Source organism: Euphorbia lathyris, chromosome 3 (genome assembly GCF_963576675.1).
Source record: "Euphorbia lathyris chromosome 3, ddEupLath1.1, whole genome shotgun sequence".
Taxonomy (NCBI): domain Eukaryota; kingdom Viridiplantae; phylum Streptophyta; class Magnoliopsida; order Malpighiales; family Euphorbiaceae; genus Euphorbia; species Euphorbia lathyris.
In genome coordinates, this window is record NC_088912.1 from 5,746,019 (window position 1) to 5,818,107 (window position 72,089).

The following is a 72,089-nucleotide window of genomic DNA, read 5'->3' on the forward strand; positions in this document are numbered from 1 at the left end:
AAATGTCAGCCACACAAACACAAAGAACAAGCACGATTTTTACGTGGAAAACCCCCTTAATGCAAGGAGTAAAAACCACGGGAACCATAGTCCGCTTAAACCTTCCACTATATCAAATAATAATGGGCAATATACAAGATCATCCCTAGATAACACTAGAGGCATACACAATCAACATACAATATTGGAATTTCCCTCAAGAAGTATGGAATCAATCACAACACAAAAGAAAAGTCACAAATCTATCTACGATCTGCCCCTGGTATGAACTGGTCTTCCAAGCATCCGAACGGCGATCGCTTCAATAAAAACAAACGAACAGGTGTTAGGAAGCTCCTGTCCAAATTTCACGACGATCCAACGGTTCAATCTCCGGCTATGGGCAATTTCGTGTGGCTGGACGAAATGGAAGAAGAATGGATTTTCACTTTCTCCTTTCTTTTATGGTGGCTGAAAATTAGGTTACAAAAACTATCTTAAACTTACCCTTATATACTCATAGGGTTAAAGCATGGGCCTAACCCTAATTGGGCTCCTCATGGGTCAGTAAAGCCCAACAAATCTCCCCCTTTCTGACTATGAGGAGGAATCCGCCATCCCGACGATAGAGCAACACACCTTTAGCTTCTCCCTTGCTAAAGCCTTTGTCAACATATCAGAACCATTATCATCGGTATGAACTTTTTCAAGTTCAAACATCCCTTCTTCAAGAGTATCTCTAATCTAATGATACCTTACATCAATATGGTTTGTTTGAGCATGGTAAGTGGAGTTTCTAGCAAGATGAATCGCGCTTTGACTATCACAAAGAATCATATACCGCTGCCGTTTAAAGCTAAGCTCTTGCACAAACCCTTTCAACCACAAACTCTCCTTACCTGCTTCTGTTCCTGCTATATACTCTGCCTCTGTTGTAGAAAGTGCAACACATTTCTGCAATCTTGATTGCCATGACACAGCTCCCCCTGCAAAAGTCATCAAATAACCAGAAGTAGACCTCAGCTTATCCTTATCTCCTGCCATATTAGAATCTGTGTACCCAATAAGCACTGGCTTCCCATTTCCAAATGTAAGACCCAATTTATAAGTACCTCGTAGATATCTGAATATCCACTTAACTGCTTCCCAATGCTTCCTACCCGGATTTGACATATAACGGCTAACAACACCTACTGCATGAGCTATGTCAGGCCGTGTACACACCATAGCATACATCAAACTTCCTACTGTTGATGCATATGGAACTCTATCCATCTCTTCCTTCTCTTTCTCCGTAGAAGGGCAATCTTTTCCTATGAGTTTAAAGTTGGTAGTAAGAGGAGAACTAACCACTTTAGAGTTATCCATGTTGAATCTGCAAAGCACCTTTTCAATATACTTCTCTTGTGACATGTGCAATTTCTTGGCAGCTCTATCCCTGGTAATCTTAATGCCAAGAATCTATTTTGCTGGCCCCAAGTCTTTCATAGCAAAAGACTTGCTCAACTCTTTCTTCAACTGGGAAATTCTTCCAGCATTCTTGCCAACAATTAACATGTCATCAACATAAAGAACACAAAATAACAAAGTCATCAGGGCCAAACCTCTGAACAAAAACACAGTGATCTGAAGTAGTCTTCTGGTAGCCTTGCTCCCCCATAACTAACTCAAACTTCCTGTACCACTGCCTTGGCGCTTGCTTCAAACCATATAGACTTTTCTGAAGTCTACACACATACCCCTCTTTTCCTTTCACCTGAAACCCTTCAGGTTGCTCCATGTAAATCTCCTTATCTAAATCACCATGGAGAAATGTAGTCTTGACATCCATCTGCTCAACCTCCAAATCAAGACTAGTTGCTAAACCAAGAACAACTCTGATAGATGCCATTTTCACAACTGGAGAAAATATCTCATCAAAGTCAATACCTTTCTTTTGACTGAATCCCTTGACCACCAATCTAGCTTTGTACCGTGGTTGTGAAGAGTTCTCTTCTTGCTTCTTTCTGAACACCCACATGTTCTTCAAAGCTCTCTTTCCCTTAGGCAACTTCACCAACTCAAAAGTATTATTCTCATACAAGGACTTCATCTCATCTTGCATGGCATCAATCCACTCTTTCTTCTGCTCATCTTCCATAGCTTCTGCATAACTCTCGGGTTCTCCCCCATCAGTCAACAACACATACTCATCTGCAGGATACTTGGTGGAAGGATGACGATCTCTAATAGACCGCCTAAGTGGAACAAATGGTAGAACATCTGGTACTGGTAACTCCTCATGGATAATCTCATCCATCTCTTCGTGTTGTGGAGCATCAACATCATCAATACCCTGTTGGTCATCATTCTGAACACCATCTCCCATATCAACATGTCGAGGAGGAACTAGATCCAAGTCAATAAGGCTATCTGTCTGCTGAGGAGCTGTCTCAACCCTATCAAGAAGATCATCAATATGCTGAGGAACTGACTCTGCCTTCTCAACATCTTTCAAAGTCTGATCTTCCACAAAGATAACATCTCGACTTCTCATAATTTTCTTTTGAATTGGATCATACAACTTGTAACCCAACTCATCTTGTCCATAGCCAATGAACACACACTGTCTGTTCTTCACATCATAAGAAACATCTTTGCCGCTCCATACCCTATTAGGAACATCAAATTGCAAAGGAACACTAGGTGTAAGATTTAGTACATGTACCACAGTACTAAAAGCTTCACCCCAAAATGATCTAGGCAACCCTGCATGAGACAAAATGCATGTGACTCTCTCAACTAGAGTCCTATTGGTCCGTTCTGCTAAGCCATTCAACTGTGGAGTCTTTAGAGGAGTCTTTTGGTGCCGAATACCCTGCTCTCTACAATAAGCATCAAAAGGGCCTATATACTCACCTCCATTATCTGAACGGATACACTTAAGCTTCTTCTTCCTAGTCTGTCTCTCAACTAATGCTTGAAACTGCTTGAAAGCATCTAACACTTGATCTTTTGTCTTCAATGTGTACACCCACATCTTCCTTGAATAATCATCGATGAATGTAACAAAATAGAGAGAACCACCAATTGTCCTAGTTGACATAGGACCACACACATCGGAATGAACCAGATCAAGTATCTTCTCCTTCTTGTGAGGAGGATGACTCTTAAATGGAACTCTGGTCTGTTTACCAGACAAGAAGTCAGAACATTTCTTCAATTGTATATTCTCCAACCTAGATAGCTTCTTCTTCTTTGACAAAATAGACATGCCCTTTTCACTCATATGAACAAGTCTTTTATGCCACAAGTCAACCATATCATAATTCTCCACCTCATTAACAATGCTCTTGCAGATCTTTGGATGTGCCATGTACAACTTAGAGTGCTTACTTCCTCTTGCCACAACTAAAGAACCTCGAGTGAGTTTCCATTGACCATTACCAAAGCTGTTGTGGTAACCATCATCATCAAGCAAGCTTGTAGAAATCAAATTCATTCTCATATCTGGAACATGTTTTACATTATGTAAAACCACCTCCATTCCAGTGTCAAACTTCAAACAGACTTCTCCAATACCAACAACCTTTGATTTTCCATTATTACCCATATGAACATCACCATGATCACCTGGTGTGTAGGATGAGTAAAAATCTCTACGTGATGTAACATGACATACAGCACCACTATCAACAACCCAACTCGAATCATCATAGGCAACATTAATAACATCACAATCACCACAAATCAGGAAATTATCAGTAGTAGCATTTACCTCGGCTTTCTCATTACCACTGTCATCTTTTTTCTGATTGTTTTTAGCACCCTTATTGTTGTCTTTCTTCAACTGTCTGCAGTATCTTTTGGTATGCCCCTTCTTACCACAACGGTAGCACTCAACATTGGCAAACTTACCCCTGGAACTGTTGTGCTGTTTCCCTCTGTTACTCGGACCTTTACTCTGACTTCTCCCCTGCCTCTCCGTGACTAAGACATCTGACTGTGAAGAGGAACCTTGTGACTTTCTCCTAATCTCTTCATTCAACATGTTTCCCTTAGCCAATTCCATGGAAATAATCCCATCTGGTGCAGAGTTAGACAATGACGTTCTAAACGTCTCCCAAGAGTCCGGTAATGTACCAAGGAGCCATAAAGCTTGTACCTCCTCTTCAAACTTGATCCCTATTCCAGAAAGCTGATTTATAATTCCCTGAAAGGAATTCAAGTGATCCGACAAAGGAGCCCCATCTCGGTACTTCAAATTCATCAACTGCTTTATCAAGAACAACTTGTTATTCCCTGTCTTTCGAGCATACAACTGCTCAAGCTTGTTCCACAACTCCTGTGCATTTGCTTCTCCACTAATATGATTCAAAACATTATCATCCACCGATTGTCTGATATAACCACAGACCTGACGATGCAAAATAGTCCACTCAGACTTTGACTTACCCTCAGGCCTATCTTTACTGAACACTGGCAGATAATAATCCTTCACATAAAGAAGGTCCTCCATTTTCCCTTTCCAGACATGGTAATTTGAACCATTTAAATTCACCATTCTACTTGTATTAGCCTCCATCATTCAAACAAATCCAATAACAACAATAACCAAGCTTTGATACCAATCTGATGGGAAAAAACAGACTAACGACGGTAACAACAATAATGCGGAATTAACCTTCGTTATTAATCCTTCCCGACTTGAATGAATCTGTGAGGAAACTAATTAGTAGAGCAACAACCAAACACAAATCAAGCAACAACGATAGTAAAATGGCAGCCACACAAACACAAAGAACAAGCACGATTTTTACGTGGAAAACCCCCTCAATGCAAGGAGTAAAAACCACGGGGACCGTAGTCCGCTTAAACCTCCAACTATATCAAATAATAATGGGCAATACACAAGTTCATCCCTAGATAACACTAGAAGCATACACAATCAATATACAATCTTGGAATTTTCCCTCAAGAAGTATGGAATCAATCACAACACAAAAGAAAAGAATAACCTCAAAGAAGTCACAAATCTGTCTATGATATGCCCCTGGTACGAACTGGTCTTCTAAGCCTCCGAACGACGATCGCTCTGGTGAAAACAAGCGAACAGGTGTTAGGAAGCTCCTATCCAAATTTCACGACGATCCAACGGTTCAATCTCCGGCTATGGGCAATTTTGTGTGGCTGGACGAAATGGAAGAAGAATGGATTTTCACTTTCTCCTTTATTTTGTAGTGGCCAAAAATTAGGTTACAAAAACTATCTTAAACTTACCCTTATATACTCCTAGGGTTAAAGCATGGGCCTAACCCTAATTGGGCTCCTCATGGGTCAGTAAAGCCCAACAGAAATGAATGGAATAACTTTGAGTTCTCTTATCTGTTTGTTTCAGTTCCACATAAGGAATGATATACTTATGATTCCCTTTGTAGCTGTTTGATTTAAATGAGATAATAAACTAGAGTTGTCTATATTAATAAATTAATCACATTTAAATATAAGAATGAAAATCAATTTATTCAACTATTAAAATCAAAAGATGATGAAACTGAAAAAACATAAATAAAATAAATCAAAGAAAATGCATAAATATTATATTTTAAAAATAAAATAATTATTTTAAAATAATTAAAAATAAATAACAAAACCGAATAATATGATAATAAAATATTTGTCAAAATTATTTTTCGGGATAAAAAATATAAACAAATAAGTATAAAGATAAAAAAAGAGATTAGTCTAGGGATAAAAAAATATAAATAAATAAATATAAGGATCAAAATAAAAATAAAAAAGTAAAAATTATTCAAAAATATCTTTTGAGAATAAATAAGTAATATATAAGTATAAAGATCAAAAGTGAAATTAATCAAAGGATTAAAAGAGTAAAAATAAATAAATATACGGACCAAAATAAAAATTAAAAACAAAATAGAGACTAAAATGAAATTTTATAAGAAGAGTAATGTTTAAATTAGTGAGAGAGGAGAAATGGAATCGAAAACCTTAGGGGGGAGGAATGAGATTAGAGGAGTTAGGGATAAACCCAAAACTAAAACAGGGTAAAGGGAATTATTGAATTGATAAAAAAAAAATGAAACATCTTCATTCTCTTACCATTTCCTGAAACCCCCCAAAACAAATTGTCAATTTTTTTTAGAATTTGACCATTTACTTAAAAAAATATAGAAACGTTCTACTGAAAAATAAATTTACTTCTAGTTACACAATTTGAGTCTCCAGTTTATTTTTTTTTAAGGTAAAGTGATGACTAACAGAAATTGATACATTAAAATATTGTTTTGTTAACGCATTCACATTTAGACACAATACATTTGAGTCTCAATATTATTTTTATTTTTATTTTAAGTTTTATATATTAAAAGCGTCTTGAATTTATCTCAAAAAGTTTATTTGACGACTGAAGTTACATTGTGTCTCGTTAGCTCACTCAATTAAAAAACTTATTAGCCATCTGAATTTGTTTAGAGATTGCTCTTTGAACTTGTTTACAATGATTAATTTTCCTAAAACCGTTAAATTTTCTTAAAGTGACCTATCAGCCACCTGATTTTGTTTAAAGTGACCTATTAGCTACCTGAACTGGTTTAAAGTGGTATATATTGAAATTTGCCTAAATTTGTAAATAAATTCAAAACTTACAAAATAAAGGTTTAATTCGTGATTCTCATTGTTTAAAGGGTTAATTACAAAAATGGGTCAAATGGGAAGCCCATTTACATATTTAACTCATTTATTCAACATACTACATAGACTGATTTTGTGTGACTTTCCCATAATACCCTCAATATTTACGCGCGGCTGTGTTCCTCCCATCTGGCTTCGCAAAGGTTAGCATATGCGAACCCTGCGAAGCTAATGTTTGGTTTAGTTGATGATTTTAGTTAGCATATGCGAAGTCTGCGAAGCTAATGTTTGGTTTAGTTGATGATTTTAGTTAGCATATGCGAAGCCTGCGAAGCTAATGTTTGGTTTAGTTGATGATTTTAGTTAGCATATGTGAAGCCTGCGAAGCTAATGTTTGGTTTAGTTGATGATTTTAATTAGCATATGCGAAGCCTGCGAAGCGAATGTTTGGTTTAGTTGATGATTTTAGTTAGCATATTAACAAAATTCGCTTAGTGGTATATAACAAAAAATGGCAAACAACAACAGATTCTAACATTATTTAACAAAAAAATCAGAACATAAATGAATACACCAACAATAATTCATTGAGATTTATAGAATTAGGCATTTTCTCTATGTTTCCCAATCTTCCGCCTTACGGAACGAGGTTGCCGTTCGCTCTAAAATCGCCATCTTTCTTCCCTTTTCTCTGTTGTTCGCCTTCTTTCTCGTCTTTTCTCTCATTGTTACCTTCTTCTATCGTCTGTTCGCATTCTTCCTCTTCTTTTACCGTCTGTTCGCATTCTTCCTTTTCTTTTACCGTCTGTTCGCATTCTTCCTCTTCTTTGCTCTCACTGTTCACCTTCTTTTACCGTCGTTCATCTTCTCTCACCGTCGTTCGCCCTAAAATCGCCCTCTCGTTTTTCCTCTACCGCCGTTCGCTTCCCTTTTCTCTCACCGGAGTAGGAGTTGTTGGAGAACGCCGTCAAACAACAACGAATTTTGCAGGTTAGATCCCTGTGGAAGGAGGAGGAGCCATTTTGGGTGAAGAGAAAACCGTAAGGAAAAGGAAGATGAAAGATTGGGGGTATTATGGAAAAGTCACACAAAAACAGTTTAGTAGGTTGAGTAAATGGGTTATATATGTAAATGGGTCTTCCATTTGACCTAGTTTTGTAATTTTCCCTTTTTTAAAACTAATTAATTTTATATTTTGTATATCTTTATGGCTTTTTTCAGATTTAGAAACTTAATCATGATACTTTAAACAAGTTTAAATAGCTAATTAGACACTATACAAGTTCAGGCCAATCAATTTTTTTTAAACACGTTCATGAAACCAACTAATGTATTAGGCCAATGTATCATCTTGTCTTAATTTCGGCTAATAAGGGTTTTAAGTGTGTCATTACTCATTGGGATACGGTAAACTTTTTAATTATTAAAAATTTAATTAAGAAAGTTTTGATTGTTCTTAAAAAAAAAGTTTTGATTGAATTTGAAATCAACAGATAATTTTATTTATTTAGAACCTTATCCATGCCCTGAAAACAAATAATAAACCACATAGAAGTTGACCAAATAAAAGAAAAAAAACATTAAAAAATGGAATTTGACTTAGAGAATAAATTACTTAATTGCTAGTGGTTCATAAATACGATGATTAAGTAAGAACAATTAAACAGAGAAATCAGATTAGTAAGAAAAGACATTCAAATTCAAACTCTGAAATGGATTCTTTTCCAATTCTCTGTGATAAGTTCAGCCGTCTTCCAATCCAAAAACAATATGAAGAAATCGGAAAACTGTCCATCCTAGTCGGAGGAATTCGAATTAAGAGAAGAACGGATGAGAGTGAGCCCAGTTTCAGATTCCGATTTTATTCTCGGTTGTTTAGTAAACTTGCGTCTGGTTCCGATAAGAAAATAGTAGAGATTCCCAAGCAGGTTGACCACTCAGATGAGGAGTCCTTGCTGGAAGAAATTCTCTTCTGATTCTCTTGCCTTACTACTTTGTATTGATAGGTATTTATAGATTACAAACATGACTCTTAGTAAACCACATTAACTCTCTATAAATACAGATACAGACACAAGTACAGAAATGACTCTTGGACACCCTATAAATACAGATACAGAAATGACTCTTGGATAATCCACTGAATCAAATTAAAGACTATTAATTATAAGTTCATTATTTCAACACACCCCCTTAAACTTATAATTTTTTTATCCCTTAGTAACACCAAGAACAGCTCTCAATCTGCTGAAATCTTCCAACTTCAAAGCTTTAGTAAAAATATCAGCAACTTGATCTTTGGATGGTACATGCTTTAGTTGAATTTCTTTCCTTCCAATGCATTCTCTAATAAAGTTATACTTGGTGTCAATGTGTTTGCTTCTATCATGAAAGATCAGAATTTAGCCAACGCAATAGCTGACTTATTATCAACAAAAACATCAGTTGCTTCATCTAGAGCAAACTTCAAACTTTTTAACATCCGTCTCAACCATATTGCATGACAAACACAAGAAGCTGCTGCAACATACTCCGCTTCACATGTTGAAAGTGTAACAATTGCTTGTTTTTTAGAACTCCAAGCAAAAATAGCAGTTCCCATAAAAAACACAAAACCAGTTGTGCTTTTTCTATCATCAACATCTCCTCCCCAATCACTATCACTGAATCCATACAATCTGAAATTGTTCTGGGAAGAGTAAAATAGACCGTAATCTAGTGTACCTTTGATGTATCGAAGTATTCATTTTGCTGCCTCCATATGAGTTAAAGTTGGAACCTCCATGTAACGACTAATGAGTCCAACTCCATATAAGATATCTGGCTTTGTACATGTCAAAAATCTCAGCCTTCCAACCAACCTTCTAAACAAAGTTGGATTCACCTTTTCTTCATCATCATGCTTTGACAACTTATTTCGACAATCCACTGGCGTAGAAGCTGAATTGCATTTATCCATCTTGAATTCTTTTAAAATAGCTTCTGCATATGACTTCTGAGACAAAAAGACACCTTCATCACTTTGCTTAACTTCAATGCCCAAATAATATGACATCAGCCCCAAATCCGTCATCTCATAATTATTTGTCATCAACTTCTTAAATTCTTCAATCATCTTTTGATCAGATCCTGTGAAAATTAAATCATCAACATACAAGCATACATACATTATTTTTCCATCCTCATTCTCCTTGATATACAAAGCATGCTCATATGGACATCTTGTGAAACCATTCTTCTGGAAATAGTCATCGATGCAAGAATACCAAGCCCTTGGAGCTTGCTTAAGGCCATACAAAGCCTTTTTTAACTTCAACACCTTATCTTCTTGCCCTTTCACAATATAACCCAATGGTTGATTGACATAAACTTCTTCTTCAAGAGTTCCATTTAAGAATGCTGATTTGACATCCATTTGGTGAATTTTCCATCCTTGTTGAGCTGCCAAAGAAATAACTAATCGAATTGTCTCGATTCGAGCCACCGGAGCAAAAACTTCTTCATAATCAATTCCGGCCTTTTGAGAAAAACCTTTTGCAACAAGGCGAGCTTTATACTTCTCCACTTTTCCTTTGGCATTTTTCTTTATTTTGAAAATCCACTTCACTGCTACTGCTTTTTTTCCCTTTGGCAATGTTGTCAATTCCCAAGTGTCATTCTTTTTTATGGAATTTATTTCTTCATCCATGGCTTGTCTCCATTTTTTTTCTTGAACAACATCTTCAAATTGTACAGGTTCTGTATCAGCAAACAAACAGAATAAAGTAGCGTTATCTACTTCTTCAGTTTCTGCATAAATCTCACTCAAGCTTCTCATTCGAGGCTGCCTTTCTGATGAACTTTCTGGGGATGAGTCTGACATATTTGTCTGAGATGTGGAAGGTGAATTCGGTGCTGTGATAATTACATCTTCATTTTGACCTGCAAAATCATCATCATATACAGGAAGAAAATCATAATTTTCATCTTCTGGAATCTTCCAATTCCAAGAGCTTTCTTCTTGAAATTCTGCATCTCTGCTTATCACAACTTTTCCATTCCGATGATTATAAAATTTATAACCTTTGGAATTTTTTGCATAGCCAATAAACACCATCTTCTCACTTTTATCATCCAATTTGCTTCTCAATTCGTCAGCAACATGAACATAACCAAGACAACCAAATACTTTTACATGAGAAATATTTGGTTTCTTTTCACACCATGCTTCATTGGGAGTCTTTTGCAAAAGCTTCTTTGAAGGACTTCTATTATTTAAATAGACTGCACATGTTACTGCTTCTATCCAAAATTCTTTTGGCATACCTTTGCACTTCATCATGCTTCGGGTCATGTTAAGAATGGTTCTATTTTTCCGTTCCACGACACCATTTTGTTGAGAAGATCTTGGAACAGTAAGCAATCGACGAACACCATTATAATCACAGAACTGATTGAATTTCTCAGATGTGAATTCTCCTCCTCGATCAGTTCGCAATGCTTGAATCTTCAAACCGCTTTCATTCTCAACTAGTGCTTTAAATTTTTTAAACACTTCAAATGCTTCAGATTTTGCCTTGAAAAAATAAACCCATGTTTTCCGAGTATAATCATCAATAAATAATAAGAAATATCGGCTTCCTCCATGTGAACTCGGATTAATGGGACCACAAATATCTGCATGCACCAATTCAAGTGGTTTAATGGTGCTTGACAAAGACTCCTTTGGAAAACTCCTTCTGAATTGCTTCCCGTACATACACCCTTCACAAATCTGATTGGGATGATTTATGGAAGGTAATCCATACACCATTTGTTGCTTGCACATTTGCTCCATTCCACCAAAATTCAAGTGACCTATTCTGAGATGCCACAGCCATGCAGAATCTGATGAGGCTTTCAAACACATAGGACGATCACTGTTGATTTTTAATTTGAACATCTTGTTTGCAGACATAGGAACTTTTGCAATCATTTTTTTCTTTCCATCTTTCATAACCAGCCCATTCCTGTTCATCTCCACCTCATAAAATTTCTCCAAAAGTTGTCCAATACTCAAAATATTGGATTTCAAAGCTGGAACATAATAAACATGAGAAATAAATTGATGATCTCCATTCTTCAGTTTGATAAGAATGTCACCACTTCCCACAACTGGAACTTTTGTTTTGTCGCCGAAAGAAATACTTCCTTTCTTAGATTCATCAAGCTTATAAAAAAGTTCTTTATTTCCCGTCATATGATTGCTTGCTCCCGAGTCTAGATACCAAAACTCCTTGCTCCTTGCTTCATTTCGCTACATGTCAGTAACAAAGTTGATTCTTCATCTTCCTCCTCGGCAAAATTGGCCTGTTCGTCTTTAAAAGGTGCAGATTTACACTCAGCAGCATAATGCCCAAATTCTTGACAATTGTAACATTGCACACGAGATTTATCACGACCATGCCAATTATTTCCACAGCCTTGGAAATTGTTGCCTCTACCACGTCCTCTTGCATTCCATTGCTGATTATTTGTGGCTTCATTATTGTGGAAATTTCTGCCACCTCTACCTCTTCCATTATATCCACGGTTCCAGCCACGGCCTCTACCTCTTGATCTTCCTCTTCCTCTCCCTCTTCCATATCCACCTTCAAATTGCTTCTTTTATTCTTTATCATTCAAATCTAGTTTCGCCTGCAACACCTGAGCGACAGGTTCTTCTCTATTTTTTAATCTCTCCTCATGGGCTTGTAAAGAACCCAAGAGTTGATCTACAGACATAGTCTCGAGATCTTTTGATTCTTCAATGGCAGTCACCACGTAATCAAATTTCTGAGTCAAAGAACGAAGGATTTTTTCTATCACAAGAACATCCTCCATTTTTTCTCCATATCTCTTCAACTGATTGACAATTACCAAAGTTCTATTAAAGAACTCATCAATTTTCTCTGACTCTTTCATCTTGAGTTTCTCATACTCACTTCTCAAGGTTTGCAAACACACCTTGACTACTTTATCTTTCCCCTTAAAGGAATTTTCGAGAATCTCCCATGCCTCCTTGGCTGTTGTTGCAGTCGAAATTTTCACGAACATATTCTCATCCAGACACATGTGGATTAGAGAGAGTGCTTGTTGGTCTTTCTTCCTTTTCGCTTTTTGAGCATTCGTCAATTCCTTCTCATTCTCTGGCTGTTCATATCCAGTTTCTACCATTTCCCATACATCTTGGGAACCCAACAAAGCCTCCATTCTAATGCATCAATTATCATAATTTTCCTTTGATAATTGTGGATATTTGTATGGGATCATTCCATTCAACATTGTAGAGAATTTTTGCTGGCTCTCATACCAATTTGTTGGATTAAATAAATAAACTTTCAGAGGTACAGATGAAGAGTATAATTGCTGGAAGAAATTCTCTTCTGATTCTCTTGCCTTACTACTTTGTATTGATAGGTATTTATAGATTACAAACATGACTCTTACTAAACCACATTAACTCTCTATAAATACAAATACAGACATAGGTACAGAAATGACTCTTGGACACCCTATAAATACAGATACAGAAATGACTATTGGATAATCCACTGAATCAAATTAAAGATTATTAATTATAAGTTCATTATTTCAACAGTCCGATGGCGAGTCAGACAAGGAAGACTCAAGCTCAACACGGCCGATAACTGACCGTAAGTGTTAATTGTTACAATAACATTAATCACCAGCTCATTTAGATGTATGTGTATATTAGTAATTACCCTAATATATATATATTTAATATATCATTTATCCTTTGAATTTGACGGAAAAAACTTAGCTCTCACTTTGCATAAATTATATTCCCATAGTCTCTGAATTTGCATAAAAATATATGCAAGTTAAGAGCAGCTATATAAATTTATGTAAATTATGAAAGCTATTAAAACATATTTAGGTGGAAAATAATAGACTCATCCTCATATATTTACTTGTTCAAATGTTGAGGAGATAATATAAAAAATTAAAATATTGTTGAGCAGATGCTAAAGCATTTTTGTGTTTTTTAAAGTTTTCCCGTTTTTTTTCATTTATTAATTTTATTTGTTTTTTTAGTTTTCTGTTTTTACTACTTTTTTCTCGTTTTCGGTTTTCACTACTTAGGAGTGACTGAATCATATGTCACTTATGCTACAATATCACATAAAGTTTGGAAATCTCATTCTTTTCTTGCGTTTTAGAGTGAGTGGATGTTACGATGTTTCCTTTTGCTTTCTTGTACCTTCAATCTCGAGTATAATTACCTCTTTTTCTACAAACATACACCTTCTCTCCTTTGTTGCCAACTGCCTCCTCATGACCTTTTCTTCCATCCTTGTTTGTACATTTCATCATCTCTCGATCTCGCTGTTTCGGGATACTCGTTCTTCCTTCAAAAGAGTTGTATCTTGATACTTGACCGAGAATTTAAACATTTATTTGCCTAGATCCTATTGTTTAGCAAAAATATTTTCCCATCCATTTAAATTTGGCTCTTTAGTCCTTCGACGTGTTGTTGTGACAAGTGCGTTCAATTCAGGATACAACATATGGACTATGATTCTTGTTATTCTTGTTTCACTAATTTTATTTTCAGGATCCAATTTCTAAATTTATTTAAATAAAGTTTTAGCTTTAGTAATATATGCACTCTCCATCATATCTTATTGCGAGACTGATATAACTCATTTTTTACCTGTTGGAGCTTCGTATGATTTGTTCGTACAAATAATGTGTCAAGAATGTCTCACACTTCCTTATGAATTTTGTTTCCATGATATTGTACAACAAATTGTCGTCTACGAGAAAAGCATACATTACTTTACTTCTCCTCAACTTTCACCTTTTTAAAGGTCACTTTGTTTTGTTGAAGTTGTTGTGCACTTACCTCCAATGATATCCCATAATTATGACAGAGCAGATAAAATTAAATACAGTACTTAAAGTACTGTAATTATTATTGTTTTTATTCTTTATTCGTGTATTCTTTTCTCTTCCTTTTAGCTTTGAGCATTGTCTGGGGGCGCCAACTACTTTCGGATGTCCAGCGGCATCTTTTCTCAACGCTTTCAATTAGAAAAAGTTTGGCCCTAGACCAACAATTTTAATAGTCAGAGACTGCGCGAACAACACCTCTTACAACTACGTTTCCAAATCCCGAACTCTCAAAACATCCGATAACTGATCCCGATCAGCCTACTTGTATTGGAATGTTGGTCTCTGACAGCATGCCCTGATACCTTTTATAGAGTAAAATGAAGGACTTAATTAAATAAGTTTCAACCACACATTTTATTGTACGTTAGAAAATTTGAGAATGTGTTAGATATTTAGTTGTCCATAATATTGAGAAGTTTCCCGATTGTTGGTTGCTATCTTTAATATCTTTAACTTGTTTGTTAGAGTGGCCGGACTTTGATGGCCTCGGTTATCTTCACTTTTCTAGTCACCTTATGAACGAATTTCCTTTTAAGCAGATATACTCGGTTTGCTTATCTTACTCGTGCTGGTCTCATTTACGAAATATGATAATTAATACAAGATGTGAAATTTCAAGTCTTATTGAATATCCAAAACAAAAAATTGTACATGAAAAAAAAATCATTTTATGTTAGTAAAACTTGAAATTATACTGTCTCATGAATAGTTAAGTTTAAAATTGCATTTTATTGTATGTTGAGGTTAAATTTGTTTTTTGTTACTAAATTTGCACTTTATCTCTAAGTGTAATTTAGCACAAAAAGTGATTCACAATTTATGAAACTACAGTTAAGTATGGAGTCTCACTTGGAGTTCAAAGAGCATGCTCTATGCCAGCAGTAGAAGTAGTGGAATGGAATGACGAACAAAAAAAAAAAAAGCTGGATTGAATCCAAAACTCAAATTCAAAAACCCTATTCCTAAACCCAACCCTGGTGGTACGTAAATAGAAAACAATATCCCTTGTTTTATATATATATATATATATATATATAATTACAGTCTTGATCACATGCACCTTAATGATTTGCTCAATAACCGTTAAATCTAGGCTTATTAGAATCCTAAGTTGAAAGTTTGATTAAATAAGTCTATATCTAACGGTAAATGAGCAAATTCACTTGCTCATTAAGATGCATGTGAAAATTCCTGTATAAAATTATTGTGATTTGTCTAATTTGTAAATAATGGTATATGGTATGTTTTTTTTATATAAAACAAAGTATTTGAAATTACATTAAATTCCGATGATAATGAATAACATTTTTATTTTCATTTTAAAATTACATTAACATCTTGCCGAAACACAAACACTAAAATCGAATTGCAGTCATGTAAAATGAATTTTAATATCAATTTATTTCATAAACTGTCAAATTAGTAAAAAACTTATAACGTCTACCACATGATTTATGGTTTCCATTTAGTGGGCTGTGTTTTGGTGGGAGAGGGTTGTGTTTTTTATATGTAAAAATAATTTAGTTTTAAGATAAAAAATGTTATTGGTTATAATTAGAACTTAATATATAGTGTTTTGAAATACTTTGTTTTGTAAATAAAACATACCACAAATATCTATTTGAAAACTTTAATACCACATGCATCTGTTTACAAATTGGACAAATCACATGCATGTTTTTTACTTTTCCCATATAATATAATATATATATATAGTTATTTTCTTGATATCAACACTTAGGGATCGAAAATTTGGTCGCAAATCAGTCCCTAAATAGGGTTACTGACCGAATTTCTTGATTTAACGACGGAATACGTTCAGTAACTAGCTGGTCGGTAAGGGGTTAGTGACTCTTTTCCTGAATTAGTCTTAAACTTTGCGACCAAAAATAGTTGGTCGCCAAAACGTCATTAAGTTACTGACTATGTTTTCAGTCGCTAACCCGTACCATGTAGTCGCAAACTATGCTTCGGAGATATCTCCAAATTTTTTATTTGCGACGGAAATGACATATTTGCAACGAATCATTCCGCACAAACAGTTTTTTTCTTATTTTAAAGCTTTCTTTTCATAAAAACAGAAAATTAAATCTAAATAAAATTTGGATTGAAGAGAGTTCCTTTAAAGTAAACAAAATAACAAAAAAATAATTATATAATATTAGTGATTACAGTTTTGATATCAACATCAAACTTCATTTTAATCTACGAACATGTTAAAAAATCATGCACGTGCATAGTAGTAATACAATCAATAAGCATACATAAACAACCTAGGTGATCCACCGCAGCCAAAAAGACCTGTAAGTTGTAGCAATAAAAAAAAGATTCAGGCATTATACAAACACTGTATCTCAATTCTAACAAATTAACAAACACTATATCTCAATTCAACAAATTAACAAAAAAATATATCTCAAGTTAGATGATGCGGACATCCTAACTGAGATCACTGATCACGCGCGCTTTGGCGGATCCTCAAACATCAGACCCACGGAGGTTGTACCTAAGAGGGCGGATCCCCAGAACATACAAGCGGGGCGGATCTAGGAGTACGCCAGGAGGCGTATCAACATCTACCCTGGGCGGATCTCTAGGTTTACTTCCTCCCGAAGTAATTCACCAACAACCCTGACAATCCGTACCTGTACCATTGTACTGATTGTCGGGGCGTATCTCCCATTTTACCCTTTTATGGATAGCCTTATCGGAACCCTAGTAGGGGTAGTCCTTGTCTTTTATTATCATTAGGAGGATGTATTTAAACCCTCATTTTTGTAAGGATGGACTAACTTTTTATCAATCAAACATCATTTCTCTTTGAGAACTTAAGGTTTATACATTGTTATTGGGATTCACTCCTTCTAGTTTAGCTAGAGAAGAACCTCTTTGTTGGTTTACGATTAAAACCTTCATTTATCGCTTTCAATCTGTATCAGTTGGTATTAGAGCCGATCGTTTCTTGACCCAAAACTTCTTTTGGCAATGGTTCAACCCCGACAACCGCAAGATTCCATGGAAACCAGTGACCGGAGATATGAGGAGCTGAGGGAGCACCTCGCGGAGCAGATCCAAGCCAGCCATGAGCGGCAGAAGCAAACCGACCAACGGTTCCTGGAGCTAGCCACCTCCCTAGAAAACTTCAAACTAGAGGTTCTGGCTCTAATCCGACCAACCGCGGGAGGCTCAACCCAGAGAAAGGAAGGAGTCCCTGAACCGCAGCTTCCACGAATGGGTCCTAGGGATCCCGAGGTAAGAAGACCCAACTATGTCTTTGTGCATAATGCGGATAGTGATAGTGATGACTTTGAGGGTATTGGGGATGATAATACCGTTAGAACTATGAGGGATGTTGGGTCTGTTGACAACAGACGTGTGGATGTTGCTAGAGTATACCCAGGTCTAGGAAACTTTGATAGAGATGATGCCTTTAAGCTAAAAATAGACTTACCATCTTTTGGAGGCGAACTGGATATAGAGGGATTCTTAGACTGGTTATCAGAAGTGGAACGTTTCTTTGAGTATGCTGGGATTCCTGATGAGAGGAAAGTAAGGCTGGTGGCGTATCGCCTGAAGGGTGGCGTATCGCCTGAAGGGTGGCGCATAAGTTTGGTGGGATCAGATGAGGGAAGAAAGAAGAAGAGGTGGCAGAGATCCGATTAGATCTTGGCTACGGATGAAGGCGATGTTGAGAGAGCGGTTCTTACCGCCAGATTATTTACAGCTCCTACAGGGGATGCTATCAAGGGGCCCGAAGTGTCTATGAGTATACCTCCGAGTTCTAGAGGCTTTCGGCAAGGGCCAACTTGTCAAAAACTGAAAGCCAAAAGACCTCTAGGTATCTAGAAGGGTTGAGATACAACATCCAGGATCGTATTGGCACACAGATGGTGGTTCGGGTACAAGATGCCAGGAATTTAGCCCTCAAGACTGAGTCTCAACTAACCGGGAGATCCAGGAGATCCGCCACTACTAAGTATCCGCCTGGAGGAAGAGATAACGTGAAGTCTTATGACAAAGGCAAGCAAGTGGCAAGTGGTAAGTGCCAGTGGGGCCAAGATCAACAGTATGGGAAGGGGACCTGTCGGAGATACTAGGCCATACAAGGAAGCACCTATACCACCTAAGAGCAACAATCCGTATGCGAGGCCAACACCTTTTAAATGTTTTCGGTGCAATGAGCCAGGTCATAGATCCAACGAATGCCCTAGGAGGAGAAGTGCCAACATGGTGGAGAGGTATGAGGATGACTATGACGAAGGGGATGAAGTATTTTGTGAACCCTTAGGAGAGGATGATGATGAGGCGGATGAAGAGAGATACGCCGTTCATGTGGTATGGCGTTTGTTAGTCTCCAGCCGGGTAGAGGGAGATCAGAATTTAGGACCCGCTGTCTTGTGAAAGGTGGGCGATGCAATGTGATAATAGATAGTGGGAGCCAAGAGAACATTGTGAGCAGCAGCGCCGTTCAGAAATTCGGATTGATGGCGGAGGCGTATCCCGACCCCTATAGGGTGGGATGGATCAAAAACGTGGGTGAACTTAAGGTGACCCAGAGATGCAGGGTACCTATTGCGATTGGTGATTACAGTGATGAAGTCTGTTATGATGTGGTCGATATGGATGCCTGCCACCTACTGTTGGGCCGACCCTGGCAATTTGATAACGATGCCACCCACGCAGGAAGAGAGAACACTTACAGACTTGTGAAGAATGAGGTAAAGTTCGTACTTACACCAATGATGAGAGAGCCAAAGGCCGACGAGAAGTCTACCTTGGTAGTCTGTCCTACACACAAATCGTTTGTCAGCGAATGTGAAGAGAGCCAGATGGTGTATGTGGTAATGGTTAAGGCGAATCACGAATCCGCCCGAAGGGGCGAAAGGGAGATGCCGAATGAAGTGACCCGCCTACTTGACGAATATCAAGACCTGTTCCCTGACGAGCTGCCGAGTGGGTTACCACCTTTGAGGGACATCTAGCATCATATTGATCTTGTGCCCGGGGCTAGTTTGCCAAGCCTTCCCCATTATCAAATGAGTCCAAAGGAAAATGACATCATGAGGCAGAAAGTGGAAGAGCTCATTGAAATGGGATACGTTAGGGAAAATATGAGTCCATGCGCCGTCCCAGCCCTACTTACGCCCAAAAAGGATGGATCTTGACGGATGTGTGTGGACAGCAGGGCTATTAACAAGATCACTATCAAGTATAAATTCTCTATTCCAAGGTTGGATGATATGCTAGACCAACTTGGCGGATCCCGAGTTTTCTCCAATATTGATCTCAGGAGTGGCTATCATCAGATACGAATTCGATCTGGGGATGAGTGGAAGATGACTTTCAAGACTAGAGATGGATTGTATGAGTGGTTAGTAATGCCATTCGGGATGACTAATGCCCCTAGTACATTTATGAGGCTGATGAATCAAGTGCTTCGTCCGGTGATTAGAAAATTTGTAGTTGTGTATTTTGATGACATCCTGATTCATAGCGAGACCTTGGTGGAGCATGTGGAGCATTTACAGATAGTGTTTGACCTGTTAAGGAAACACCAGTTATACGCCAACACTAAGAAGTGTGACTTCGTCATGGAGAGCCTGGTTTTCCTTGGGCTCATGATTAGTGGCGATGGGGTCCAAGTTGATGGGGAGAAGGTAAGAGTCATCCAAGAATGGCCCACTCCGAGGAATGTGGGGGATATCAGAAGTTTTCATGGGCTAGCAACATTTTATCGCCGATTCATTAAGAACTTCAGTGCCATAGTGGCCCCATTGACAGAATGTTTGAAGAAGGGAAGGGGATTCGAGTGGGCGGATGCCCAAGAGAAGAGCTTCACCCTGATCAAGGAAAAGCTGAGTACAACGCCAGTGCTGGCGTATCCCAATTTTGATAAACTGTTCGAAGTTGAGTGTGATGCCAGTGGAGTTGGGATTGATGGTGTCTTGATGCAAGAAAAGAGGCCCATTGCATATTTCAGTGAGAAGCTCTGTGAGGCACGGTAAAAGTGGGCAACGTATGATCAAGAATTTTATGCTGTAGTAAGGTCGTTGAAAGTGTGGGAGCATTACTTGGTGGGAAAAGAATTCATCCTCTACACTGACCATCAAGCTCTCAAATACCTGGGAAGTCAGAAGCAACTTCGAAGCTCCATGCATGCCGGGTGGTCCGCCTTCATAGATAAGTTCCCCTATAAGCTTATCCATAAGGCTGGAAAACAGAACAAGGTGGCGGACGCCTTGAGTCGAAGGGTGTCACTAATCAAGACAGTAAACCTGAAGACCGATTGTTTTGAACACATCCGAGGAGAATACTTGGCGGATCCTGATTTTGGCAGTATCTGGGAAAAGTGTCAGCACCAGCATGGGGATGGGGCGTATCACCTGATGGATGAGTATCTCATGAGGGGCAACCAACTTTGCTTACCCTGCACTTCCATCCGCGAGAAGGTTATTCGTGATCTATATGGCGGATCCCTTGGAGGACATTTTGGGCGGGACAAGACATTTGAAGCAGTGAGTTCTCGTTATTTCTGGCCTAAGATGAGAAGAGATGTTGCCTACTTAGTAGAACGATGCTATATTTGTCAAACCGCCAAGGGACGCACTACAAATGCTGGCTATCAACTACCTTTGCCTGTGCCAGAGACCATATAGGAGGATCTGTCCATGGACTTTGTCCTAGGGTTGCCCAGAACTCAGAGAGGCATGGATTCCATCTTTGTCGTGGTTGATCGGTTCTCAAAGATGGCCCACTTCATACCTTGTCGTAAGACTAATGATGCCTCAGCGACTGCTAAGCTATTCTTCAGAGAGATTGTCAGGTTACATGGCGTACCTAAGAGCATTGTTTCGGATCGTGATACGAAGTTCCTCAGTCACTTATGGCGAACGTTGTGGGCTCTATTTGATACGTCTCTGAAGTTTAGTACCACCGCCCATCCTCAAACAGACGGACAGACCGAGGTGGGCAATAGAACTTTGGGAAACTTACTGCGCAGCAAGTGTAAAGATAAGCCCAGGATGTGTGATGTGGTTTTAGCCCAAGCTGAGTTCGCCTACAATGGCTCTGTACATTCGGGAACCGGGAGATCCCCATTTAAGGTGGTATACATGAAGACCCCGAACCACGTCCTTGATATCGCCCATCTTCCTAAAGGAAACGTGACTGCTAACCAGCTGGCCAAGGATTATGTACAGATGCACCAAGAGGTGAGAAAGACTCTTGAAGAGAGGAATCAAACATTAAAGGCTAAGGCGGATGAGCACCGCAGGGACCTACAGTTTGAAGTAGGGGATGAGGTTATGGTATATTTGGGCAAAGAGAGACTCGCCAACGCCCCAAGTAGCAAGCTTCGGCCTAGGAAATACGGGCCATATAAGATCACTAAAAAAGTCAATGCCAATGCCTATCATATAGCACTGCCGAATTGGCTTGGTAAAATCTCATCAGCATTCAACATCCGTGACCTTAGCCCATGGAAGCCGGATGGTACTTTGGAGTCCAATCAGGGCGGATGTATTTAAACCCTCATTTTTGTAAGGATGAACTAACTTTTTATCAATCAAACATCATTTCTCTTTGAGAACTTAATGTTTATACCTTGTTATTGGGATTCACTCCTAGTTTAGCTAGAGAAGAACCTCTTTGTTGGTTTACGATTAAAACCTTCATTTATCGCTTTCAATCTGTATCATTAGACAAATAAAAAAAATAACAGTTCTCCGTGGTATAAAACTAACCTTCACAGCATTATAATGACCCCTGGCATTGTGCTTTTGTGCACACCTACTGGTCATCCGACGTGATGAAATTGGCCTACTTTGTCAAGGTTGCAACAAATCCCATCCGATTTCCATCATTTTAACCTGTTAAAATGAACACCAAATATTATATAACAAAAGTTAGAAAGAAGAACACAAGTTATTCAACCAACACACAAGCAAAAAAACGCTCATCCAAATCTGTTATAGCAATATGTAAGTTATCATCTGCATTTCTGCAATTTTTACTAAAGAATAGCCTATCAACTGCTCAGATTCATGAACTGGTCGTTTGATTAAGGATGTGCGCAGTTCCTTAACGGAACAGCCCAAATAACTTCATTCTTATCTTTTCAAAGCAATATCAAATTTTATATTTTACATTTCAAAGCTGTTACCAATTCAATTCACATAGCTAGCAAAAGCACATGTTCATGGACCAAAACTAAGTAAAATCATCCAGATTCTTTGCATTGGAATGAAAAAAAATAAATAACACATACTTAGTCTTCAAAGAATGTGAGAGCTTCCAATAATATATTTTAATGGCTATAGAGATACATTAGAAATTGCAAGAACAAAATGAGAACCCAAATTTGAAAATCTATAATTCCATTGAGCAAATATACGAATCCAACACCTAACTCCTTGTTTTCTTGTAGTAAAATAAGACAACAAATTTTTAAGAACTTAATCTTGATATGATATATAGGAACATAAGTGAAGTTTATGTACAATTTGCTCTGATTTTCCTTATAAGGTCACTAATGTAGATAATAAGACTCTAATGAATGAGAAAAAATGAACTGCAATTAATTAAACATATCTAAGTCACTAGCAGTTCTCTAAATTCAGAATAGTTTCGAAAAGAGCCCTGTCAGTCTATATTTGAGCTATTACGTGCAGTGACCCTCACTGACAGTTACAGATCCTCCATCAAATTAAAACTTACGTTTCTTATACAAAAAATTCTTTAAGTAGAGAAAACCAACCGCTTGCATAAGGGGAATGTAATTAATAAAACAAATAACTAAATGACAGGGGACTTTTATGAAAAGCCAAGCAATGATGAAAGTAGGAACTTGTTTGTTGAAGCACAAACCAACCTATTACCTCCACAAGATAGCCAGGAATTTCATATGCAAGCAAGGATCAATAAATATGCTACTGGAAGGAAAACTGTAATAATTGTACCCTCTTAGGCTATATGCGTAGAAAAGGTAAAGTAGTACCTAGTTAAACATTCTGAAAGAGTGTGAGAGAGAAAGTTATAGCTAACCTAGTATTATAGTGAGTTCTCCATGAATTTCCTAAGGTCCAAAAGTTAGATAATGGGCTTGCTAATCAGAAAAGTAATAGCTAAGTTGATGCTAAATTGATACAAGTTTCAACCAATTCTCCAAGAAATTCCTTGAAAACAAAATAAGGACATGTTACATTCAATACAGCCTATACACACCACTTATAACAATAAGTGGGTCCAATTTCACAAAACTCATCCTGAAATCCACCCCTGCTTGTGTTTATACATAATAAACACTACATCATATTCCAACAAAAGTATACATATGGTAATCTCAAATTCACTAACAATGCATATAAAGCAGGAAACGGAACAAAAACCTTGACCAGAGTTGTCCTTTGTTGATGGAGGGCAGCTAACAAAAAGTAGAATGCGAAAGGGGCGAACCACTGTTAGCGGCCAGAAAGATATCTAGAAGAGAAGAAAGACTGCTATATAAGTATTCATACTTCTATCACTTCATTATAATATATTGCGACCCATGAATTTGATGAACACTAAAAACTGAAGAAAGGGGATTTCATAAATTGGAACTGAAAGGCAGTCGCAATAGAGATATAACATACAAACAGGGAAAGAATTATGTTTACCTCGCCAATTAGGAATAGGATTTGTGTCGCACGAGCGATCTGGCCTGGTGATAGAAAACTAGGGTTCAGGTGGTGAACAGTTTGGGAGAAAGGAATCACGGAGGGGCCAAAGCAGAACTATTAGCTCGTCGTTAGAAATGAAGGTTGGAGAGGGAGATGAAGCCGGAGTTTAGATCGCCAGAGGTGAAGGTTGGGAAAAAACAAAGAGAAGCAAGAGAGAAAGCGGAGAGAACGAGGAGAGAACCCTAAGAGAGAAAAGACAGAAACCGAAGAGAGAGAGTGAATAGTGCAGATGAAAAGTTGAGATAGATATTTATCTCTCTTTTTTTTTTATTTTGGTTTACGGACCAACAATTATTAAATACCACAAAAATTGGTTGGTAAGCTGGTGACAATATTAATATCTCGCGTTTGCTACTAATATTAAACTTAATGACTAACCTTGGTAGTAAAGTAGGGACACAATTTAATTGAGTCATTAATTTCAGTCATTAACTCTTTATTTTCTTATAGTATTGTAATTCCGTCGGTTCTTTTAAGCATACATTAACATGTTTATTATTGTATAAATATGAATTAATTAGAAAAATATATTCTATATTTATAGGGAAGCAAGTGATGCATCGACAAAAACCGGAACAATTAGATTAATTTATTGGACAAAAGGTAAATATAATTCCTTATATAAATATATATTTACATATACACTGTCACACTACTTATATGTAAATATTGTTCCTATTCATGTCATTCAAAACTGAGTTTCAAAAGATAAAATGTTTTATTAATTATGTTTGTAATGATATGTTAAACTATGAGTTTTAGCTACTGGTTTTTCTAGAGCTGAACTTAATGATTTCAATGTTTATTGCTATTTTATTTTTTTCTATCCTAACCTTGTAATTGGTGTCAAAACTTGATTTATATGGTTGATTTTGAAACGGGAATATATTCATATGTATACGTATACGGTATGGTTGGAATTGAGGACAACGAATTTTAATTCCATTAATATAATAATATAAACTTTTTTTTTATCAATATAATGGTGCTATGCAATTTGTTTTAACTGTGGTTTTATTTTCTTTATTCTTCCACCATTTTGAAATTGTTATTTGGGTATAAGGGGCTAATTCCTTTTACCTTTATGATAATTATTATTTGATGTGTTTTAGATATTGAAAAGTGATATTATGTAATCAAAATATGATATTAAGTTTACAATAAAATTTGTGAGTATGTATAATGGTTTAAATGTTTGTTGATACTATGATAATAAGCACCTGTTTTGGAAGATGAGACGATAAGATGTTATTTAGCTCCACTTGAGATTAGACTATTGCACCACTGTTATGGTAAGAATTATACTATGAATTTTAAAGTTTTGTGTCTTGTAATAGTAGCCGATAGTGCATACCTATTTTTGATGATGAATGACTTAGCCGTAAGCCCATTGAACATATTTCACTTAGGTTTATGTGAGCTCTTAAGAATAAACATAATAAACATAATAAACCTTAGAGTTATCCATCTGTGTCTAGTAAAATTTGTCAAGTTTAGGATACTTTATATACTTATATACTTCTATTCTAAAAAGTTATTGTTTGATTAAAGGTGTTATCTATAAGATTATATACGTATAATAGATATATAAAAGCTAAAACATTCAGTTATCTCAAAGATTGACAAGTTAACTAAGATGATGACATGTCAAAATATATTTTATCCCTAGTTACAGAAGAAGAAGAAGAACCAAGGTCTTATAGTCAAGAAATCACACATAATTTCTCGAAAAAAGCAATGAAGGAAGAGATCGAAGAATTATACTTAAATAATAGATACGAGTTGGTGAATTTTCTAACAAGAAAAATACCAATTGGATGTAAATAGGTTTACAAGACAAACCTAAAAACAGATGGTACATTAGAGAGGCATAAGGGAAGCTTAGTTGCCAAAGACTACATAGAGACTGAGGGGCATTGACTACATTGAGGGCATTGACTACATTGATTGCTTTTCACCAGCCATGAAAAGGTATCGTGGAACCGATTGAACTGAAAGCTCGAACTGATAGTTAAGGTCCAATCATATATGAAGACAACTTTTAAATTGTTACCAGCTGTTATTGCAAGAAAGCAATATGATGTTTCACAACATGATGTAAACAATGCTTTTCTTATGGTGATCACCATAAAAGAAGAAGTATACATGGTTATTCCACATGTTTTTTTAGGCAAAAGATGAAACAAATATGTGCTGATCAATTAAGTCTTATTATGGATTGAAACATGTTAGCAGATATTGGAATGCAAATCTCACAACTTCTTTAGTTAGTTTTGGATACACAAAATCATAGTTTGATCATTTCCTGTTTATTAAGCAAGTTGCTTGTTAGTTTATGTGAATAATATGATACTAATTAGGCATGATGACATAGAAATCCAAGCCGTTGAGCAACATTTGGATGGTTTGTTTCAAATCAAAGACTTGTAGGGAGATCTTAATTGTTTTTCCTTGCCATAGAGGTCTCTAGAAGTAAGCAAGGTATATTCTGAAATTAGAGCAAGTATGCTTTTGATTTATTGAAAAATGTAGGATTATTTATCACATACGTGTCTAAGATTTTAAATTTGAATTTTCGAGATAGATAGTGTTAATTAATTATGAATTTAAATATATTTTTAGGTTTATTTTAATATTTTATGTATATCACACTCCCTGCTTACCAGCCTTTCAAGAAAAAATATTTTAGGTATAAATTAAAATTTTGGGTAAATTTTATAAGAAGTCATAAATTAAAAGACCAAGATCAATGTTTCGCAAAAAAAAAAAACATATACATCGTTGTAAGAATTATGTTTTACAAATTTATTATATACAGTAAAACCTCTATATAGGAATACTCTATATAAGAATAACCTCCAATTTGTTATAAAAAAATTTCGGTCCCAACTTGGGCCGGTTATAAATAAGAATAACCTCCCAAATGTTAATTGTTATACATAATCCAAGTCTCGCCTTTAGAAACTATACCTCTATATAGGAATAATTATGTAAATAATGTATATATGTATTAAGGATTTAAACAAACTTTATTAAAAAATTTAAAAATTATTGAGATTAAATATGAGTTGGCACACAAATTCCAATATGTCAAACAACGTTGCATAATTACTTTTTGAATAATAAAAATTAGAGAGTTCTTATTGTTGTTAAATTTATAAACTTTAAGTGTTTGATTTTTTTTTTGGTACCAAACTCTATATAAGAATAACCTCCCAATTGTTATACAAATTGTCCGGTCCCAAACGTATTCCTATATAGAGGTTTTACTGTACTATTTTATAACAAAAAAAATAGTGAGAATACCAAAGAAACAAAATAACTAGAATGTAGTACTTTTAATTAGAATAATGATGTTATTATGATTAAATTGTCAGAGATTAATATAAGATATATGATTGGACCTTAACTATCCGCTTGAGCTTTTAGTTCAATCGGTTCCATAACATGGTATCCAAACATCTTGGACCAAACGGTTAAAAGTTGGAGTCCTGACAACCTTATTAATTGGTGGAACTAAAACAAATTTAATATATTAAATGAATAAAATGTGATGATGCATGAGTATGTCTCAATAATTTAATATACAAAATACAATTGTAAATATTTTATTTATATAAAGAACACAAGGGAGCTAATTGATAAAAAATTGTTACGGTTACGGCTGTAAGAGGTATTTATTTATTTTATCTTTAGTTGAGTTTAGATATTTAGTATTTATATATTATTGATAATGGATGAAATTGACCCTAGTAAATTATTAAATCATCAGTCTAAATTTCTATATATTGAAAAATACTAATAATATAAAGAAATTGATAATAAAAATTGGTACGGATAGACTCCTAGCAGTGTCACGAATCTAACTGAATCTTCGGTTGGAATTAACGATACCAATTTTTGTGTTACGTGTTACAGTTTTATCGAATAAAAATAAGTTATAAATTAGAAGGATTAATATTGATATTTACCAATTAGAGTTGGTATAAAGTAGAATATAAAATTGGTACAAGAATTTAAATATAAAATTAGTAGAACTATCCACTACAAAAAAAAGTCTTTTAAAGAGGGGAGATATTCTCACTAAAACCTCAAATATGCTCACTAAACCATTTTCAATGAGAATAATTACTCTCATGGTGCCTTTCATTATTAGGGTCCTTTACTAAAGTATTATCGAGAATAAAATGTTATTCTCATTATAAACTTATAATGATAATAATTTTATCCCTATTAAAATCTTTTTTAAAGTATTTATAATGATTTCAAATATTCTCACTAAAATATTTATAATGATAAAAAAATCATCTCACTAAAATATTTAAAATGATAAAAAATCTTATTATTAAAGTGCTTAAGTTTTTATAATGATATTATTTGAACTAAAATTGTAAATAATAAAATAAATAAAACTTTGGATTGAAGGCAGCTATGATATCATCAATATTTTCCGGATAAAATCATAATAGCATTTCTCCAAAATCTGATCAAGTCGTGGACAAAGTAGGTATGGTGTTTCCCATTAACGGTAACAAGCAAACAAACAAAAATTTAAGGGTTAAATATGGAGGATACAAAACCAATGATCAACAACACTTAAAGAGTATAATTATCAATGTTTGAGAGTATTGAAGTAAGCTTCGTACCCATGTGCTAAGCCAAACAAGCTAAGAGTTTCCTCTATAAGAAGAGTTACCATTTTTGCACCTTCCTCCTCATTCAAATAATTCAACGACCGATCTAACTAACAAATCAATGACTCCCTAGTTAAGGAGGTACTATAAACCACCGGTTTATAGTGGTGTCCACACTTATCTAATTTGACAAAATAAGATTTATATTGCATTAAATTACATTGGAGATTCAGATGCCATTTTAAGATTGAACTTCGCGTAAGATTCTCTAGCATGTCTATTTGAACATTCATGCAACCTTTACTCACATAAATAATACAAATTTAATTGTTTCAACCAAGCCATATAGAAACACAAATAAAAGCAAATAAAATGCTTCATACATTTTCCATGGTCAAGGTTAACATGTTCTAGACTGGTATACCAGTGTAGAACTTATTATCAGCTCTGTAACAGAACATGACATGTTCGGTTATAGAACTAGCCCTGTTTTTTTGTAGAACTAATCCGACCCAATTGATATGACACAACACAATAATTCTTGACATGATAACATGATTTACAGACCTAATCTGATCTGCTTGATACCAAAGGACGCAATCTGGGCTCTGTAAACAATGGCCTAATAAATCATTACATCGTAACTGAAAAAAACAAACATATTTCTTTTTCTACAGTACTTAACATCTCCATATTTCCAATCTGATACTGCTGCGTAATCAAAATACTTTTAAAATAAAATTCATTATAGGTACATGTTCGCTTTTTATCAGTCCATACACACGATCATGCCAATTTGAATGTTATTCTCGTTTGCTATCCTTGGTTTAGCTTTTTAATGTGCAAAACAGAGAGCAGCAAAACAATTTCAGTTTAGCCAACTGAAGAGTTCATGCAGGATTCAGTTTAAAATAATGCTGCTGCATTTATCAAAAAGCATACCTGAAACAGCAACATAGAATAAAATTGCTAGGCGATATCTGTCTATCCATGGAAAATTCACTTCAAGGGAGCAGTATCTTCGATATTTTCCTACTTTGATGGATTCCGTGGAGTTCATGCTATGCGATTGCAACTCCAACAGTGGGAACTTTACCCTGTTCACAGGGTGTCCATTCATGTCCCTAACTTCAAGGTTCAAGGTCACTGGACTTGCTCTCCAGTCTATTTCAATCGATCCAAAGTTCGGTTGGCCTATAAAGAATCTACATTTTAGAATCATGCCCCAAAAATATACTTTTCAAGATAAAACTACGGTTGATGAAAATTCTCACTCACCATATGCACATGACTTGAATCTGCAATTTTGGTTCATTACACTCATTGTAGTTGGTGTCAACCAAGCTACAAATCTCACTATGCATTTCAGCGGCAAGAGTATTGCTTTTTCAACAGCATGAGTAAGTCCAGCTGAGGTTACATCATAGAGTGGATATCCTGTTGCACAGTCATATCGTGAGATTTCTCCAAAATGAACATCTCCACTTATCAAAAACACTCCGTCTCTCTGCACAAGCAAATATGAATGTTAAACAAGGATCATTACAAGAATACATCTTAGACAAAAGTTTATAAGATTTTCATACATTTTGCAATGTAAAACTTCAGATTCTAAAGCAATTTAAGAGGAGTAAATGGAGATTCTCACCTTACTATCTGCTATCAATTTGAATAGGTGGTTCCTCTCCTTTGGGAAACGTCCCCAAGATTCCAAATAGAACAGGGGATCAGTGGCTGCTGAAAGATTTGATATAACCTGAAATTTGAGGGGAGACTGCAGAATTAATCCAATATGACACACTCCATTCAAACTGTATAAAAAAATAGAAGAATTATGGTCACTAGAAATTTACTCTTAAAAATTATCAAGGGTAAACCTTGGTTAAAAAAATAATTCCATTGTAATGCTAATTTTAACAATGTATGAAACCGGCTTCAAATGCAAAGAACCCGTGATTCAATCACCTGAAATCTAACATCTGGTGTTTCAAACACCAGTGTTAGAACAGCTCATGCACCTTTCTCAATGGCAGCAACATTTAACACTGAACCCAAAGATTGTTTCACCGGGTTCTTTGCATTTGAACCCAGTGTATTAAACACCGGTTTCTTATATCTTCTGAAGACCTATATAGGAGCATTAGGTCAGGAATTTTTTTTTAACCAGGCCTTACTTAAGGAATTTTCCTCGGAAAAGGCACTAATTTGAGAAAAAATCCACTAGAAAACACACTAGCCAATGATGATATGTGATATACTAGTCAGTATTATAATGACATCACAAGAAGGAATGAAATGATCACAACCTCATCACAATGCTTGCTCACCTTAGACAGATAGCCACAACACAATGAAACTGCTGGAATATAACTAATGCTTGTGTATACAATACAATCACTCATTCATAAACGTTATTAGAGGTAGATGACAATTTGAATATTTCCTGAATAGAAGATCCAATTATTGTAATGGCTGTTTTAGGTCCATTCAACTCTTTTTCTAGCCATGTCCATTGAGTAACCCCAATATAGTTCCATCACTACGCAATGGATCCCTGTGGTATCTCGTATCCAAGAGAATAATCTGTTGAAGACTAATTCAAAGTAGAATTCTGCTGATTTTCTGTTACAGCTGTTCCAGATTTTGTGCCAGATTTTGTTACTGTTATAGTAACTAATAAATCTGAAATTAGTTCAGATCAATTCAATTTGTTACGTATTCAATTTCTTTGTAAGCCTATAAAAGGCACCTCCATTTCATGAATTAATTAAGCAAGTTGACTGCTCAATTCTGGTTTAATATTGTCCTCCTTTTTCCTGTATTACTGTTCTCTGTTTTTCCAACATTGTGGTATCAGAGCTGCCAGGTTCATAAAAAAAAAATTCACAAACACCATGGCTTCAAATGTGAATTCATTGAGTGTCTCACAACCAGCCATTCCCATTTTCAAAGGAGAAAGTTATGAATTCTGGAGTATCAAAATGAAGACTCTATTCAAATCCTAGGACCTTTGGGATTTTGTCTCAAACGGATTTCCTGATCCAGACGATGATGGGAGCCGATTGAGGGGAAACAGAAAAAAGGACTCTAAGGCATTGTTCTTCATTCAACAAGCAGTTCATGAAACAATATTCTCCAGAATTGCAGCAGCTACAACCTCACAGCAAGCATGGAAGACTCAGCAAACAGAGTTTCAAGGCTCGTCAAAGGTAATTGTTGTGAAACTCCAAACTCTTAGGCATGAGTTTGAAACCTTAATCATGAAAAGCAATGAATCAGTACAAGATTTTTTGTCTAGAGCAATGGCAATAATCTCTCAAATAAGATCATACGGAGATGAAATAACTGATCAAATTGTTGTTGCAAAATTTTTGAGGAGTTTGACTCCTAAGTTTGATCATGTAGTAACTACAATTGAAGAATCTAAAGATCTGTCGATTTTTTCATTTGATGAACTAATGGGCTCTTTGCAAGCTCATGAAGCAATGATGAATAGATCAATTGCGACAGATGAAGCAAAGGCATTTCAAGTGAAGGGGATGACCTACAATCAGAAAATGTCAGAAAAAGCACCATGGAATGAACATAGCAGAGGTCCATATCGTGGAGGCAGAGGTCGTGGACGAGCCAGAGGCAATAGGAGTGGCATACAATGCTACAGATGCAATAAATATGGGCACATCCAAGCAGATTGCTGGTACAAGGATGAAGAAGCCAATTATGCTGAATTAGAAGAAGAAGAAAGTAAGTTGTTTGGCCCATTTTTCACATGATAATGTTACCAGTGAAGTGTGGTTTATAGATAGCGGCTGCTCCAATCATATGTCGGGCCTTAGAGAAATGTTTAGAGAGCTGGATGAAACTAAGAAGATGCATGTCAAGCTTGGTGACAATAAAGATATTGAAGTTGAAGGAAAAGGGACAGTAGTAATCAAAACCAGTCATGGTAAAGTGAAACTACTACATGATGTTCAATTTGTTCCTAATCTTGCACATAATTTGTTAAGAGTAGGACAGTTGATGGCTAGTGGATACTCAGTAATATTTGATGATGGAGCATGTGTTATTAAAGACAAAAAATCAGGACGAACAATGGCAAATGTTCATATGACCAAAAACAAGATGTTTCCACTTGAAGTTTCAAATATGGAACAATTTGCATTGGCTGTTGGTGAAACAAATGAGTCCAAACTATGGCATTTGCGGTATGGACATCTCAACGTGAATGGGCTGAAGCTGTTGAATAATAAAGGTATGGTTTTTGGGCTGCCTAAAATTGATTCTATTGATCTGTGTGAAGGCTGTGTATATGGAAAACAAATACGAAGGTCATTTCCAGTTGATGGAGCTTGGAGAGCCTCAAATTGCCTTGAATTGGTCTATGCTGATTTATGTGGTCCAATGAACACTGAATCATTTGGAGGAAGTCGTTATTTCGTCCTTTTGATTGATGACTTTACTCGTATGAGTTGGATTTATTTCTTGAAAAACAAATCAGATGCTTTTGAGAATTTCAGGAAATTCAAAGCTCTTATTGAAAACAAAGCTAATCCTGCATCAAAACGCTCCGTACCGATAGAGGTGGCGATTTCTTATCTAATGAGTTCAACAAATTATGTGAAGAGCATGGCATTCGTAGGGAGTTGACGGCTCCATACACACCAGAGCAGAACGGGGTAGCAGAACGCAAGAACCGTACAGTTGTTGAGATGGCTAGAAGTTTACTTAAAGCTAAGGGGATTCCAAATCAATATTGGGCAGAAGCAATTGCAACTACGGTGTATCTATTGAACATTTCACCAGCAAAGGTTGTGCTGAATCAAACACCTTTTGAGTCCTAGAGCGGTATAAAGCCTTCGGTAAGTCACTTGCGCATTTTTGGTTGTATTGCATATGCTTTGGTGAATTCTCAAAAACGAAGTAAACTAGATGAGAAATCTGAAAAATGTATTTTCATTGGTTATTGTTCTCAATCCAAAGCATATCGGCTATATAACCCCTTTAGTGGCAAAGTGATAATTAGCAGAAATGTAGTGTTTGATGAAGATGCAAAATGGAAGTGGAACAATAGCAATGCAGAAATTCAAATTATAGATTCAACAATTGAGAATTCAGATTTTCCACCAGCAAATTCAGACTCCTCACCAGCAAATTCTGATTTTCCACCAGAAAATTCAGTAAGTTCCTCTCCCTCAACACCAAACAGCAGTACCTCCACAAGTTCCACACCAAAAAATCAAAGTAGCATCAGCCTATCTTCTCAAAGTGATGAGACCCCTCTAAGGAAATTCAAATCCTTAAAAGAAATATATGAAACTTGTGCATTTGCTTTAATTGTTTCAGATCCCACAACTTATAAAGATGCAGCACAAAAAGAGGAGTGGAGAAAAGCAATGAATGACGAACTCATGGCCATTGAAAAGAATGAAACATAGGAGCTAGTTGAGATGCCTGATGAAAAGAACGTGATTGGCTTGAAGTGGATCTTTAAAACAAAGTTCGATGCTAATGGAAATATACAAAAACACAAAGCTCGACTTGTGGCGAAAGGCTATGCGCAGCAACATGGCATCGACTTTGAAGAAACATTCTCTCCAGTAGCCCGATTTGAGACAGTGAGAACAGTTCTAGCATTTGCGGCACAAGTGCAATGGCCAGTTCACCAATTTGATGTGAAGTCGGCATTCTTGAATGGAGAATTGGAAGAGCAGGTATATGTAGCCCAACCAGAAGGTTTTGTGATGGAAGGACATGAAACTAAGGTATACAGACTAAAAAAGGCATTGTATGGGTTGAAGCAAGCTCCTCGGGCATGGTACAGTAAAATTGATGGATTCTTTCGACAAAATGGGTTTATAAGAAGTGAGAATGAACCCACCTTATATGTGAAAAAAGGAGGTAAAAATGAATTGATCATCGTTTGCCTTTACGTTGATGATATCATTTATACTAGTTCTTCTAATTCCTTGTTGATTGAATTTAAATCTCATATGAAGAGCAAGTTTGAAATGTCGGATATGGGATTGCTGCATTATTTTCTAGGCCTTGAAGTTCATCAAGCAGAAGATGGAATATTTATCACTCAAAGGAAATATGCAATGGATCTACTCAAGAAGTTTGGGATGCTTAACTGTAATCCTGCAGCTACACCCATGAATCTCAATGAAAAACTGCAGCAAGATGATGGAGCAGAGAAGATTGATGCTAACAAATTCAGAAGTTTGGTGGGAGGCTTAATCTATGTAACGCATACTACACCTGACATTGCCTTCTCTATTGGTATAATTTCCAGGTTTATGCAACATCCATCAGCAATTCATTTTGGAGCTGCAAAAAGGGTTCTTCGTTATATTGCTGGAACAATTGATTATGGGATTTGGTACTCAAAGACCTCAAGTGCCAGGTTGTATGGATTCACAGACAGTGATTTTGCAAGCTCATTGGAAGATAGAAAAAGCATTTCAGCCAATGTTTTCACATTAGGAACAGGAGCAATCACTTGGAGCTCGAAGAAGCAAGCCTCAACAGCATTGTCATCTTCCGAAGCTGAATATGTTGCAGTAACTTCAGCAGCTTGTCAAGCCATTTGGTTTAGGAGAATGCTAGCTGATATTGGACAGAAACAAAATGGAGCAACGACAATATTTTGTGACAACAAAGCTACAATTGTCATGACAAAAAAATACATCATACCACAGCAGGACTAAGCATATTGATACTCGTTTGCATTTCATCCGCGATTTGGTTGCACAAGAAGAGACAACTTTACAGTACTGCGGTACTCATGTGAATTTGGCTGACATACTTACAAAACCGTTACCACAAGACAAGTTTTACTATTTTCGAGAATTACTTGGAGTTACTAACTTTGAATTACGGGGGCATGTTGAAGACTAATTCAAAGTAGAATTCTGCTGATTTTCTGTTACAGCTGTTCCAGATTTTGTGCTAGATTTTATTACTGTTATAGTAGTTAATAAATCTAAAATTAGTTCAGATCAATTCAATTTGTTACGTATTCAATTTCTTTGTAAGCTTATAAAAGGCACGTCCATTTCATAAATTAATTAAGCAAGTTGACTGCTCAATTCTGGTTTAATATTGTCCTCCTTTTTCCTGTATTACTGTTCTTTGTTTTTCCAACATAATCTACATAAATTTTAATCACCAAAGTTCAGTAGGCGCAGAAGGTTCCTCTACATAAAAATAAGCCACGCCAATAATGTTATGCCAATGACCCTTATAGAGACCACTCACTATATGAAAAAGAATAGCAAGTTAACTCTTTCATACCTTAATTTGTCTGTTCACATGGCCAAAAGTATAAGAAGTATATACACCTTTCTATTTTTGCCTACAATATTTAAATCCCAACGATTAAGTTGGCCAGTGATGTGTGCGCCTAGTAGTATAGCGGTGAATAATTATTACTCTGTGTGTGTTGGTATTAAGGTCTTTCTATGTGCTTTTAAATCTACTAAATGCTACGTAGGGGCATGTGTACCCCATCGTATCAAGTAATAATCCGGTTAAGACCGGGTATCGAATCCGCGGGATTTATATCTACAAGTATTAAACTACTCGGTTCTATTCGTTATCTAAGCGGTGAATACTTTAGTTTGGTTTGGGTGACAACTACAAACTACTCCTAAACTATGGTGAACCAGATTTATATAATTCAAACTCTAAAGAATTGATACGGGTGATAATAAGTTATAAAATATAATAAACAATAATTCCGAACAAATACGAATAATACTTTACTCTTGCAAAGACGACTATGTGTAGACTGACCGACCCATGAAGTACTTAGACTACGTGGTTCCTCCTAAAGGCGTGTCTAATGCGAGGGATCGGAAACTAGGGCCCGTAAGTTCTGTGGCTTGTCAATTCCGGTAAGGCAACTCCTATATGGCTCCCAAAAGGTATCGGGAATCGCACCCCCTACACAATAATCAATTACGAATATCAAAACAAGCAATAAATATCAACACTTATAGTGAAACGAAAATTGCAAATCATATATTATAAATGTGGAACGCGTAAATGCGGAATACAACCAAACCTAGTACATAGGAAGAGTGCAAGCTAATTAGCAAGTAAGAAGGAAGAAGAATCGGCCTTTGGAACTGGGTAACCGGACTCAAGGCCGTCTTGTAGGACTTGGAGGTGGAACTCTCGAGCTTGGTGGAAGAGGATGGAACAGAACTTCGACAGAGTGACGGAATAAGTGTACAAGCTCTTAAGGTGGTAGAATTTTATTACATAAATTCTGAATTTGATAGAGTTTTCTTACAAAAAAAATCTCCATATCTAAATGAGTGCCAAGCACTCCAATTTACACACAAATCATACTTGGATCATAATTGTAATTACATTAAGTTAGAAGACTTTGAATGTGGAGAGAAGACTTTGAAGGAAGACTCTGAATGTGAAGGAAGACTTTGAATTTGGAAAGAAGACTTTGAATTTGAAGAAAGATTTTGAATTTGATGTAGAAGATGGATCCCACATGAAATAATGAAGCATATGATGCTTCATTATTTGCCTATTTTCTTCCTTGCATACCTTGCCTCCTTTAATTGTCTTTTCCTTTGAATTGGGTGTCTTTTTTTTCTTTGGTCTAGAAAGCTGATTTATCGTCGCTAAATGTCAATATTTTGTCGGTCAAAATCAACATTTCATCACTGAAATGAATCGCGACGTCGCTAAAGATAGAGCTGCTGAAGTTCATCAATATTTCTCAAGGTTCCAAGCTCCGCATGGAACATATCACGCTCTGCGTGGACGTCGGAAATTAGATCTGTTTTCATCGTCTTTTTCGTCTCGTACGTTTATCCTGCAAAGCACAACTATGAAGACCGAGTTTACTTGATTTATTTATTTACTTTATTTATAACAAAATGAGATTCAAAATGACGAAAATTAACTAAAATTAACTAGAGGTACATAATTTATTTATTTCTTATTGATTTATTGAAATATGTATAAACTAACACTAAACCTAATAATTTAGTTCAAAAATAAACCGTAAATTATTCCAAAATATAGGGATAAAATGTCCCTATCAACTTCCTCACACTTAAAGCTTTACTTGTCCTCAAGTAAACTAAACCAAACCCGTAAAAAGACTAACCAAACTAGCAAACCACTTGATTTAACCAAGTGATCGACCCCAACTAAGCATTTGTACAAATAAGCATTTAGAAAGCAAATATGTAAACGATGCTTAAGAAGCCGCAATCTGATTATTAATATTCACATTTTAACTAGAAGAGGCATATTTAACCAAACAAATTTAAAGGGGATAGTATGTAAAACACCTCACAAATGGTGGTTCACTCATTCACCCAAATTTTTTGGTGGGTCGGTGTTTATACTCTCTTCATTATACTTACTCAAAATCATACCGAGTTTTCATGTTCATCCAGGTTTTTACCATCCTTGTTATGGTTTGACAATATTAAAAATGAGTTCGGATTAGGGTTGTAATGAAGGTGGGGCTTGTTAGTGGTTAAAGGTTAATTTCCGGGAACTCAAGTTTGAATGCCGAATTGGTGGTTGCATCGCATTTTTATTGATTTCCCTAGCAAGTGGAGATAATGTTGAAATTGCTCGGTGGAGCTTGAGAATGCCTAAAAACCCCCTTTTTTTATTATTTTTCCTTTTTATCTTGAGAGAAGCACAAAAACGATTTCAAGGATGGTTTGTATTTTCTTGCTAAGGATTTTTTTTTTTTGGGTTTGTGATGCACTTGATTTTATTCAGTATTCGAACGAGAGGAAAAAGGGTTAATTGTTAAATGGGTGTTAACAAAGAAATTGGTTAATAGGCTCGATGGGGCTTCCTAAGGGTTTATGAAAAACGAGAAAAAATCAACAAGAAAGAATTAGACTAAGTGAGCTTATTTTATCATATATTGTTCTTTTAGCAAAATGAATGTACTTAATTCGGTATTTAGAGCAAACTCTATGAATTTAGTGAAGCAAAAGCACACAAAATGTCAAGAAAAGTAGAGCTTTTTGATGTTTGCTCTTTAGGCTCAAAAATAGCTCGCACGATATTTAGGTTCTTTTGTGTTTTTCAAACTTCACTAAAAGTTAAAGTTCGATCGTATATGCCTTTAATAGTTAACATATGAATTAAAGAATCGAACATAAGCTAATTATCACAAAGTAAACTTAGTGCAATCCTAGTGTTTTAAGTGTACAAATAACATTGCCCGGGTCTTACACTAAAACTAGTTGGCATGCCAAATCCAAGTTCGAGTTTAAATCTACAAAAAGAGCAAATAACGAAGCTTAATTTCAGACGAAGTATACAAATTTATTTTATTTTTATTTTTTTATATTTTTGTTACTTTTTTTTCAAACAATAAATGATTTTTTTTCTTTTTCTTTTTCTATTTTATATATATGAGGGTTGTCTACCCTATCCCCCATCACACTTAAAAACGCAATAAGTTCCAACATTGCGAAATAAATTAGAACTACAAGATGTAAAGAAAAAGAGTGAGGTGTAGAAGACCCTCTCAAAAATCATCTGGTGGTGGATATGAAATGTTCCACTCCCCATAGTAATGATTTGTTAAGTATTCGAGGTATCAACTCTCGAACTCGGTTGACATTTATTAAAAAAAAGTATGAAATTTAAAATTTAAATTGGGTTGTAAGATTATTAATGTGTAAAAAAATTTAAATTTTTATTATATCTATATATATATATATATATATATATATATATATATATATATATATATATATTTTATTTAAAAAATAAAATTAGAAAAAAATAAAATTTCAACCTGTAAGGGCTGGCAGGCGTCGCTCAGCGGCGGTACCTAGCACTGCCTGCCAGTGCTGGGCGGCTTGCCAGGCGCTGCCAGCCAGCGCTGGGCAGCGCTGCACATGGAGCGTGCTGTTGCGCGCCCCGCATTTGGCAGCTCCTAGAACTGCCGCAGCGCTGCACACGGAGCGTGCAGCAACTCCTGGAGCTGCTGCACTAGCGCCCAACAGCTTTTTTCTTTTTATTATTATTATTTATATAAATAAATATATAATATATTACATAAAATTAATATATACTAAAAAAATTCACTTTTTATTTAATTTTTTTTTATTTTTTTTACCAACGACAATACTTACAATTCTCTTCCAAATCGCCCCACCGAATCGACACAAAACTACACGAACACCTAAATAAAATATCAGAAGAAATAATTAAACACACAAAGATAACTTAAATGTGTAACAACTTAAAAGGTAAAAGAAAAACATAAAATTTAACTTTATTCGAGCTTAGGTTGCCTCCCAAAAAGCACTAATTTATAGTCGGTGAGCTCGACTTAGAATTTCCTCCTAGGTGTATGCTTCAATTCACGTTAGGAATGCAAATTCTTGAATAAACAATTCATACCTACAAAAAGGGGTTATTAGTTTCAAAGAAATTTAACGAAAACGAAAAGCTATATTTAAAGAAATTATTGAAGAGTTTAGTTTGCTCCTTTGGTAGTTCAAAAAGAGTGAAATATTCCGAGTTAGAAGGAACCTCAAACTCTTCTAATTTTGGATTCTTTTCCAGGGGTTCACACTCAACCGGCTCATCGATTAGAATCTTCGTTTCCTCGCAATTGAGACAACCTTCATTATTTGGAGAATTCTCTTGAGAAAGCTCAATTAACTCGAGCTTTTCATTTTGACCAACCGGGTTGGCATCTCTAATTGATTCGTCCGTGGTTGAATCAATAGGAGACTTCAATCTGGCGATTTGATTTCCCAAATCCCTGCAATATGCCTCAATGTTAGATAATCTCACAAGAATATCTTTAAGCATAGAGATTACCACATCAGATTACGAGGTTGATTGTTGGTGCGAACATCCGTCATCCTTGTGGTCATCCCATAGATGATGATTATAAGACCTCATACCATTAAAAAAATCATTAGTAACAACAAGAAACAAAATGAATTATTCACAAAAAGAAAGTAATATTTACAAATGCTTAGACTAACAATACAACATTTTTGTCTAATATTGTAAGAAAATAGAAATCCCCGGCAACGGCGCCAAAAACTTGATGTGTGCGCCTAGTAGTATAGCGGTGAATAAGTATTACTGTGTGTGTTGCTATTAAGGTCTTTCTACGTGCTTTTAACTCTACTAGACGCTACGTAGGGGCAAGTGTACCCCGTCGTATAAAGTAATAATCCGGTTAAGACCGGGTATCGAATCCGCGAGATTTATATCTACAAGTATTAAACTACTCGGTTCTATTCGTTATCTAAGTGGTGAATACTTTAGTTTGGTTTGGGTGACAACTACAAAGTACTCCTAAACTATGGTGAAACACATTTATAAAATTCAAACTCTAAAGAAGTGACGATAAGTTATAAAATATAATAAACAATAATTCCGAACATATATGAATGACAATTTACACTTGCAAAGACGACTATGTGTAGACCGACCAACCCGTGAAGTACTTAGACTACGTGGTTCCTCCTAAAAGCGTGTCTAATGCGAGGGATCAGAAACTAGGGCCCGTAAGTTCCGTGGCTTGTCAATTCCGGTAAGGCAACTCCTATATGGCTCCCAAAAGGTATCGGGAATCGCATTCCCTTACACAATAATCAATCACGAATATCAAAACAAGCAATAAATATCAACACGTATAGAGAAATGGAAATTGCGAATCATATATTATAAATATGGAACGCGTAAATGCGAAATACAACCAAACCTAGTACATAGGAAGAGTGCAGGCTAATTAGCAAGTAAGAAGGGAAGAAGAATCGACCCTTGGAACTAGCTAACCGGACTCAAGGCCTTCTCGTAGGACTTGGAGGTGGAACTCTCGAGCTTGATGGAAGAGGATGGAACGGAACTTCGACGGAGTGACAGAATAAGTGTACAAGCTCTCAAGGTGGTAGAGTTTTACTACATAAATTCTAAATTTGATAGAGTTTTCTTACACAAAAATCTCCATATCTAAATGAGTGCCAATCACTCCTATTTATACACAAATCAAGCTTGGGTCATAATTGTAATTACATTAAGTAAGAAGACTTTGAATGTGGAGAGATGACTTTGAAGGAAGACTTTCAATGTGAAGGAAGACTTTGAATTTGGAAAGAAGACTTTGAATTTGAAGGAAGACTTTGAATTTGATGTAGAAGATGGGTCCCACACGAAATAATGAAGCATATGATGCTTCATTATTTGCCTATTTTCTTCCTTGCACACCTTGCCTCCTTTGCTTGTATTTTCCTTTGAATTGGGTGTCTTTTTCTCTTTTGGTCTAGAAAGCTGATTCATCGTCGCTAAATGTCAATATTTTGTCGGTCAAAATCAACATTTCATCACTGAAACGAATCGCGTCGTTGCTAAATATAGAGCTGCTGAAGTTCATCAATATTTCTCAAGGTTGGACGCTCTGCATGGAACATATTACGCTCCGCCTCGACGTCGGAAATTAGACATGTTTTCATCGTCTTTTCCGTCTCGTACGTTTATCCTCCAAAGGACAACTATGAACACCGAGATTACTTGATTTATTTATTTACTTTATTTATAACAAAATGAGAAAAATGACAAAAATTAACTAAAATTAACCAGATACATAATTTATTTATTTCTTATTGATTTATTGAAATATGCATAAAACTAACACTAAACCTAATAATTTAGCTAAAAAATAAACTGTAAATTATTCCAAAAAATAGAGATAAAATGTTCCTTTCAGCCAGCTAAGCAATACACCACTTTCTTTATTTGACTTTTACTCAATGCAAATGAGAATTAAACAATATTTCAATCGGATAGATCTGATCATATGTAATTCTGTAAATCTTCTAAATTAAAAAGATAAAGGAAAAAATGAGTTGTTGGAGTATATCTCACCGAGGACCGTCTTGAGGTTCATCCATGAAATCTAGAAGAAGCCTTTGGTTGGTGACTTTCCCTTCGAATTCTTTTCCAGCATCATTTAAGCCATAATCATGGTCATCCCAAGTGCCAATTACCTGCAACCTCCACTTATTATCACTAAAAAACAGAAGCAGATAAAATACGGAAAAAGACAAAAAGAAAAAGAAAAAGAAAAAGAAAAAGACAATTTCTGACACAACAATGTGATCTACTGACCACAACCGATTAACAGGACACATTGTTATAATTTTTATTACATTTATATATATATATATATAACATAATACAGTTTTGATACTATAACAAGAATTGCCAGAATCTAAAGATTTCAATGATTGGAAATAAATCAAGAGATGATAAACATGACAAACAAGTAAACTCATTAAACCCAAACTTGAAACTATGGAACACCAGATTAAGCTCAACTTTTCAAGTTGTAGGAAGCCATCACCGAGAGCACTCAACCCAGCATCAAACAAACAAGATGATTCAGATGGGCAATCTTCAAATACATTGTTCTCAGGGGTATATATTGATTAAGATGATGATCACTGATCATTCTTCCCTGTAGAAGAAATTCCATAAATCATAATGCCATAATGGAATACTCATATCAATTACCTGGCATACAAAAATGAAAGCCTAAACTAGACTACAGAAGTACCTAATACTTCATGTTCGTTCAAAGACAAACACACCATGGGAACAAAACCCACAAAAAAAGTTTAAGATCTTTGATTTATAGACTACCGACCTGCAATCTAGCAGCTTCAATCATATTTATCCTTTTCACGTCCTTACTAGTACCTTCACTATACAGAAAAGGAAGAGGAGAACTAGCGTATAAAAACAACAAGTTCAGTCATTTAATGGATCCCCATACCTATTAATTTAATAATCTTCCCTTTCTCTACAAAGCACACAATGTTTTTCCATGACAAACACCTCATAGATTCCCTATATTGTAGGTGTCTTTAAATCCATAACTAAACAGTAATCATCGAAAATCACTACATACAACCCTAAACAAAGAAATTCTTTGATAATAAACAATAAATGTGTCAATTTCTCGCAACCTATATTATCACATGAATTGGCGCAGAGATACACAGCATTAGCACAAAATTTGAGGTTTTCAGTATGAGGTCGGAGAGATAATGCAAAATTTCTCATCAAACTAATTGTGTTAAACAAAGAAAGAGACGGAATTGTGAGGCTTACCAATGGGCTGAAAGGAGATTGAAAGCCGCTGGTCAATGTGAATGGTTTTGACTGTGGAAGCGGCCAGCAAGTAGGTTCATGAAGAGGTCCGAATTCTTGAAGGTCCAATGCGGAGGGTAGTGGCGCAGAGACGTTAGAAGGCCAGCCACGGCTTACAAACAAGAGAACAGGCATCGCACGTCAACTTGGAATTTGACAAGATGTGCAGAATTGGGAATGAGAAAAGATGGAGGGAACCGTGAAAAGTTAGGGGAAAGAGAAGCCGGAAAGTGAAATATTTTGGATAGATTAGTGAGAATAAAAAGTCTAATTAATATTAACTTAAAATAATATAATGAGAATAATAAAAAGTAAAATTTAGTAAATTGGTAAAATAGAGGTATGATAACATCGGGATATTATCCAAGGAATCAAAAGAGATATTTACTCAAACGATCACGTATTGAACCGGTCAAAGAAGGCAATGGCGTATCAAGCAAGACATCCGATGGGCGGATCACCGAGACTTCGCCACACGAGACCCGTAGTCAAACCTACGTGAGATCCGCCATCACCCTTCGATCCGCCAGCTGAACAGCTGAGCCGATTCCTCAATAAAGGCAATTAATGGACTATTAATGAGCTAACGGACATACTTAAAGAAAACCAGGAACCGCCATTAATGAAGCATTAATGGAGACTTTCTAGTTACCAAGGGTTACAACTACTTGACTAGATATAGCTTGCATCTCAAGCTATCAAGGTACACATACACACAACCCTAGAAACCCTACTTTGTCAATTCAGTTTATTCCTCCATCCCTTATACTGACTTTGGCATCAGAGCTTCCCCCGTCGAACCCAACGATGCCCCCACAAGGACGGAAGCTAACCGGAAGTTCTCCACTAGTCATCAATTGGTGCGGTGAAGGTGGAACTCTAACCAAATAAGGGTTTCGTTCACATTGTAAGATATGACGATTGGAGGGTCTAATCCCTCAATAGGGATTGAAACACCATTAGTAACACCATCAGCCAATCCTGTTGCGAACGCTGGTCGCGTTGATCCTGACGCTCCTACAGTGCATGGTGAGGGAAGTATGTCACCTGATTCATTTCTTGAAATATGTGCGGGATCCATAGGAAGAGAGTTTGGCCCTGAGATGGAAAGCCGCTTAAGGTCGTACATGTTAATTCCCCCGCTTAGACGTACGGCACCAACTCCGACGGCATCGCAATGGCAAAATGTCACCATAGGACCAAACGCTCGTGATTCTTTCTTTTTTCAATCTCAACCTGCAGATTCCACGGTGATTACTCCCGTGACAGCCAGTGACCCGCCAATAAATCGGCGACTGTTTTCTGACGGAGCAGAAGGGAGTCGGAGGAATGATCAAACTTTTCCTGCGGGATCAGCAAACCCAAGGATTAACATTGGCGGGTCTCGTGCTCTCAATAACACCAGGTCCAATCCCCGGGAGGGCGGACCAGAGGGTCGAAGACACAAAAAGCGTAGGAAGACGGATGGCAGAGGACGATCTAAATCTCCATCTCGCTTAAAACATAGATCCTCCCAAAGAGGTAGATCTCCTCCACCCCCAGAACATAGGAGAAGTAAGCGACCAGTTGAGGAACCTCGTCAAGATAGGCAACACCCGCCTCCGAATCAAGGGGCTTATAGGCAGGCTCCACTAGGAGGACGTGGAGGAAGTGGTTCGCCATCGGATCCTTCATCTAATTCCAGCTCTTCATCTTCTCCGAGTAGATCTCCACGTAGAGGACGTCCCAGGGCAAATCTTGGGAATATAGCAGATCTAATTAGAGACGAGGTGCGCCGCCAGAATGAGGAGAATGCGAGACATAATCCCTTTGCCAATCGGGATTCGCCCTTTACAGCGTGGATAGAAGCTATGGAAATGGATAGGCACTTTAAAATTCCTAATATCCCAGTCTATACGGGCGTGGACAATCCCGAAGCCCATGCCAGGAAATACCGCATTATGCTCAGCCTCAACCGAGCCAGTGAGGCAGTATTATGCCGTATGTTTATCACCACGCTAGGAGGACCAGCTTATGATTGGTTCCAATCATTACCTCCAGGGTCGATTGACAGCTGGGATCAATTAAGTAGGGAATTTTGTGCAAAATTCACCGGTTGCATCCCTCTAGTGGTCAAATCGCGGAAACTCTTTGAATTGAAGCAGAAAGCGAATGAACCCCTCTGGGAATATGTGAATAATTTCAACAAATTGTGTATACGAATTGTTGATGTGGATGTCTCCATGGCGGTGGAAGCTCTAGTGAAAAACACCAAATGTAAAACCTTGCAGGAAGATCTGATTAGAAAGAAGCCTAGAGATATGGCAGAGTTAATAGAAAGATGCAAGGACTTTATGGAAGTAGATGACATCCACAGGGAGTCAGTATCTCCGCCTAAAAGGGACAAGGGCGAATCTCGTAGACGGGATAAAGAGAAGGACAAGCATCCTGATTCGTCATCCAGGGGCAGGCGTAGAGGCTCTAAAAACAAATCGGCATACACATCGACGTTTACACCATTAAACGCCTCCAAAAGCGAAGTGCTGATGTGGATAGAAAACAGCTGGCACAAGCGGAGCATTTCATACCCCAAACCAAAAGGGGGGGAGTACACCAACACAGGAAAAAATCCCAAAAATTATTGCAAGTACCACAGGAGGAATGGTCATGATACAGACGCGTGTTCGGAGTTGGCCAGAGGGATAGAAAGGCTTATAGAAAGGGGAAAGCTAGACAGGTTCGTCCAAAATGATAGCAAGAAAGGAGATGATGATAAATCAAGAGATGATCAGAAAAAGAAGGCAAAAGGAACCATCAATGTCATTTCAGGCAGACCGGGATATCAACCTGTGCTAAAGAAGGAAAAGACCACCGCTTTGGATAGGGCATCCCTCAATCGCCCTTTTGCGGATGTAGGCCCGGAGGTTCCCCCTCACACAGATGCTCTAGTCATTACCATAATGGTAGAAGGATGGGAAATGAAAAGAGTAATGATTGACACTGGAAGTTCGTGCAACGTCATTACAAGAGGAGCATTCGCCAAACTTATGGTTGATCCTGTCCAAGTGGAAACCACTATTGTGGACATCCTAAGAGTAATAGGGCACACAATCCAAACAAAGGGACGGGTAACGTTAGATTGCGAGTTGGCGGACTAAGATCAAATCTGGAAGGGAGATCTGGAGTTCTCCATTATAGACGGTCAATTGGCCTATAATATCATCCTGGGTCGCCCTTTCATCTCCGAAGCAGCGGCTCTCATCTCCATCCGCCATCTAACCATTTACATCCCCATGGCCAAAGGAGGAGTAATGGTCAGAGGAAATCAAAAAGTTGCTCAGGAGACATATTCGGCATCCTTGATGATTCGCCCACAGTCTAAAGATGAGGAAGAGGAGGAACTTGTCACAATGGCTCTGGGTGAAACAGAGATGTACCTTATGGCGGATGAAAAGCATGTACAAATTGCTAAAGGGCTAGGAGGTGAGATTAAAGAGGCCATTATAAAAAGTTCTCCATGAGTCAGAGGATGTTTTATGGAGGGATGAGATTCTCCCAGGGATTAATCCGGATGTGATCACTCATAAGCTCAATATTGCCAAAGACGCGGTCCCAATAGCACAAAAGCGGAGAAATCATGGTCTTGAGAGACAGAAAGTAATAGAAGGGGAGATTGCTAAGCTGAAAAAGGCGGACGCCATCGAAGAAGTACTTTACACACAATGGCTGGCGAATGTGGTACTAGTAAAAAAGGCAGGCGGATCATACCGCATGTGTATTGACTTCACAGATCTCAACAAAGCTTGTCCGAAAGACAACTACCCACTGCCGTGTATTGATATTATAGTAGATGGAACCGCGGGACACGCCATGTATTCCTTCACTGATGTGAAGTCTAGCTATCACCAGATCCTGATGGAACCTTCCGACAGGATCAAGACTTCGTTTGTGACTCACCAGGCAACTTATTGCTCAAGGTCATGCCCTTTGGGATTAAAAATGCAGGGGCAACCTATCAACGGATGATGAACAAAATATTCGAAGGAAGCAAAGGTGATAACTTTTCTGTCTACGTGGATGATATGATCATCAAGAGTTCCACTATAGAAAAGCACGCGGATGATATAAGGGAGATCATAGGCGTACTCCGACATCACAACATTAAACTGAATCCAGAGAAGTGTACCTTTGGGGCAACATATGGAAAATTCTTGGGATTCATGATCAGCCAGAAAGGGGTGAGCCCAAAGCCAGATAAAGTTAAAGCAGTCTTGGATATAAAAACACCACAGAACATCAGAGAAGTACAACGTCTAAATGGGCGTATTATCCAAGGGATCAAAAGAGATATTTACCCAAACGACCACGTATTGAACCGGTCAAAGAAGGCAATAGCGTATCAAGCAAGACATCCGATGGGCGGATCACCCAGACTTCGCCACACGAGACCCGTAGTCAAACCTACGTGAGATCCGCCATCACCCTTCGATCCGCCAGCTAAACAGCTGAGCCGATTCCTCAATAAAGGCAATTAATGGACTATTAATGAGCTAACGGACATACTTAAAGGAAACCAGTAACCGCCATTAATGAAGCATTAATGGAGACTTTCTAGTTACCAAGGGTTACAACTACTTGACTATATATAGCTTGCGTCTCAAGCTATCAAGGTACACATACACACAACCCTAGAAACCTTACTTTGTCAATTCAATTTATTCCTCCATCCCTTATACTGACTTTGGCATCGGAGCTTCCCCCCGTCGAACCCAACGACGCCCCCACAGGGACGGAAGCTAACCGAAAGTTCTCCACTAGTCATCAAGGTATTATTGAGAATAAGATTTAATAAATAAATTGTTTTTCTATTAATATTAAAACATATGATGTATTCTCATTAAAATTGTTGAAAATATGTTTTTAATGAGAATATTTTGTTATTCTCGTTATTTTTTTCTTACTAATATCCAATTTTTTTGTAGTGATCTTATTATAATGTAACGAGTCTAACAGTATATTCAGTCTAAACTAACTATACCGGTTTAGTGTTACACGTTACTATTCCGGAGAGAAAGACAATAGTCTAATAAGAATATTTAACTTTAAACGATATTAAATTTATTGATTTAAACGATATTAAATTTATTGATATGAGCAAGTTAATTCTAAGAGTTAGATTAAATTATGAATCGGTGATTTTATACGAATTTCTAATGGTTTTAGTTAATATTAAAAGAATATTTGGTGATTTTATATTTTGTTTGTAACTATTTTGAATTTCTGAAAATTATAATTATATTAATGGTATATTTGAATAATTATGATTATTTTTATGAAATAGTTGATTGAATTGAAGTTTGTATTGGAAAGTATATTTTGGGTTTGTTGGAAATTTTCGGTTTGTTTATTTAATAGTGATTTATAATTTATGTATATATGATTGAGTTTTCTTAATGATAAATTTGAGTTTATATGTTTTGAGAAATTAATTTGAGGAAAATGATTGAAAATTTAAAAGGGTATTTTACATAATTGTGATTTATTGCATACTGTGGAGTGAGAAAGATTTTGATGTCTATATGGAGTAAATCCGGATGGGTGATTTTGATATTTGAAGACCATGTTCAATAAGGAATATGACATGTGTACACAGTTAAAAGACCTATCAAGTATGGCAAAGAAGTGTTGGGTAAGACCATGCGGGATATGGAAGGTTAAAGAGACATGTCTCGACTATATATGTGGTTTATGGATTGATACGTAAGAGGAGAAACTTTATTATGGATAAATGTTCACATGGATCTTAGTGACCAAATGAATTTGGTTATTCACCCTTAAAATATAGGCTTATTAAATCTAAGTCTGTGCTCACTTAAATCCTTATATGGACTTAAGCAAGCACCCCATGCATGGTACCAACAGTTTGCGACTTTTGTAGCTCAATTGGGTTTCACTCACAATCGGTGTGATGATTCTTTATTTATTTATCGTGATGGAGCTAACATTGCTTACATTCTTCTTTATGTTGATGATATCATTTTAGCTTCCTCTTCATATCAACTTCGTGACTCTATCATGTCCAAACTTGGGGCCGAGTTTGCTATGAAGGACTTATCCTCTGAGTGATTTTCTGGGTATTTCTGTCACTCGCACATCCGGTGGCCTCTTTCTCTCTCAACGAAAATATGAAGCTGAAATTATTGAGAAAGCCGGTATATCAGCCTGCATATTATGTCTCACACCCGTTGATACCAAAGCTAAGCTCAACACCTCCTCTAGCAACCTGTATCATGATCCCACTTCTTATCGTCGCCTTGCCGGAGCCTTATAGTACTTAACTCTCATGAGACCGGACATCGCTTATGCCGTGTAACAAATTTGTCTATTTATGCATGATCCGCGCACCCATCACATGAAGGCACTCAAACGCATAACCCGGTACCTTCAAGGAACTCTTCATCTGGGTCTTCATCTTCATCGCACATCACTCAACAAATTGGTCTTCTACACCGATGATGGTCAACTTCCGGCTATTGTGTACATCTAGGTGACAATTTGCTTTCATGATCTGCAAAATGACAACCCACACTCTCTCGCTCTAGTGTTGAAGCTGAATACCGAGGCATCGCTAATATCGTCTCTGAAACATGTTGGCTCTACAAACTCCTCCTCGAGCTTCACCGCCCTCTCCCCACCGCCACCTTGGTCTATTATGATAATGTGGGTGCCATTTACCTTATGGGAAATCGTGTTCAACATCAACGCACAAAGAATATTGAAATGGATATTCACTTTGTTCGGGAGAAAGTGGCACGTGGTCAAGTTCGGGTTCTCCATATACCTTCTCGTCACCAAATTACGGATATTTTCACCAAAGGTCTACCAATTCAATTGTTCAAAGACTTCCGCTCTAGTCTCAATGTACATCCTCCTCCCGTTTCGACTAAGGGGGTGTATTAGAATAATTCAATTTTTTGTTACCATTTTATCTGTTACCATATTCTATCCCTAAAATCTTGTGAAGATCACAATTTGATTGTATTTCAATTACCTAGTTAGGGCCTTAATTACAGGGATATTTATTTGTAACTATTGTATAAATATTAGTAAAAGAAATGAGCCAAACAAGGATTCCAATTCTATTAATTTTGAATCTCTACCTTAAGATTTTAACAAACCTAGATCTAATGGTGAATGACCAAATACAACATGGCCATTAAGGTCCATGTGACTGATATGATGGATATAATGTTATGTTTGCTTAAAAAACCATTTGTTTGATTACGAATTTGGTTTGATAAAACGTTTATTTGGTTGGGTTAGTTTGATAAAACGCTTATTCGATTACGGGTTGGTTTCATAAAAATAATAATTATTTCAAGTTTGTAAATTTTCTAACTTGATTTATATAATTATTATAATTATTTTGATTTATATTATATGAGTTACAAAATTATAATTTTACTATTTGTATTATTTACGGGAATAATGACAAGTTAAACATCGATTAAAATACTCTTGTCTTAATTAGTCAAGGAAACGTAAAATTACTAATGTAAGTAGAACTACGTAGCTTTGATTCCCGATTTAACTATTAAAAGATGTATGGTATACGCATGAATCTTGATAGAATTATCAAGTTCAAGCCAAATAAATAAATAAATTTTAGATAGTCCGAATGAAGGTTTATCTATTAAAAAATTAAATTAAGAATATAACGATTGATGAGTCGAATTCGTAGATCATTATTCTGTCTCACCGTCATACCTGATACCGTTTAGGTCGGGTGTGACATTATTACCATGCAAGCCATCTTTAATACCAATGGACAGTTCCTCTCGATTGTCAACAAAAACATAGGGCATATTTTAAAAGATAGGACAAGTTGATAGGTATGGCTGTAAATGAGTCCAACCATTCATGAGAGGCTCGATGTTTGGCTCGATTTATAAACAAGTCGACCATAACCACTACGAAGCTCGACTCAAAAAATCGCGAGCATGCTTGATTAGAGGTTTATGAACAAGCTTATGAGCAAGAGAAAGGTGTGGTGAATCTTCAAGTTAGTGATGTGGAGACCAATAGGGTCTAGGGATGTTCCATTCGATATGCTATCTTAAGTTGGAAGAGAATGCAATATACTGTTGGGAAGTGGTTTGGCAAGTTTCACCGAGATATCTCATTTGATGTCGGTAGAAGGTAGGAGACGAGTGTCACATAGGATGAGAACCGAGGCAAGACACAAGTTGAAATAGGGGAAGAACTTCATGTGGAGAAGACGAATCCGGACATATATGGAATGAGCTTCTTAAATTCATTTCGAACAACACCTTTGTTCGATTTGAGAGCTTGGAGTCTATACATAACGAGAGCAACTTAAGGTCAAGTTCCTTTCAAGATGGAGTGAATGATGTGGGTCATCTCATTTAAGAGTTTGAGTCCGGACGAAGGGAGTCGAATAAGAAACGAAGTACGGGCGAGCACACAGAGACACGGGGCAAAATTTCCCCACATTACATGTCAGACACGCTGTGTGGAATGGGTTTTCGTTCTAGAGGAGGTGGCACGGGGAACTGGGAAGAACGAGAATGTGCACCAAAGGACAAAACACCAGCCACACGCCGTGTGTAGTGATCCACACACCGTGTGGCTTATCTCACATGTCGTGTGGGCTCACTCACACACCGTGTAGGGGTTAATTCCTGAACAAACGAACCTTGAGACAATACTGTCAGCTTTCTGTCTCTTTTCGAAATTTACTATTTTACCACTCATGTATTTGTTGTCTTGCCATTTACGGTTAATAACCTAAATACCATTTGAGCATCTCTTTTCCATTCTACCCCTATCACTCTCTATTATGTTATAACCCTACCTAGGACTTTTGGTCTTTTACATTTTATTTGGGAGAGCTACATATTTGTAAGGGTGATGACCTTTTGATGAATTAAAAATATAGTCTTCTTCTTTGAAAATTGTTAAGGTTTTTATACCTTTAACAATGAGGAATTTCCATTTTCTACAGATTAAGTCTGTGGAACCAAAGAAAAAAAAATAAAAAATAAAAGAAATAAATAAAAATGAAGTAGAAGAGCCGAGATTCAAAATGAACAAATTGAAACTTGAAAAAAATCTTTGAATAATTCCTGCTAGTTTAGTTAGAAAAGAACCTCTTTGTTGATTTAAGATTAAAATCACCCGACTGATTCTATCAACTTTATTTTATTTTCATTTTATTTTTAGGCCCCAATAATAAAAATAAACCCGGTTTGGTTAACTGAAACGGTCCGTTTTTTGACACTTCAAACCGAAAACAAAATAAAAAACCGAAATACCATATTTCTTCGATCTAAACTCAAACTAGTGATTCGGTTAATCCAATTTTTCAGTTTCCAATTCAACTACTACTTTGACCGGTCTGTTATCCACTCTAAATATAACTGAAATTAGCAATATAAAAACAAAAAGAAGAGTAATAAGAAAAAATATATCCAACAAATTGAGTAATTGGCAAGCCTTATAACTTCCAAATTATAAGAAAGTTGTAAGGATCAAAATAAATAAAATTTACTGAAATCATTAGTACTCTATGTGATGTGTATAAAACATAACAAAGTTATTTGAATATAATAAATATAGAATATGAATGAAGTTGATTTGTACGAAGATTTTGATATTATGTTATTGGGAAATAAAATATATGCGTTTATCATATGTTATATCCACCATAAATAAGAATATTTTTCTTCAAAGAATTTACTTGCATGCTCCCAAATCAATAAATTGAATAAAAACTAAAGGTCTAATACATTACAAGCTCTCTGAACTTGTCCAAAATAGTAGATTGGCTCCCTTAACTTTACAAGTGTCTCACCAGCTCCCTAAACTTGCTTATTTCGTATCACCAGCTCTCTAAACTTGTCCATAAAAGTAGATTAGCTCCCTAAACTTGGCAAGTGCCTCACCAACTCCCTATATGGTTTTTGTATTTAGTTCTTACAGAATAAACAAGTTTGGGGAGTTAGTGAGACACTTGCAAAGTTCAGGGAGCTAATCTACTTTTATGGATAAGTTTAAAGAGCTGGTGATACGAAATAAACAAGTTTAGGGAGCTGCTGAGACACTTGCAAAGTTAAGGGAGTCAATCTACTATTTTGGACAAGTTCAGGAAGCTGTTGATGTATTAGGTCAAAACTAAACTATATATACACGTGCACGCGCATTATACATAAAAGCTAGATCTGATTTACTATCGCCAAACAAAATATATAAAAAATAAAAATCTATGACAAGTAAAAAATGAAGTATTTTTCGTTTTTTATAAATAAAAAAATTATTCGTAAGTTAGAAAATTATAGATATAGATGAAAACAAATAAAATTTAAACAAATCAGTGGTAATCTATTTGAATATAACAAATATGGAATATGAATTAAATTTATATATACAGGATTTTGAATATTCTGTTAATGGAAATTAAATATAAGCAATTACTATATATTATATGTACCATAAATGAGATGATTTTGTTTCTAATTGAAGGGACATGCCTATGTATGTATAAAGGGGCTCACCAAACAAGATTTGAAATATTAACAGAGAATTAGAAATGACAAGGATTAGCATAAATGGTTTAGTGGTGGTTTTGTTGATGATTTTCACTATCTGTTTCAGTGAGGGAATTATTATAGAGAAAACACCTCCATCGGGTCCAAATCCATGTGTTAATCCATCAAACATACAATTGAGTTTTGGAATACTACAGAGAGGACCAGTTCCTCCATCAGGTCCGTCTAGACAATCTCCCCTTATTCACAAATCGCGTAAGTTTAGCTTCCGGATGCTACCAAAAGGACCAGTTCCATCACATTCTCCGATTATTAATACACCGCCTCCATCAACCACATAATTGAGTTTTGGAATACTACCGAAAGGACCAGTTCCTCCATCTGGCCCGTCTAGACAATCTCCTCCCCCGATTCAGAAATCACGTAAGTTTAGCTTCGGGATGCTACCAAAAGGACCAGTTCCTTCACATTCTCCTATTATTAATAGGACGCCACCATCTCTCAATTTTTAAATGTTGCTGCTCCATTTTTTACAGTACTATGTCTCTCAATAATTTTGAGATTTTGACAATAATCGTTTCCATCCAATAATATGTATTCAAAACATTTGATATTTATCGTATTATTATTATTATTAGCATTTTGATATGGCTTTATTCTTGGATCTTCGTCATCAGGTTCCTTATTTCTCGAAAGATTAAGAGTATAATTAGATTCCTAGAAATTTTATAATTAATCAGTCACTATGTTTAGCATTGATGAACACATAAAATCTTCCCATGGTAAAGTGCAGATTTAGCATATTGTATGAAATGATCTAAATTTAATCATATATTTCCAAACAATATCAATTTTAGCTATACATAACTGAAAGTTTGCAAAAGCTAGTTTTACTGTTATTTAATTATGACATCCAACTTTCCAAATATCAATTACGTCTAAAGTATTTAATGCGTCACTAATACAATTCAAGTTAATAACAAAATTATTTTAACGTCTTTTGGCAGATACTTGTAACATTTTTTTATGACATTCAGACCGTCAAAATATATGAAATTTCCCTTCAATAAATTAAATGCAAATTTGATAAATTACATTTTACCCATAAAAAATGCTTATTTTTACTGCTAAGGAATGTTCACAAAATTTACTCGGTCAAAAATTGGGACCAATGGCCATGGGGCCTCAACATGCATGGAAGCCCCTAAATTGGGTTGATCGGAACCTGAAAAGGAACCGAGGACCCTAGAGGAGAGAGTCAGCCTTATGATGGCCCCTAGGTTGGGGTCAATGGCTGTGAGAGGCAAGGTCTACAGCCCCGACTAAGCGGTGCCATCCAGCAGGGCCGGCTTTAGGGGGAGGTCGCCTAGGACCTCCGACTTACAGGGGCCTCTGATCGGAATTCTTTTTAAATTTGATAATTATTAAAAAAAAATATGGTTAAAAGGTATATAGATTTAAATATATAATAAAAGATGATGTTAGGCTGAATGCTAAAGACATAATGGTGATGTTTATAAGGGTGATAGTTCAATTCCTTGAATTAGCATTTTTTTTATTCACATTTTCTCTTATTTTTTTCTTTCTTTCTTTGACAACACGAATGTATAAATTATTACTTTATTGTAGTTATTTTTAAATTTTTTATTTAAATTACAAGATGAAATTCACTTATAAATTGTAATTTGGCGCAAAATGTTATGTAGACTCTGATTTATTTAAAATTTTAATATTTGACCACTAATTTATTATTTGATCACATTTAGACCATTAACTATTTAAATTGATGAAATTTCACTCAATTTTGATGATTCTTTGGATCAACATTTTTTCGTTCATTTTTTCTCTTATTTTTTTTTCGTTCTTTTGACAACACATATACTGATTTTTTCTGAACTTTTTTTCATATTTGGAAACAATGTATAAACTATTATTTTGTTATTGTAGTGATTTTTAAATTTTTTATTTTTTTAATTACAAGACAAAATGCACTTATAAATTACAATTTGTAATTTGGTATAAAATGTTATTTAAACTCTGATTTATTTTAAATTTTAATATTTTCCACTAATTTATCATTTGGTTACATCTAGACCATATACTATTCAAATTGATGAAATTCTACTTAATTTTGATGAAATCTTGATAAAATTGTTTCCTTATGATATGTGATGATATTTGAACATATGGGATATGTCGTACGTTTTAAAGTTGATTTACCCAAATAATTAATGAGATAAAACAAGAAAACAAATCTCTAAACTAAAATTTATCAAGTCAGTTATCAAAATATCATCATATGTCAATAATTCTATTAAGTTTCCATCCAAATTGGATTGAAATTTCACCAATTGTGATAGTTCAGTGACCAAATGATAAAATTTTGGATAGATCAAAATGACAAGATTTCTTGGATCAATCGATGTCCAAATAGTGATTTAAGCATGCAATTCATAATAAATACGCGACTCAACTAATTTTTAATCTCGAAGATAAATTCTTCTCTTTTTTTCCCTAAAATCTTACGATTAGGTTCGAGTTCAGCCGTCCAAGATTAATTTCCAGAAATTAATACTTTGTTGTCTGCTTGCTTCTCGCATTACTGGTGAGAAGAAACTTTATTTTAAATATATAAAAGAAAACTCGATTTTATATGTACAAAAGCAAGAAGATAATAATTCCTTAGCTTTATGTTATTATTATATGACTTGAATTGTAGTTAATAATTTATTGATTTTACTATTTAATATTTATTATTTCTAAAATAGTATTAGATTTAGATATGAAAAAAAATGCACAATACGTCTAGGGCCTCCAAAATGCTGGAGACGGCACTGCCATCGAGATTAGGGTCCATGAGCCGAAGGATGGGGCAGACATCCACCACCGGAACTTTAAATAAACAAACTTAGCGAAACCACAACTTACACAAACACTAATCAAATGAAATTTACTAGGCATTTAGACCTTTCAAGGTTCAGTTCGGTCTTTTAATGATCTTCACATGTTCATTGTTCACAGACTCTTTTGGACTCAAATGTTGCTTTATTCTTAAAGGGTATATAGCTATATCATAGGAACCGCAAATCCGTACTCACAAGCTTCGTCTGATTAAGTAATTGCAATCCTAGTATTAAAAGTCGGACTCTAGATGCTTAAGTGTATACTAGAGGAGGAAAAATTTATTATAGGAGACTGATTAACCATCTCTAGTCGTATGCAATCATATTGTGTGTTATGAAGATTTAAACTGTTTCGATTATTACATGTGATGTATTTATACTCCGACCAAAGAAGATTTTATATAATCTAATAATGGCTTTTATTTTTTAGCTTGGTCGAATTTAACCTCATCTTAAGTGTTTCGCTGTTGGACGAATTTGAGATTTATCCTTATTTATTAATATATAATATGTAATTATAAATATAAGGGTAAAGTTCAAATAAAACCCTTGTGGTTTCACTAATTTTCAGATAAAGTACTGCGGTTTACTTTTTGTCAAAACGAGGATTGAGGTTTTTAACTTTAACAAAATAGGGATTTTTTCGATTGATACGACTTCAAAAATGACATATTTTCAGAACTACTAATATTCTAAGCAACTTTAATTCTTCAACTTTTTTATTTTGAGATTGTTTAGATGATGTTTGGTAAAGAGAGAAAGTTAGTGTTTAGAGAGAGAGTTCCAAAAAAGATGATTTTCGAAAATTTAATTCTTGAAAATTTTCATTTTCAGGTCGTTAAAAATGGTTTTAGTAGCATTAATCCAAATTTGAAACCTCAATTCTTGTTTTGACAAAAAGTAAACAACAGTCATTTATCTAAAAATTAGTGAAACCACAAGGAGTTTATTTGAACTTTACCCTAAATATAAACCATTTAATCAATTTCTTTATTTTTTATACTCGAAACCGAAACCGAAAATCGAAATAATATTTTTCTTTAATCCTAAACCAAAACCACATGTTCAGTTAACCTAATATTTCTGGTAGCTAAATTTTCTCTTCTAGAATTGTGAATACAATATTCCGAAACCACATCGCATGCATGTTCTCAACCCAATAAAGGAAATAAAAACTAGAGGATTAATACATATGAGTCTATATACTTGTTCAAAAACGTCAATTGCTCCATATATTTTAAAATGTTTAATTTATTTCATGAACTTGTTTAATTTTTTTTGTTACAAAAAGTTTAGGTAAAGGTAACCTATTAACTCCCTACAATTCATGTGGCCTAATAAGTAGTGATTTTGAAAAGGTTGAAATATGTACACTTTAAATAAATTCAACGAGCTAATATATCATTTTAAGAAAAATAAAGGGTTAATAGGTACTTTTCAGTAATCAATTCATCATTTTAAGTAATTTTAATAAATGGATATAACTTTTTCAAATATAGTGAGGGTTGATTTTTTTGAATAAGTAAAGGGGACTAAAACGTATTAAGACAAAACTAAATTATTATAACAAATTTTTTTTACCAAAATCAGTGGTAATCTATGTCTAAGTTATTTGAATATAACAAATGAAATTTTGAATATTTTATTAATGGAAATAAAATATATGCATTTAATTTTGAATATTCTGTTAATAAAAATTAATTATATGAATTTACCCTATATTAGATACATCATAAATAAGAATATTTTGTTTCCAATTGTAGGGGCATACCTATGCATATATAAACGGGTTCATCAAACAAGTTTAGAAATAACAAATTGAAATATTAAGAGAGAATTAAAGAAATGGCAATGATTAACAGAAATGAATTAGTGTTGGTTTTGCTGAGCATTTTCCGTATTTGTTTCTATGAGGGAATTACTGTCCACAAAACACCTCCATCCGGTCCAAATCCGCGTGTTCCTCCATCAAGCACACAATTGAGTTTTGGACCAGTTCTTTCACTACACCATAGAAATGTTGATTCATTACGTTAGGCACCAAAAATGGTTGCATTATGGCCAAAAATGGGCTAAGGCAACGATTTTGGTCCATTTATTTTCGTTGGTTAATTCACGGTTTTTTTCTCTCAAAGGTAACGAAAATATTCTCTAATGCAACAATGGCGATGTCGTTGCTTTTTCCAGCAAGTGCAACAGTTGAAGGATACACCTAAAGGCAACGAAATATGAACCCTAAAGCAACGCGTTTACATTTATTAGCCGTTGCCATTACTAAGATAAGGCAACGCTATTTCAAACTAAAGGCAATGGTTAAATCTATCGGCAACACTATTTCAAGTCCATAAGCAACACCTATAACTATTTAATGCAACGATTTTAGTCGACAAAGGCAACAAATATTTTTTAATCAACAGTTTTTGGTTAGCTAAAGCAAAATATTTTTTTTGGCAAAAGTAATGGTTGGAAACGTTATGGCAACAATTTTCTTTTACAGTTGCAACGATTTTTAGAAAATAAGGCAACGATGTTTTGTTTACATGTGCAACAATGTTTTGTTTGCAAGTGCAACGATGTTTAAAGTAGAAAGCAAAGATGTTTTTAAAATAAAGGCAATAATATTTTGAAACAAAAAGGCAACGATGATATTTATAATCCAAATGGCAACTCTTGTTCAAATAAACATCCAGAAGCAACAAAATCCAAAGGTACCTAAATATCAACAACATCCAAGAGTACCTAAATAATAAAATTCCAAATCCTAAAGTATCATCACAAGCTTAAATAAATCAATCGTGGTGTTCATTGGAAGGAACTATAGGAAGAATACCATCCAAATTTAGATTGAGTGATGGGTTCATAAGGCTCAACTTCTGTACAAGAAATTCAAGGTGAGCGGATAGTTCATTCTTCACTTCCTCTCTAATTTCATTCTTCACTTCGTCTCGATTTCCTCTCTGATTTCCTTTTGAATTGCTCTTTTGCATCTTTAGACAACGGGCTCTTACTCGTAGAAGTTGAAGATTCGGCGCTCCTATAACCTTTTGTTTTCTTCACGAGGTCTATCCTACCAACTAGATATTCACGACCATGAGATGACGAGCCTCCGAGTATTTCTTCAATCTGCTCAATGTTTTCCCCAGCAGACGACAACTCTTCAATCCTTGACTGTAGAATTAAAACATGAAAACAAACAGCAAGTATCATGGGAACAAGAAAACAACAAAAAAAATTTGATTTAAATAAAGTGCAGACAGTTAGAGAAGCATCTGAGTTCTTATATGGATTCAATTTCTACCATAAAGAAGATAGCCAACAAATATCATGGGCACAAGAAAACAACCAACAAATATCATGGGAACAAGAAAACAACAAAAAAATTCTGATTTAAATAAAGTACAAACAGTTAGAGAAGCATCTCAGTTTTCATATGGATTCAATTTCTACCATAAACTTTAGAAGTTTTTGGTCCTTAAGGCTATCAGGTCTAAAAAAGATATAGTTGTTTACATGCCTCATAAAGTAGCAAATATATGATTTTGCATTACTGATTTGGTGGCTTAAGTAAGCAACTTCGAATATTAAAAAGAAAAAAAGAAAAAAGAAAAAGAGTTCCAAGTAGTAGTGCTCTATTGACTGCTTTGAATCCATCAAAATCTAATCTCTTTCTGCAACCATTACCCCATTCCTCATTATTATGCCACCACCCTCATTTTATGTTTTGTTCTAGAATCATAAACCCATAACTACAACTCGACGTTTCTCATTCTTATTTTCAGCACTATCAATTCCATTTATTTCACTCTTAATATCTATTTTATTTTTCAATTAACTACAACTATGTATTCTAAAAAAAATAACAGGGAATTACATTTCACTATGAAAAACCATATTATTCCCACCTTGCAAGCTTTGATCATTAGGCTCAGGCTTTGGCGCAGCTAATGCACTAGTTGCATCATCTTCCTCCTCACAAAGCTGCAACAACCTACATATATCAAACGAGGACGAGCCTAGGCTTGCTCCCTATAATCCCAGAAAGACCAAGTTCACAATTAGGACAAGTAATATTTTAAAGGATCACAAAACAAAGCATTCTAATTAGAAGATGAATATTTGTACACATACAAACATAAAGATACAGTAATATACATGTGCTCAAAATGGGATTAAAATATTCAATGCTAACTTGTTGCAAAGAAGAAGCTAGAGAGGGCTCGTTGAGCTCTGATTTCCATTCCCGAAGCATCTGAACTTGCTCCTCAAGGACAGCCGCATCAATACTGCCGCTCTCTTTCCTAGCAAACTGCAGATCCACGAACATTCCTTGAAGATCATCCACGCGGTTCTTGGCCTTATCCTTGAAGAGCTTATGAGATGATGACTTGCAATTGATCTTTGAACCCTTCCCCATTTTAGCCAAAAACAACTTCCTTTCACTCCCTTTATAACCCTGCTGAAAGACAAAGAAGTTCCAATAAACAAAGGATCGAGAAAAAGGGCAACAAAATTCCATTTAAAATGCCAATAATAAGGAACTGAAAGATTTCACCACCTCTAGGAGCACACGTCGTGGTTGAGTAACTCCAATAACACCACCTCTAGGAGCACACTGCTTTGAACCAAAGCCTGCTTCTTAAAGGAACTGAAAGATTTCACCAATAATGAAATTAGGACAATCCTTGTACAAACTTGCAGATTGAATCGCACAAAATGTTAGTGAAAAGATAGCATCAGATAAATCCACCTGAGGAACTTGAGTGGTCTTGCCACACCCAGTTTCTCCACAAATAATATTAATGGGATTGTCGTATATTGCTTCCATTTATCTCCTGCTCCATCATGACAATTGGAAGTTCCCTCCTCTTCTCTTCCACCTCATTTGGCCTTACAACTTGCACTGCTATTGTGCTTTCCAGTATGTGTTTGCAAAGTACGATCTGGTAGATTCTTGGCCTTGTAGAGACCTATAGTTAAACTCTGATCTGACTTATCCTAATCCATGTAAAACAAAGTATGATCAACAACAAATAACGAAGTACTGAATATGAAATAAGTAAAACCTGTCACTATTTTCTATAAAATCATAGCGCATGGTGACCTCATTCTCCTTTCATGGATTGAAAATAAAACATGTCAAATGCCAAGATTAAAGCAAGACTATAATCAGTTAAGCAAAAAAACAGGCTTTTCATAATCTTTTGGATTAAGAAACTCAATAACACCAATTTTCTACTCTATCAGACCAAAAAGAATTTGAACCATCATCAATTAAACGCAGTGGGAATAAATATCTTAAAAAAACCAAGTATTCTTATAGCTATAGTTTAATACAAATTTATCTTACCTTCTTCAATATCTTAAAAAAAAAAAAAAACAAGTATTCTTATAGCTATAGTTTAATACAAATTTATCTTACCTTCTTCAAATCGGCTAGGCATCAAATCCACACACCAATGATCCCTAGAGCACTTGATATCCTGGCCCCTTCAACAGCCTGCAGATTTTAAATACAAAGTATGAAGAATTAACTCAAGGCAAGCTACATAAGTTGCTACAAAATTAAAAATGTAAATGAACGTGGGAGATGGAATTTCCAAGTTAGATGATCGCTTAATTGTAATAAAAGTATGTGCAATCAAAATAACTCGTGGAGATCCCCAAAAAATCCCCAAAACTATATAATTAAAATTATATTGTTATATCTTTTATAAATATTATAAAACCTATCATATATAATATGGTCTTTCACTTTTAGTTTTTTTCAGTTTAATTGGACACTATGTTATGTGTTCTGCTTCATTTGTCCATATATTTTTTATTTGTCTCACTCTATGCTTGAAATTATAAAATCATTTACACTTATAATCATTTTTTATTCTCATCTTTTACCATTATTTCCTTTGACTATATGAACTTATTCCACCTATAACAATATAATACTTATACTTTAATAGATGGAATTAATAATACCTAAAAGAGAAAGGAATTTAGAAATGCATACAATGAAATAATTACGGTGGACCTCTCCATTTGAAAAATTATGACTAGTAGAAATTTCAACATGACTGCCCTATAGAGAATTTGAACTCCAGTCCTCTGTTCAAGATCATCTTGCTTCAAGGGATTGTATGTAGTAAAATATTTTCATAACTCAGATATGAACAAGTTCGAGCAATAACATTTGGTTTAATGTTAAGAGTTATTAATAAGTTCGTGCATAGTCTTCCACTTCAATAGCCACCTGACCAGACCTTCTAACTGTGATATGTATGGTGGTACGTGAGCACCCTATACTAAATTTCAGAAAGCTCTATAAATCTTTCTAATGCTTATAAACAGGTAAAGGAAAGCCGTATATATAAACCCATGAGCTATGACATGAAATCTCATAATTCATTGATTAGGTTACATGAATTTATGATACCAAGCCTAGCCAAAATAATTGTACCTGAGGATTTGTTTCAGCAGCAACTGCACTGAGTGCACTATCAATAATGTATATGAATAAATTCAACTCCAGATCTTCTTTTCCACGGGAGCCAGTCATAAATGCTAAAGAAGAACCATCTAAAGGAGAAACATACAACACAAGAAATCCGAAGGCAGCCTGCTTAACATCAAACAAAGAAGAAATATTAAACATTGAGGTTGTGGTGGCTCAGGATCCACAATAAGCTGCCCCTAAAAAAGATACAATAAAAATGGACAACACACCTTAAGGAAATCCCAATTAATTGCAAAATTTATAAGTTTTTCATGAAAAATTGAGGTTCACAACATAATTTTACTGACATGTTCAAGAACAAGACATGCATGTTAGTAAGAAGAAACTTAAAATCAAAAGAGAAAAAAAAACAAATAAATTGAAACCGTCCAAAAATGGAGGGAATCTAACAGATCTAGCACCAGCAAGAAATATTAAGAGTTGAACAACCATAGCTTAAGCAAGCGCTCTTTCTTTCACTCTCCTAACTTCTTCTAAATGTACAAATCTAGAAGTTCTAGACTGCTATATGATTTGATGATACAAACTACACAAGAAGCATCTCAATTCAGAATGGACAGTTGAGAGAAGACTACCTAATAAAGCAGCTGAATGGAGTCAACAAAAGGAAGCAGAACTTAACCAGATGCTGACAAAAATGATGGGTACCAAGCGTAAGAATGCCAAGAAAAAACCTTTTTTCTCAAGTTAAGTTTGAATATATTTTTTTTAAAGCCCATGGGGAGTTCAATATAAAAAAATTCATATGAAAGAATAATGGCATTGAAAGCATAGCAAGAACAACACCTTTTGTATATACACTTTTGGTTAAAAGGCCTTTCAGAACAACTATTCCAACCAATTTACAGGCAGGCAGCTTCCAAACCCCTATCCTTTCTTTTCAGCAATTTCTCTTGAAGCAGTAGCATGGCATGACTTACCTTTTTCACATTGATGTTCTCTGTGTAGTAGCCAAAATGACTTCACTTCTTCGACACAAATAGACCATGGTTCATGTTCCCAAGAGCTTGGAACTTCTTCTCTTTGGATCGATCATAAGAAGACTCGTCATTCTAACGAGCCCTTAATCCGTCATTCTATCGGATCATGTTTGAAGACTATAACAAGCATACTTTGTGCTATCAATTCCGCTTTTCCATAAGATCAGTAAGAGTTATCTTTCCACAGTTTTCGGTGTCTATCCTATCAAATTTCTGCGATATCTGGACAATGTCTTTCTCTGAAACCTTTCCCATCTCCTTCAGTTTGTATATCACATATTCTGATTTACTGCAAGTAGTCAAGAAAGAAACTGTAAATGAATGTTCGTATCAATGCAATTGAATCAGATAAAGGATAGTACGGGACTAAGCAATGACACAAATAGAGGAGATCATCAAAAAGAAAAATTTATCAGCACCATCCACAATATTTGAGCCATTGTTCCTAGTCTACTGACTATTAAAGAGAAACTAACCAAGAAGTCAGTATAATTAAAACTCCAGAAGTCTGCAAACACAAACCAGATTTTTTTGTGCCCGGATATTTAACTCAACACAATAACCTTCTTATTTATTACATGCTTCCTGAGATCTTCTGTATGCATGTTTTCACACATCACTAACAATGCAGAGATATACCAATGTAGCGTTGTGGGCACTTGAATCACTAATACTGCAAGTTCAACTACTCTGCGTATTTAGCAAGCATTTATGGAAAAAGACAAAGATGAATGGTGCTGACGATATGGCTCCAAGAACACAACACCTTCACCTTACAAAGGTCTAATCTAATTTTTGTATCTCTTAATAAAACCCCACTTCGGTAAAGAAAGAAACTTGCTTTGAAAAGAAAAAGAAGGCATGTGATGAATACATGATATGGTGTGTATGAATGCTCAATAACAGAGGTCCAAAGGTTCCTAAGAAAAGAATCCTAGCAAGATGCAGCAGGAAAATGGAACAAGAAAAGTACTACGAGGGATCGGAGTAATAAGAATGGGCAGTAAACTTGTTGTTAGCACTAAAGATGGCACTTCGGGCTGAGTTGTCATAATCGTGTTATGCACGATTATATATGATATAAAGACACTAAAAATCATAATCGTGTCAATCAGATTATCTCTCTAAAACGTGTTATCGTGTTAGAAATTATCACCCTAATTGGCACAGGCTAAATCAACTAATTTTTATATGTTTCCATCTTCTCTCAAGCATGATATCACTTTAAATACTGACTTCCACAACAGCCACTTATGTCTTACATAAAACCACACTCTCTCTCCGTCAAAAGAATACTCCTGCGAGATTAGACTAAAACATGAAACTTTAAATCCTACAATTACTAACTGAACACTGCATCAAGTAACTAGACTGAAAGAAATTAGAAGGTTCCTAAATTCATATATCTTACAGATTTTTTATAAACTGCATCTAGAGATTCAATTGTAACTGTCATGAAACCGTTTGAACCTCATGTCAAGGAACCGTTTGAACTAAAAGCTCAAGATGATAGTTCAAGGTCCACTCCATATTAATATCTGACACACCTCCACACGTGAAAGCTCACTTGGGTTTGAAGCGTGACAACACAGACCCATATTACCATGTCCTACAATTTAATCAACAAATGGAGAACCCTCGACCACTTGGTCATACAGGCTCTGATACCATGTCATGAAACCGTTTGAACCAAAAGCTCGAGCTTTTGGTTAAAATGGTTCCATGACAGTAACTAACTTAATGAAGCCTAACAAAGCAAGCAAATCTAACTATAACAAAGCACGTGCACATTTCCTGTCCTAGAAATAAAACATGAGGTAGTTAATGGAATAAAAACCTAAAATTAGACAGTATCAATTAAACAGTTGAGCATTGTCTATCCATATATGTAAGAAGCTCTTCTTGTCTTATTAAAGCTTCATGCAAAGCCTGCAAGGGAAGAAGCATAAGCAGATAGACACATAAACCAGTGATCTCACACCACTTATTGAAGGCATGAATGAAGGGTATGAAATAGAGAAGTAATCACCTTTTTTGTAGTAATCAACTCTGCTTCTAATGCATCAACTTGACAAACAGCAGCATCTAGCAACTCCTGTTTCTCACAAGGCCTCCGAAGAGGCTTCATATAGCATGTCAACCTTCTGTTCAAGATCACCTAGCTTTTTCAACACATATGAGACAATGTCTGCCCGTGTAAGTTCTGGAGAAGGACAAGGGGGACGAAACTCCTTGAGTATTGGTATGAAAATTGGATTAGAAGCATCACAAGAAGAATTAGAGGCATGGTTTTCATTATTCAACCAAATTGAAGAACATGTGAAAGCAAAGAATCCTACAAATGTTGAACAGCGCCCAAACACGAAAAATATACCTTGAAGAGGCTTTTCCACAAATGGCAGAGGTGTGCCTGCAGTTAATTTCATCAAAACAACTCAATATGATTGTAGACTTGTAGTGAATTAACATATAGCAATAATAGTTGATAATATTGAAACCAACAAGAAAGTACAATGCCAAGAGAGTACCAATACTAATTATTATCCTCCACCTAGTTAGAGGTCTCTTTGAAGAGCAAAGTTAGATATTTCATTTTAATACCATAACATCCACCCTACATAATGATGAAAGTTTATCTTGCACAAGGAAATCGAAAAATGAACAGAACATTAGCATCCTGTCAAAGCTTCATTGGACCTTAAGGCTAGTAACATTTTCCTTTACTTATTAGAGCTCCAATTGGCTTTCACAACAGAAAAACCACTGCTTTACTATTCTTACTTTTTGTAGGATCAGTTACTGTTCTATTGAAGCTATTAGTGATATTTCATATTGAATCCCATTTTATTCCCATATCTTTATTTCTCTATATTGGTTTCTTATCAGTATACTAGATATAGGTCTGTCTGCCATATACAGCTGTATAGGTTGCAGCATTCAATGCTAAGAGTTAGATACAGACCACACAAAGCATATAAGGGCAAAAACAGAATGCCACAGTTATATTAGTATCGCAATGAAAAGGATTTGACCACAAAATATTGTGAATTGATTTTGCAAGCATAGGAAAACAAATAAAGCTCTAATTAAGATAAACGAAAAAATAAAAACCTTTGCAGCTATCTTTAAAGCCTCGACATCTTCAGGAAAAATCATGATATTCTTTCATATGACTCTGCAGCCCTTTGCAAATCTCCAAGCTTAACAAAATGCAATGCAAGCAGAACTCTTAGAGCAATATCATTAGGAGCTGCCCTTATAGCATTAGAAAGGCATGTCCCAGCATGAGCTGCATCTCCTCTTTCACTGTATTTCATTGAAGATATTAGTCAGAATATAAAATGAGGCCCCACCTATATATCCAATCAAGGACTAGAAACTCCTATTCATGGTCCAAATATGACAACATCAAATATCAATATGTTTAAGTATGTATTAGCACCTTGTTGAAAAGTATGATACATTTCTATCAAAATTTTGTGATTGAACAGAGAGCACACTTTCTCCACATAATAAGACTGACAGTAAATGACTACCAGTATATGCAAAGTGTAATTTCAGCAGCACAAAAAAACTTTTTATCCTCTTCACATTGATAGAACCGCATAACAACTTGAAGTTTTAGGCCATGCTTTGGTACCGCCTCCACTAGATCAACATACCCATCCTAATTGAATTATCACTTGAGCACAACAGAAATCAATAATTACCTAAAATAAACAAGTAAATGTACTCTTTGAAGAAAACATCAATAAATTTTCATGGATTCCCAATTAAATTTTCTTGAATTCAAACCTAAACTCCTAAGTCAAGTAAAAGAAATGCAACAGATAAACAGATAGAAATGCACCAGACGTGGAGACCAGCGCGCAAGAAATGAGCTTCTTTTGTCTTTGTCTTTGTCGTTGTTGTTAATAGTGTATTTTTAGGTAAGCAGGAAATGAGATTCATTCTCTAATCCATTGAGCCTGATGAGAAACCTATAAATTCCTAATCGGTTTGACAGGAAGAAGGTTATAGTGCGAAAACACATACAGTGAAAGAAAAGGGAAAACGCAAGAGGGGGTTACGGCCGGTGAGAGTGAATTTGAGATCGTGAATGAGAGAAGAGAAGGGCCGGTGAGAGTGAAAGTGAGAAGGTGAGGAAGTGAGGAAGTGAGAAAGGGAGGAAGAGTGGACAGTGAGGAAATGAGAAACGTTTAGGGTTACCAGTGAAGTGAGAGAGAGAGGGAGAAAGAACGGATCACTAAGAAAGTGAAATTGAATAAGTGGGAAATAAAAAATTGTACCAAATTATTGGAGGGAAGTGAAAATTGGAGGAAAGTGAAAATAGTAAGTCAAAATTGGGGGGAAGTGAAAATTGGGGAAAAAAGTTAAAGGTGAGAAATGAAAATATTAATTTGGTATGATTTTTTAGTGGGTTATTGCTTAATTAATTGGAATAAATTATTAATATACTACTAAACACCAAATTCTTAATATTTTTATATCAAATTCTTAAATATATTAATTAATTAGTATTTTTTTAGTTGTTTTTTATTACTCCCTCCTATCTTTTTTATAAGTCGTTTAAGGTTTTTTATTAAGATCAATGCAACATTAATTACACTATTAAAATAACTAATTTATCCGTAATACCTCTGTCCTCAATTTCAACTTTTCTATGGAAAAATTCTCTCTTCTTAATTTTTATGGCTTAATTAAGATTATTTTTGCTTCAAAAAATTAGGATTATTTGCATTAATACTAAACTTATCTCTCTTATCGTAAATAAGGGCAAAATTGAGAAATATTTCTGAAAGTGCATTAATAATACAAAACGACATATAAAAAAGGAACAAACAAATTTAAAAAGCTAAAACGTCATATAATAAAAAATGAAGGGAGTATTTTTTGCTATGACTACCTAAAAAAAATTATTACACTATTTTACATTATTTTCAATCAATTCAATTATTTACAAACTATATATAAAATCTTTAATTAAAATGTTGTGAAATTAAATTTATTGAATTAATAAGGTATAATGATTGTATTTTTATTAAATGCAACGTTGGAATAGTAGTTTTACATGGTACACCGTTACTTTATCCAATTATCAAGTTAAATTAGGCAACGACATATCGTAAAAGTCATATTATTGTTGCCTTAGTTCAAATTGAACAATTATAAATAAATCTAATGCAACAATTCATATATAATCGTTGCATAAGACTTACATAAACATTATAAAATTAAATAAATTAGATAATGCAAGATAATGCCACGACTTACAGCAACGATTTTTTAAAATTGGTTGCGATAGGCAATCTATGGTGTAGTGTTTCAATAGGTCCGTCTAGACAATCTCCTCCTATTCACAAATCGCGTAAGTTTCGCTTCAGGATGCTACCAAAAGGACCAGTTCCTTCACATTCTCCTATTATTAATACACCGCCACCGCCACCGTCTCTCAATTTTTAAATGTTGTTGCTCCCTTTTCTACAGTATTATGTCTCTCAATAATGTTTAGATTTATAATAATCTTTTCCATCCATGTAGTATGTATTCAAAATTATTATTATTTATCTATTATTATGATTCACATTTTGATATGGCTTTGATTCATGGTTCTTTCTCATCATGTTCCTTATTTCTTGATAGATTAAGAGTATAATTAAATCTTGGAAATTGTATAATTAATCAGTTACTATGTATAGTATTGATGAACACACAACATCCCTAGCAACTCCCCCCAAGTACTAATGTTGAACACAAAATCTTCCCATTCAATTATTTTACAAAATGATTAAAAGTATATAATTAATTAAATACCAACAAACACATTCCTTTCTGAATGTTCATTCGTGAATAGTCGTGTCTGTCCATAAACAGTCGTATCTTTTTTCAAGTTCTATTTACACAAAATGGAATTATTAAATTCAGAAACTTTGAAAAAATTATTTTCTGAATAATTTCTATTCTCTGTGAATTGTTAACCAAGCTATACTTAGTAAAAGTTGGCTTGAGTATATTTATATTATCATGAGAGATGATCATGAATAGGGATAATCTGTTTTAAGCAGATTGTTAAAGAACTATTATTTTCTAGTGCAAATTTCTTTTATCGGGATCCATCAATTTTGGTTTTCCTGCAATATATGACACAAATGATTTTTGTTGCCTTTATTTATAATTCATGATGTGATCCACAAATATCTTTATAATGCAGATCTGTGACCTGAAACACTCTCTTCTGTAGATCCTTGTAGAGGGATAGTTCCAAATAGATTTTTATTTAGGAGAAAAATATTCATTCCCCAATTGAATCTGCAACCACGTATATAAGAAATAAAAAATTATGTTGAAAATCAACAGCGACAATTTTACCATCGAATTGTCGCAAAATATTGTGTACTTTACAGAAGTCACAACGATACTTCATTCTGTCACCTAAAATTAATTTAATTTGAATCTGATGTGGGTATCTCCAATACTGGTTCGAAGGAAGGAGCCAAATCTGCCGAAACCAGCAAAACGGTCTGCACGCAAATGAGACTTGTTGTCTCCTAAGGCCACACGCGGCACACATTGTGTGAAGTTTGAGGGGTTAAATGCACCAATTGGCACGGAATTTATATGTTGTCTCAAAAAGGTAATTCAACTTCAATTTATTTCAATAAAATTACTCAACTTTAAGTTTTATCTAAATTAGGTAACTCTGGTGATTTCAGTGATTAAAAAGCATCATAATGATAACATAGGTGACACGTGAGCATGAGTCAACTCAAACCTCTAACCGAAACAACATATGACAACCATGTATGAGTCACCTAGCTATCACGTGTCAGTCATTTTTATAGAAAAAAACAAAATTTAGTTCTTTTTTCATAAAAATAACCGACACATAGCTGTCACGTTTCGTTTCGGTCAGATATCTGAGTTGATTTATGTTGACATATCACTATGTCATTATTTGGATGCATTTTAACCACTTAAATCGGAAGAGTGACCTAATTGAGATAAAACTCAAAAGTGAGTGATTTTATTGAGACAAATTAAAGTTAAGTGACCATTTTCAGACAACCATGTAAATTCAGTGAC

General features: G+C 35.5%; 1 protein-coding gene, 1 long non-coding RNA gene and 1 pseudogene across 6 annotated transcripts; all 3 read right to left on the reverse strand.

Moving 5' to 3' along the window:
- Positions 1–16,643: 16,643 nt before the first annotated feature.
- LOC136223625 (uncharacterized) lies at positions 16,644–24,489 on the reverse strand. The gene is made up of 4 exons (XR_010686041.1): positions 24,186–24,489; positions 23,916–24,006; positions 22,272–22,397; positions 16,644–16,830 (listed from the first exon to the last, which is right to left on the reverse strand). It is a non-coding gene; the product is annotated as an uncharacterized lncRNA (long non-coding RNA).
- A 4,803-nt stretch (positions 24,490–29,292) lies between these two features.
- LOC136222514 (uncharacterized) lies at positions 29,293–44,203 on the reverse strand (annotated as a pseudogene).
- A 15,963-nt stretch (positions 44,204–60,166) lies between these two features.
- LOC136223687 (transcription factor VOZ1-like) lies at positions 60,167–69,242 on the reverse strand. 5 transcript variants are annotated; one of them, XM_066011815.1, is made up of 12 exons: positions 68,857–69,242; positions 68,118–68,312; positions 67,381–67,416; positions 67,036–67,209; positions 64,813–65,295; positions 63,970–64,128; positions 62,938–63,015; positions 62,266–62,513; positions 62,074–62,163; positions 61,708–61,971; positions 61,421–61,544; positions 60,167–60,686 (listed from the first exon to the last, which is right to left on the reverse strand). In XM_066011815.1, exons 10-12 carry the CDS (start codon positions 61,930–61,932, stop codon positions 60,676–60,678), a joined length of 360 nt encoding a protein of 119 aa, XP_065867887.1. In that variant the 5' UTR covers positions 61,933–61,971; positions 62,074–62,163; positions 62,266–62,513; positions 62,938–63,015; positions 63,970–64,128; positions 64,813–65,295; positions 67,036–67,209; positions 67,381–67,416; positions 68,118–68,312; positions 68,857–69,242; the 3' UTR covers positions 60,167–60,675. The 5 variants fall into 5 exon arrangements, with proteins under 5 accessions (XP_065867887.1, XP_065867885.1, XP_065867883.1 ...); XM_066011813.1 differs by having other exon boundaries at positions 60,167–61,544; positions 64,947–65,295; XM_066011811.1 differs by having other exon boundaries at positions 60,167–61,544.
- Between the last annotated feature and the right edge of the window lie 2,847 nt (positions 69,243–72,089).

Bases quoted from the DNA above. Each gene is read 5' to 3' on its own strand.
- LOC136223687 (XM_066011813.1), bottom strand. From the start codon at position 61,932: ATGGGGAAGGGTTCAAAGATCAATTGCAAGTCATCATCTCATAAGCTC. The intron at 61,545-61,707 runs GTTAGCATTGAA...CTGGGATTATAG, and splicing joins TAGCTTCTTCTTTGCAACAA to GGAGCAAGCCTAGGCTCGTC.